Here is a 72,089-nt window from a genome sequence, read left to right as displayed (position 1 = left end):
GGTTTAAAATCTTTATAACCCGAAATGCCTTATACTTAAGTTCAACAGGTAGATGGCATGCATTTCCAAAAACTAGACAATAAAAAGATGTAAATATAGGTGTTTTGAAGATATTATGGTGTACCCAAAGCACATCACCTAACTTCTTAGAATAATCCTTTCGTGATATATTTACTATTTTCTCCACAATTCTCTTCAACTCTCGATTAGAGACTTCAACTTGGCCACTAGTTTGAGATGGTAAAGAGTGGCAACTCTACATGTGACTTCATATTTGCTCAAAAGTGCTTCACACTATTCTTTGTAAAAGTGCTTCCCACTATTACTAGTAATTGATCACGGAGTGCCAAACCAGGTAACAATATTTTTTCTCAGAGAATTAACAACAACCCTAGCATCATTGGAAGACAAAGCACAAGCCTCTACCAAGTTGGAAACATAATCAACGACCATTAAAATATTTTTATTCTAGGAGAAAGATGGAAACAGACTTAAATCAATTCCTTAAACATCAAACAATTCTACTTTTAGAATATTATTTAATAACATTTATTCTTTCATGAAATATTATTAGTTCTTCTACACAGGTCACAAGTAGCAACAAAAGCGTAAGCATTTTTAAATAATGTGGACAATTAAAAATGGGATTGAAGTACTTATGTCGCAGCTTTGGTTGCACCAAAGTGCCTACCATATTTTGATGAATAACAAAGCTGTAAAATGATTGACATCTCCTCTTCTAGCAAACATTGCCGAATAAGAATGGATCCTCCCAAAAATAATACTTGGCACGGAAAAAAAATTCTTCTTATTACCACCCCTTAATTGAATGGATTTAAAATCATATATATTATTATGTATTATATACCAAATGGTTCAATGTTCTTTTCAATTATTTGAAATAATGACTTTATTAGTTTTGTCGCAACACAAGATTCACACTTATGTCTTATATCAATTTGGAAAGAGGGTGTATAATTTAAATTAATTAATTTATGCATGAAATTATAATTAATGTGTCTTAATCTACCATGCCACAGATTAGAAGACTTAAGAAAAAAAGTAAAAGAAATTGATTTACTATTATTTTGTTTCACAATCATTATAATAAGCTTAAATAGCCCATTGAAACATATCTTTTTCCCACATACATTCCATCCTTAGACAAAACTATTTTACTAGATTTAAAAACCATCTGAAACCCATGATTGTTCAAAAGTGATCCAAACATAAGATTATTGTAAATTTGCATGTATAGAACATTATTTAGAGTTAGCTTTTTCTCCAAGGTCATCTCTAAAATTATCTTTCCTTGACCCTATGTATCAAACATTACTAAATTCCTTATATATAGCTTTTTCCCTTTTCTATTTAGTTCAAAAGAAATAAACTTTTTTATTTATTTATTGAGCATATGTATCAAGTGGTACCTATATCAGTCCATCATTCTCTTAGATTTAAGCTCATCAGATTCAGTTTATAAATCGTTGTAGAAAGATTAATGTCAGAAACATCTTAACTCTTGAGCGATGTTCTCTACCACATTAGCTTCTTGGTTTCATTTCTTCTTCAATAATTTGCATTCTAAAGCCTTGTGGTCCTTTTATCACAATTGAAGCATTTCCTTTGAAACTTGGTTTCTTTTTGGAGACACCTTTTAGACCAAGGTTATTCTTGTTGCTCTAACAATGTTGCATAATATTAGCCCTAGCCACAACAATGACATCTTTCTTATGATTATTTTTGTTGTCTTATTAAATTCAAAGTTTTAGAACCTAGGTGCTCAAGATTCATTTCCTTCTCTTGTGCTTAAGATAAATCTTGAAATCTTTCCATACAAGAGGAAACTTTTCAATGATAGCAAGCCACTTGAAGAATTTCTCAAATCCACGCTATCGGCATGAATTTCTAACAGAATTATGTGCAATTCTTGAATTTGACTCAAGACAATTATAGGTTCCACCATCATATAATTTAAAAAGTGGCCTATGACAAATTTCTTAGTGTCATTGTCCTTTGTTTTATATTTTTGGTCTAATTACTTCCATAGCTCCTTAGCCTTTTTCTTTTCAGTATATTTATTGTATAAAGAATCACTCAAGCCATTTAATGCATAATTCCTACAAAGGAAATCAGAATGATTCCAAGCATTGATTCCATTGATCACTTGAATATCAGTGTCTCCCTTTGTTAAGAATCTTGCAAGATTCAAAATGATCAAGTAAAAGAATTGTGAGGAAATAAGTTGCTGGTTCGTTGGGTTTAAATGCAAGACTTGAAGAAGTTCTGGGGCAGAGTGCAATTCGACTTCAGCTAGAGGGGTCTGATTGAAAATAAAAGCTGACGTGGCAGAATTCGTTAAAGGGTTCGTTGTAGCTTTTCTAGAAATACCAGAATAAAAAGCACATTTGTCAAGCCTCTGATATCAAATCAATATCTTCTTCATTTCTTGGTCATTTTGCTAGCTATTTGGTTCTTAGTGATCCTTGTAATTCCTTCTTGGTGATTAGCTTGTATTTCGATTATTGAGATCAATAAAAGAGCAGTTTTTTCCTTCATCAAGTTGTGTACTTGAAACTGTGTTCTGCTTAAGTTTTCTTATGCTTCTCTCTTGATTCATTTCTTTAATTGGTTCTTTCAAGTTCAATACGTTGATAGAATCAAAACAACTGGTATCAAAGCCTTTGGTGGTTCAAGAACATGTCTCTTCCAAAGCCCAATATTGAAAAGTTCACCATTGGTGGTGACTTTTCACTCTGGAAGATGAAAATGAGAGCTCTCCTTGTTCATCAGGGTATCGAATCAGCCCTGGAAGAAGTGATCTTGGAGGTGTTTCAAGCTCAGTCTCTGATGAGAAGAAAAGACAGATACAGAGCAAGGCTCATAGTACCCTGATCTTGAGTCTCAGTGACTCAATTTTAAGGGAGATTTCTGAAGAGAAGACTGCCCTTGGTATTTGGAACAAGGTGGAGGCTTTGTGTACGAAAAAATCCTTGGCACATCGATTGTTCTTGAAGAAAAGATTATACACCTTTTCTATGAGAGAAGGGGTTTCGATTCAAGAGCACATTGACAATTTCAACAAGATCATTCTTGATCTTAAAGGAATTGAAAATGTAAAAATCACGGATGAGGATAAAGCTTTCTTTTTACTGAGTTCATTGCCTAAGATCTATGAAGGGTTTGTGGACACCATGTTGTATGGAAGAACCACTCTAACTCTAGAAGATGTGAAAGCCTCCTTGAGCTTTAAGGAAATTCAGAAGAATAATGGGCATGAAGATAGTATTAGTGAAGGTTTATTTGCCAGAACAGATAAGAAAAATCAAAAGAAGAAGAACAAGAGTCAAGCTAAAAAGGATGATGCATTTGCAAAAGAAAAAATGAAGAAAAGAAAGTGTTTCTACTATAAAAAACAAGGTCACTACATCAGAGATTGTACTGAGAAAAAAAAGGATGAAAAAGAAAGAACAGGGGATGCAGCAGTGGCCTCAGATGACTCCTCTGATGATGGATACCATAGTGCTGATTTGTTGGTGGCTTCAAACAGTAATATCAAAGGCCAGTGGGTTCTTGATTCAGGCTGTTCATTTCATTTGTGTCCTGATAAAAGCCTTTTCCATACATATGAATCTGTGGATGGTGGTAGAGTGTTGATGGATAACAACAATGTGTGTAAAATTATTGGTATAGGGTATGTCAAAATAGAGATGTTTGATGGGTCTGTTAAAACTCTATGTGATGTAAGGCATGCACCTAGGCTTAAGAGGAACCTGATCTCTTTAGGCATGCTGGATAGTATGGGATATTGCTTTAAATTTGAAAATGATGGTTTAAAGATTATGAAGGGGACTGAGATGATAACGAAAGGAGTAAATAAAAATGGCTTGTATGTGTTAGAAGGGTCATCAGTACCTGTGTCAGCTGCAATGCCTGCTGTCTCTGATGTTGATAGAACCATGTTATGGCACCTCAAACTAGGCCATATGAGTATTAGAGGAATTCAAAAGCTGAGTAAGCAAATGTTGTTGTGTGGTGATAGAATAGATGAGTTAGATTTTTGTGAAAATTGCATCTTTGGCAAAGCACACAAGTCCAAATTCCCAAAGGGCATGCATATATCTAAGCAACCTTTAGACTATGTGCATGCTGATTTGTGGGGGCCCGCACAAGTGCCATCCTTGAGTGGGGGAAGATACTTTATGTTAGTCATAGATGACTATTCCAGGAAAGTATGGATATACATATTGAAGACCAAAGACCAAGCCTTGGAGAAGTTCAAGATTTAGAAGACTTTGGTGGAGACTCAATCTGATTTTAAGGTAAAATGCTTAAGAACAGATAATAGGCTTGAATTCTGTAATAAAGAGTTTGAGCAATGCTGTCAGAAATGGGGAATTAGGAGGTACAAAATAGTGAGATTCACCCCTTAGCAAAATGGTTTAGCTGAGAGGATGAATAGAACACTTGTTGACAAGACAAGATGTTTGTTAATAAACTTTAAGCTTCCTAGGAGTTTTTGGGCAGAAGCCATTTCTACATCTAGTTACCTGGTGAACAAAAGTCCATCTGCTGCAATTGGTTTCAAAACCCCTGAAGAACTCTGGTCTGGAAACCCTGGAAGATATGAACACCTTAGGGTATTTGGATGCCCTGCTTATGTCCATGTCAGACAAGGGAAGCTTGATGCAAGAGCTATAAAAGGAGTATTTGTTGGTTATCCAAATGGGGTCAAAGGCTACAGGGTCTGGTGCAGAGAGGCAAACAAGTGTCTAATTAGTAGAGATGTCCAGTTTAATGAAGTGGCTATGATCAATAACCCTGATCAAGTCACTTCTGCTACTGACATCAGTACAAGTGACACACAAGCCACTGCAGAAATTGATCAAGGTGAAAAGATTGAGGTGGAGTTGTCTAAAGCCTATGAAGATGAAATACAACCAGAAGTTGTTGAAGCTGAATCTCAAGATACAGAAGTAACAGAAGGTGAAGTACCACAAGCAATTGACTTACAACAATATCAGTTAGCTAGAGATAGAGAAAGAAGACATACCAGACCCCCAACAAGATATGCATATGCAGATATGGTTGCATATGCCTTGATGAGTGCAGAAGATGTTGCAATTGAAGAGCCTAACAGCTATAGAGAAGCAATGAATAGCAAGAACAGCAGAAACTGGATTAAAGTTATAAGGGAGAAGATGGATTCTCTGGTGAGGAATCAGACTTGGACCTTGGTTCCAAATCCTGGGAATAGGAAGATTGTCATCTGCAAATGGTTATTTAAGAGAAAGGAGGGCATTCCAGGTGTTGAAGACTCAAGATATAAGGCAAGACTGGTGGCAAGAGGGTTCACACAAAAGGAGGGGATTAATTTCAATGAACTCTTCTCACCAGTGGTAAAACACAACTCAATCAGAATCCTGCTTGCTATGGTGGCTTGTTTAATCTAGAGCTTGAACAAATGGATGTAAAGACTGCCTTCATACATGGCAACCTTGAAAAAAAGATACTAATATCTCAGCCCGAAGGTTTTCAAGAAAAGTGACATGGGGATTATGTGTGCCTTCTACAGAAGTCCCTTTATGGCTTGAAACAGCCTAGGCAATAATATAGGAGATTTGACCAGTTTATGATCTCCAATGGATATCACAGGAGCAAATATGATAGTTGTGTCTATCATGAGATTATAAACTGAAGTGGAGCTGTGAATCTCGTATTGTATGTTGATGACATACTCATTACTGGTAAAAATCTTAGTGATATTGAAAAGCTCAAGAATCTGCTAAAGGGGGAATTTGAAATGAAAGATCTTGGCAGTGCCAAGAGGATTCTTGGTATAGACATTGTTAGAGATAGAGCTGTTGGTACCTTATTTCTAAGTCAATCAAGGTATATCAGCAAAGTCTGGAAAGATTTCAGATGATGGACTCAAAACCAGTACTGACACCTCTAGGAGCTCAATTTAAACTCTCTGATGACATGTCTCCAACATCAGATGCTGAGGAGGTACAGATGGCTGATATACTATACTCACGGGCTGTAGGAAGCTTGATGTATGCAATGGTTTGCACCAGAGCAGACATAGCTTATGCAGTAAGTGTTGTGAGCAGATTTATGAGTAACCTTGGTAAGCTTCACTGGGATACTGTGAAATGGGTCATGAAGTACTTGAAGGACACCTTAGATCATGGTCTGATGTATGGTAAATCCAAGCATGAGGTTTGTGAAGTCAGAGGGTATGTTGACTCTGATTTTGCAGGTGACTTGAACATAAGAAAATCTATCTCAGGATATCTGTTTATGTTGGATAACTATCTCATAAGTTGGAAAGCTACTCTGCAGCACATAGTAGCTTTGTCATCTACTGAGGCAGAATTTGTTGCTGCAACAAAGACAGTGATAGAATCAATGTGGTTGAAAGGGTTGCTAAATGAACTCTGGTTGAAACAAAGAACAATGAAATTTTTTGTGACAATCAGAGTGCTATTCAGCTCATCAAAAACCAGGTTTATCATGAGAGAACAAAACACATTGATGTGAAGTTGCACTTTATCATAGATGAGGTTGCAAAAGGGTCAGTTGCAGTGATCAAGATACATAAAGATATCAACCCTGCTGATATGTTAACCAAAGTGCTGCCAACAACCAAATTTAAGTTATGTGTAGACTTAATTGGTGTCGGCAGCAGCTCTAGTTCCTAAACTGTGTGTATTGAAGGTTTTTTTTATGTTTCTTAATTGAGATGATCAGCTAAATCGAGTGCAAAGTGGAGAATGTGAGGAAATAAGTTGCTGGTTCGTTGGGTTTAAATGCAAGACTTGAAGAAGTTCTGGGGCAGAGTATAGTTCGACTTCAGCTAAAGGGGTCTGGTTGAAAATAAAAGCTGACGTGGCAGAATTCGTTAAAGGGTTCGTTATAGCTTTTCCAGAAATACCAGAATAAAAAGCACATTTGTCAAGCCTCTGATATCAAATCGATATCTTCTTCCTTTCTTGGTCATTTTGCTAGCTATTTGATTCTTAGTGATCCTTGTAATTCCTTCTTGGTGATTAGCTTGTATTTCGATTATTGAGATCAATATAAGAGCAGTTTTTTCCTTCATCAAGTTGTGTACTTGAAACTGTGTTCTGCTTAAGTTTTCTTATGCTTCTCTCTTGATTCGTTTCTTTAATTTGTTCTTTCAGGTTCAATACGTTGATAGAATCATAACAAGAACATTTTCTATTGCCACTCTTTAAATTTTGATTTTAAAATAACCTAGCCTAAAAATGCATGATCAGGCCAATCATAGTCCATTTGCTATCCCTACATATAAATAATGGTGATATTTGACTTCTTCAATTTATCTCATCATTTTTTTTAATTAATACTATTTATTCCATTATTAACTTATTGAAAAATAAAAAAGAATTAAAAAAATAAATATTTTTTCTTCTCTCTCAAATTTTGAATAGATCAACTCTCAAATCTCTCTCTCTCTCTCTCTCTCTCTAATTTAATATTTGAACAAAATATTAACTCCTAATCAAATCTCAAATTAAAATTAAACAAAATCTTAGAAAATGTTCGGTATCATTTTAGGCCAGTTGATTTTCTTTTTGCTTGCAAAGTACAAGTGCAATAACCATTCAGTAGCATGTGTCATAAAAACAAAGTACAAAACATAGAATACAAACTTTACCTTACCGTTCTAAATTATAAAACAAGTTAGACATATTTTCAGTATTTTATAAAACTAATTATAAAATGAATTGTAAAATACTCACTTCATATTTTCCAATCCTAACTTTTCTCTACTTTTTCTTATTTGAACATAATCTCCCTTTATCCGAAACAATTTATAGGAATCATTTGTCCAAAATTCTTTGTAACACGGTTCTTTATTTGTTTGAATTTAATATGATCTTTTGTTTGTGTGAATTTATTTTAATTAGCATTATTGAGATAACATATATTCTTTTTATTTACTTTTTTAAAAAGATTTATAAGGGATTATCTATCTTTATCTTGCGTATATATATGTGTGTGTGTATATATATATAAAAGTAAGTGTTTTTATAAAACTTAAACTCTTCTGATCTCCCCACGATTTAAAACTCTTTAATTAAATAAATGTATAAAAGCAAAGAATTCTAGGGTTTTCTTTCATGCACGTTTGAAAGAAATGTTGAGGTATTTATCCTTCTTTAACACATGCTCTATAATACGATCTTATGTGTTTGATAATGAATGCATGCATTGTTCTCTTTATCATGAATGACTAGCAAGGCATTATGAGACATGAGCAGTGTGTTCTGATTATTGTTCTTTTCCTTTATTTTTTATTTGATTTCTGCACGAAACTTTCCATGAAATTAGGCATCCTAAGGTTTTCAATGATGGATTTGTTATGAATTTTTGAATTTGGAACAGTGGTGCTGGAAAATTCTGATTTTCAGTAGCATGTCTGACTTTGCTAATTTTTCTGACTATCCAAATGATCTCTGAAAATTATTTTGATTTTCTTCTCTAATACTCATTATGTTTAATTACTGCATGTTTAATTTCATAATTTTTGGTTGAGTATAGAAGTTAATAAAAATTGTTATGTTGGGCTGCTGCAATTCTAGAGACTGCTTTTTAAAATTGCGATGGCTAATGATAAAATTATTTTAGGTTGGTAAAAGGCTTTAGAATGACCTATAAAAATTATATTCCTATAATATTATGAGTTCTCTATCATTTAAAGTTTATTTGAGTAATTTTTATTGAGTTAATATTAAGTTGTGAATTTTTAAAATGCAAAACACAAACTTGAAAGTTTCTGGACAGGTTTGCTAGTCTCTTAATATAAATTCGTTTAAAATAGTTTTACATCTTCAAAAATTTTAGAAATTTGATATATTGTTTTCTGATGTTTCTATTATTCAAGTGGTGTAAATTTTTTGAGTTTTATTAAATATTTTACGAATTTTCTAATTCATCTATCTCTGTTTTTAACATTGCTAGACAGTGTGGATATTTGCATGTAAAATTCTTTTTGTAAGATATTTCTGACTTTTATTCATTTTTTGAATTTTCATATGAAATGCTACACATTTTTATGGTTTTATTTAATTTTTTTATAATTTTCTGACATATGATTAGCTTGGTAAAAATCAGCTTGTATAGGATGGTCAGGTTTAGACTAGCTTTGATGGTTTAGTGCTTATTACTAAGCTTGATTTTGTTGGATTTATATCAAGGTAAGAATCAGCAATAATATTGATAAGAATGTGCCTTGATGTTTTAGGACTAAAGTGAGCTCGTGGTTGAGGTTACCATTCTTTTTGTTGTTAAGGATCGAGGTAAGTAGATTTATGCATGGTACATGTATTTCACTATTAAATTACTTTTAATTTGAGGTATGTATTACGTTGAATGAAAAATATTTAAAATTGATTTGTTTAAGTCTATTTTAATATTTTGTTAAGTAAAATCATTCTTTAAAATTATTTATAATAAAATTTATTTATTAAATACTTGTGTTATAAATTGTCTTTAAAATGAAAACCTTTATTAAATTGTTTTAAGTCAAATACTTCGAAATAATTATCAATTATTTAAGTATAATTTACAGAAGCTTACAAATGATTAAAGGTTCAAGGATGGTTCCGTAGTGGTGTTATGTTATGTTATGTTATGTTATAGAAGGCTAGCCAGATTTTGTGCATATATGATGTTAATGTTAATGATTCCCGCAGGGTATAGTACCTTGAATGATGTTATATAGTCATGTCACCGGGTCTATAGATGATACTATGTGGCATGAGCTAATTATGTTATGTTTAAAAGATTTAAATGACTTTATGATGTTTTGATTTATTTTTGCTGAATGATGATTTGCAAAGATAAATTTCCCTTATTATTATGCATATCTAAAAAATTCAATCAATTATATTTTAATGGTTTATAGTATTGTGCATTAATTTAATTCTTGAGTTGATGGCTTACTCCTTATTACCATATTTTTGCAGATAGAGTTAGATGATTTGAGCTTATGGTCTTAGGAGGAAGAATAAGAGCTCGGATTCTTTTGAGGAATAATGTTACATTAACAAAGTTATGAATATTTTAACTTCCTTTGGGATGATATTTATTTAAAGATATGTTATTTCATCACTTCAATTCCACTGTAATACCTTATTAATGGAATTGGGTGTTACATTCTTCCTCTCTCAATTTCATCTTATTATATTTTCTTTGTCTTCCAAGTTTCTTCATCCCATCAATTTCTTCAACTTTCCACTCACAACAGAATTAGATTAATTTTTCTTCTCTTTTTTTTTTTTTTTTTGTCTTAGCCTAACATTCTTTTTTTTTTTTGTCTTAGCCTAACATTCTCTCTTATCTCATTGCGTTTTTTTTTTTTCTTTTTAATCTTGTTTTATTTTTCATACAATTTTTTCCTCATAATTGTTGAGCCACCATTTCTTAATGATCCGCATGGCTGCTATTAATGGCCAAATGCCTTGTTGGTTGTGTTGTTTGGTATGCACTGTTTGCGAGGCCATGTAATGCAATAGTTTTATTCTTTGTTTTTTTGAATTATTTAGAAGAAAAAATTTCAGCTTATATACGCTTAGGATGATAGTTTTTATATTATAGAGTAACAGTTTCTTAATTTGATTAATTCCATATCTTCATTGTTTAGGTTGCTATAGTAATCTTGCATTTTATGTCTACTAATAACATTGCAATATAAGAATAGAACGTGTTCAGTTTGGATTATCACTTAGATGATATTGAGCATGTTACGATTGTTAGGCTTGGTGTAGTTGTAATCAGTACAACATATAATAGTATTTCATATATGTTATTTCTTGATACTTGTTAAATATTTCATATATAATTTCTTTTCAATTTTTTTAATAGCAAGAAATGGATCCAATAGATGTTGATTGTAAGGATAAAGTTGATTGGTCTACAAGGACTGAAGCCACCTTTTTCGTTCAGTCCATGACCATATTAAAAAAAGTGATTTAGAACATCATCTTTCATTATGAGAATTTGGACAACTATAATGGTGCGTTTATTTCATGGGAATGAGAATGTGGTGGAATGGGAATGGGTTAGGAATGGGAATATGTTGGAATGAGAATGTGATTTTAATGTTTACTTAGCAAAATAAATGAGAATGAGAATATGCTAAAATGTCATTAATGTGTTTACTTAACAAAATAAATAAGAATGAGAATCAATTTACCACAATACCCATAGTATTAATAATTAATTTATCATTATTAACAATATTATCATTATTGTTTTTGTTGTTAATATTATTTTTATTAATATTATCATTATTAACATTTATTATTATTATTATTATTAAATTTTATTAACTTTATTATTTTAGTTATGATTAATTATTATTATTAAATTTTATTAACTTTATTATTTTAGTTATGATTAATTATTGTTATTATTATTTTATTAATATTATCATTATTAACATTTATTATTATTATATTTTATTAACTTTATTATTTTAGTTATTATTAATTATTGTTATTATTATTTTTATTAATGTTATCATTATTAACATTTATTATTATTATTATTATATTTTATTAACTTTATTATTTTAGTTATTATTAATTACTGTTAATATTATTTTTATTAATATTATCATTATTAACATTTATTATTCTTATTATTATTATTAACTTTATTATTTTAGTTACTATTAATTATTGTTAATATTATTTTTATTAATATTATCATTATTAACATTTATTATTATTATTATTAACTTTATTATTTTATTTATTATTAATTATTGTTATTACTATTTTTATTAATATTACCATTATTAACATTTATTATTATTATTATTAAAATTAAATTTTATTAACTTTATTATTTTAGTATTATTAATTATTGTTATTATTAATAATGATAATAAATATTAATAATGATAATATTAATAAAAATAATAATAACAATAATTAATAATAACTAAAATAGTAAAGTTAATAAAATTTAATAATAATAATAAAATTAAAAATAATAATAACAACAATAAGGATAATATTGTTAATAATGATAAATTAATTATTTTTATTAATTATTTTTATTTTTATTGTTAATAATGATAATATTAATGAAAATAATAATAATAATAACTAAAATAATAAAGTTAATAAAATGTAATAATAATAATAATATTATTATTATTATTAATGACATTTAAAATAATAAAATTATTTGTGATTTGAATAAGGGTAATTTAAAAAATATGGAAAAATTAGAAGGATAGAAAAGTAAATTTATGTTTCATTCTCATTTCCACATTTTCATTCCCAACCTCCCATGGGAATGAGATTCCCATTCCTTATTCCCAAATTATGTGGGACCCACACATTTTATTCTCATTCTCAAATTACATTTTGCCAAGTAAACATAGGTTTCATTACCATTCCTTTATTCTCATTCCCCAAACCCACAAGTAAACACACCATAAGTAATTAGTTATTTGAACAATTTCAAAAAAGACTCAATATAGACAAATATAAGTCCAAGTTTAATGGATTACGTTAACAAAAAAAAAAAAAAAAACATCGAGATTTTTATGGGTTAATAGCTCATATTGGGTTTGGTTAGGATTTTAGTGCAAATACGGTCACAACATCAAAAGTTGTTTGGACTGAATATATTTAGGTAAAATCTTCACTCAAGTATATTATATAGTTTCATGTGAAAATAAAATGTTTTTGTTGGATTTACATACTTCTTTTTTCCCCCCACAAAGAGTTCCTCTAGTGAAGCCATATTGTAAAAAATGGTTAGAGTACTATCAAATCGTAGGGGAGATATCCAACACCACCACAACTTTTGTTACATGTTGTCATACTAAACACGTGTTTTACATAATTTTATTCGTTAAGAAATTGTAAGTGATAGGATGCTTGATAAATTTGACATGCAAGATATGATTACTGATGAACAAGGAGATATTAGTAGATCATTTACTAATATTGATTTATCTTCAGCAAATGTTGCAGAATTTGAATGCTACAAGAGATAGAGTTACAATTTCTATGCGGCATTATTACACTCATAATTCATGATGTCTATTATGTAATTTAATAATTTTGATTAAATCATAAGTGCTATAATATTTTTGTTAATTATAGTGTAATAATAATTATAAACTTTTTCATACTAATGCTAGTACTAATTTATGGTATGTTTGTTTATCTATTTATATAATTTAATACCTAGTTTAATTTTTTTAATGAATTATTAGTCCATTCAAGGGAGATTAGATAATTAAAGTTTGTGGTATTTTTTTAAATATTACTTTTTAACTATAGGTATTGAAAGGAATTTAGATATATTAAAAATAGATGTAGGCAATTAAAACTCTCGAATTAACAACTTAATTAATTTTCAAAAATATTGTTTATTGTTATTGTTCATCCGCATAAAAAATTATTAATTTTCCAAAAAACACAATAAATTGCAAAAAATAAATGACACGGAGATTTTTACGTGGTTCAAATTAATCAATCCTACATCCACGAGGCTATGCCCAGATGAAAAGCAATTCACTAAGTTGAGATGTTACAATCTATGGATTTACTAAACTTAAGACCCTCACTTACAATTTATCACCATACAGTTTACTCAACCTTAGACTGAATCTGCTTCTCTTAAATAATCGCTACCCGATCATTAAGGGTTTCACAAAAATACCTCAATTGTGAAATATCTCTCTTTATATAAGCACTAGGGTTTCATAAAAATAGCAAGTCTTAAAATATTTGGATTCTTTTCAAATAAAATTTTCTTTTCTCTTATAATTCCTACGAATTTGAATAAGAATAAATCTAATCTTCTTACCTTACTTGTCTCTCAAGAAATATTTAGAGCATTTAATAAATTTCATGTCTAAACCAAGTTCTTGCTCTAAATAGATTTTATGCGTCAATTATAGAATCTCATTATTTATTGACTTGTTAAATTAGACATCTAATTAAATTAGGAAACAAATATTCCTAATAAATTAGAATCTCACTAAATTAGGGAATTAATAAATTAATCCCTATTACAAGATATGCAATAATTAAAATTCCAATTTAACTAGACTTGTCATAAGATGCCAACTCTATAAATAATTAACTTAATAGGTCTGACTTAAATGTTTAGTAAAAAATATTTTTGAAAATAGTACTATCGCATACAAACTTATTGTTTTATCATTTTCAATTATGTCTGTCAAACACATATTACAATTTTCATTTTATGATACAAGGTACATAAAATGATACTAGACATGCACCTAAAACCAAAATTCAGCAATTGCAAAGTAGCATTTTCATTCTTATTTTTAATTTAAGAAAACATGTTTTCACAAACAAAATTGAACGCACCCTTAGATTCTCACACAAAATTAAAATCAATATCACTAATAACAATAAAACTCATCACTTGTTAATAAAACTTAACAAAATCCAATATTTAAACTTATCAGATGTTGGTAAAGGTGATAGACTGATGGTGAAGAAGATAGGCATTGATGTTGAGAAAAATCACAACAATACGAGGAAAATGTTCGAAATACAAATTGCAGATCAAGAAACTACAAATACACATGAGAACAATTAAGCGTATAGCTGATACAAAATATAAAATTATTACAAAATAATAATAAAATCAAGGAGAAAGGTAAGGAAAAGACTTGAGGCCTGTGTATACCACTGTCTCCTTAAGACAATTATGCCCCCTACCGTGGCTCTTTAGGATTTTTATGGGGTCTATCTACCAAGATACAACAGATCAAATAACTATGGCACACAACCATTCTATTTATGGTGAATTTCCATTGTGCTCAAACTCTATCAAAAGACAAATGTGACAATAGAGGAATTGAAGATTATCTACCCTTATTTTTGTATCTATATTCCCTTCTATTCTCATCATTTTCCTCACATCTATATTCTCTATAAGTGAAGAAGACAAGGTGCCAATTTATAGGATTTTATGAGGGGCATTTTTATCCTCAAATTTGACAAAAAAAATTCTTTAATTGCTGCATGTAATTTCTCATGGAGCACTTTTAGTATTTAACTGAAAGCATAACCACCGCTCATTAATTCTTTAAATTGATTTTTTTTAATTAAAATTCAAAAGTGTAATTGCATTCTCATTAATCATGTATTAAATTCCTATTTTAATTTCTTATTATAACCTAAATTTAATTGACAATTACAATCTTAAAATATATTTTGAATTTAATTATAAATTAAAAAAACTAAATCATGGAATTGATCAATTAATTAAATCTGAACTCAACAAACTGTTACATTGTAACTCCACTATTATTCAATGCAGTCAGTGGGTGTATTTTAATGACATGTTGATTAGCAGACATGAAAGAAAGTAAGATGAGAGAAAATGAGGAAAGGAAAAAGAAATAAGAGAATAATAAGTAATTCTATATCAAATCAAATAATGAAATCGATATTAACTATTTTTTTCTCTCATTTTGTCTCCATCTCTCTCCTTTCTATTCCTCTTCTCTTTTCCTATTTTTTTTCAACCAAACTTGCACTAAGAGTCAATTTCTCATTCAACTTAGTATCATTTGGGGTATAAAATACATCAATATACTTTTGAAAGAGTGTCTAAATCACTTAGACCATTTTCAAAAGGCTCTATTAATTTTATTCTTCAAATATTTATTTGTTGACTTATGTGGCAAATAAGAAAGTGAAAAAATATATTATTCTCTAAAAGGCTATTCAAATAGAAATAAGTTAATATTATTTTAATCAAATAAATATTTTTTAAAAGAAAAATAAATGGTAATTAAAACACTTCTCTCTCTCCAATAAAAAGTAATAAAATATAAATTGAAGAGGGAGAAAGTAACTCTACAAAACCGAAGAGAGAGAAAATTATTTCTTATTTGAAAAATCTTAATTAAAGTATCTTTTAAAGTTTTAAATGTTGATATAATTCTTCACATATGCAATAAAGTTTTATTTAAAGATTTTTTTTGAGATACTTTTATAATCTTTTACTTAAACAAAGTAGGTCCACTTAAAATTATATTTTAAAATAAGAATTCAATATGCTATTTTTTCAACAGGTGCTGCTAGTGGTGGTGTTGATGATGTGCTTCTTGTTGATGAAGGAGTGAGGTGATATTTATAAAGTTATGGTAGGGTGAAAGGGAGATAGAAAGATAATAAAATAAAATAATAATATTTTGTTTCAATACAGATAATTGTGGTAGGTAATAAAATAAATTAAAAAATAGATGATACCTTGAAGGCTCAAAATATCATTATTCGTGTATAATACCCATTGAAGCCCGAAGCCCAAAGCCCAGCACTTGATTTCCTTGTCCCAAGAACAAAACCCGAACAACAAATAAATCGCAGTTACGTTTGGTTCTGCAGCTACTGGCAGTAGCAGGCGCTTGCAGAAGAAAATGTTTGGTTTATCGTTTCTTGATTCTAAAGAGGATGAAACTCCTGTCCCTCCTCCTCCTCCTTCCCTTGAAGTGCTTCCTTCTGAGGTTTTAATTTCTATACTGCCACTCTTTCTCCGTTTTATTTATCTTGGCTAGCTATTTCATACTTCATTATTATTATCGTTATTATTGATTGGTTTTGATGCTAAGTAGGTTTCACCGTCTCTCAACTTCACTCTGGAGCCAGTCAATTTAGGTGAACTCACTTTGCTCAAGGTCTGTGTCACCCTTTTCAATAATTGTTGTACGCTACCCTTTTTAGAATTCATATGGGATTTTTCTTGTAATGCCTGATAAAATGTTAAGCTTACACAAGTGAAACTTCATCATGTTTTCTTGTAAGGAAAATGGCTAAGTTCTGTTTTACATTTTTCTTTTAGGGTCGGGTGAGTACTAAAGAAGTTTTAGGATTGCCTAACTCTGACTTAGTTCCTGGAGTATATGAAGGTGCACATACTACAGCCTTAATTGTTTTTGCACTTTCTTTTTTTATTTTTTTCTACTTTTGTTGTTTGCTTGATTGTGCACATTTGTGTATGTATGTGATTTTGGGGATAGGGGGACTGAAGTTGTGGGAAGGTTCGATCGATCTTGTTAAAGCTCTGCGCTTGGATGTTCAGAACGGTAATATATCATTTTCAGGAAAGCGTGTTTTAGAGGTGGGCTCATAGTTTCAGGTGATTTTGTACTGTTTACTTCATCGTTTTATTTTTTATGTTTGGGCATGTTGATCGTGACTGTTAGTTTACATATACTAGGACTTGAGACTCGTAGGCAAAACTGAAACTCTTTATGATAACAACATATTGAAGAATGGGCATATTAATTATTCTAATTTTACACATATTTATTGACTTGGATTTTATTATTTTAGTGACGGTTTCCAGCAAAAGTTAGAATACAATTCATTAGTTTTCTTCGAATAAGCACAAAAGTAGATTTTTTTTGAGAGGGGGGGGGGGGTAAGCAATCATCTGTAATGGGTGATTCTGCAGTCTGTTTTGCCTACTAAATTCATAAAGATGTAAGGTCTTCTGTTTGAGGGTTTTGAGTTTTACACTTCATCATTTTATTGAACCCTCGTCCCCTCTTTCATCCCCCTCTCAATTTCCTGCATTTTTTGAACCCTTAAAGATAAAGAGAAAGAGAGAGAAAATGGTGGAGAAGACAAAGGGACGAAAGGAGGAGGTGGTGACCAGAGAGTTCACCATCAACCTTCACAAGCATCTACATGACTGTACATTCAAGAAGAAAGCTCCAAAGTCATTATGGGAAGCAGGAAATTTGCAGAGAAAGCTATGGGGATTAAGGATGCTAGGGTTGATGTGAAATTGAACAACCAACTCTGGAGCAGGGGGATCTGAAGTGTTCCAAGGAGGGTTAGGTTTCACATTGTTCGTTTCGCAGGAGGAACAATGATGAAGATGCTAAGGAAGAGCGTACTCCTTTGTAGCTGTTGCAGAAATCCCAGCGGAAGGACTGAGGTGGCTTGGCACCAAGGTCATTGAAGAGGAGGATTAAAATTTAACACTGTTCGAGGAAAATCCTTGGCTGGGCAGGATAGGTTTACATGATAGTTTTGGCATGCTATTAAGTGCTTTGAGGAAGACCAGTGTTTTTTTCCATCTTTTTAAATTTTCTGTGTTGTTTTGAATGGAGTTGCTTTTTAGAGTGTTATCGTGGCTTCAATAAATATTAGAATATAAGGTCATCTATTTCTGTCCATGGATTTATTACCTGGTTCAATTGGAATCTACGTATTAAAAATTGATTATAATTTGGTCATTAAATAGCCAGTAAAAGAGTTTAAGGTACCAATTTATGGCTAATGTTATTGTTGACTTCAATTTGTGCCAGATTAATTTTATTGTTAACCTCAGTATGCATTGGGACAATTATGACTAATTTCTGAATTTCTCCTTGCTTAATGAATCCGACAATAAAATCTTTGTTTCTGTTAATTCCGTGCACAAGGCTTTCAATGTATACTGATACATATGTCTTTGATTTGATAATTTGTCTGGTTTTTATGTAATTGTTTCCAGTTGGGATGTGGTCATGGTCTTCCTGGGATCTTTGCTTGCCTTGAGGTTAGTTTGTATTGTATTGTTGACAACTAGATGCTTTAAAATCTTCCGGTTCATTAAGCTTGTTTTTCCCCCGCCTTGCATTAGGGTGCTGCCGTCATACATTTCCAGGATTTTAATGCTGAAGTCTTAAGATATCTGACAATCCCCAATGTAATTGCCAATGTGCCCAAAAAGCTTCAGCCTGCAGCAACAATTGAAACAAATTGTCAGTCTGGGGCAGAAGTGCGTTTTTTGGCTGGTGACTGGAGTCAGATCCATCAACTCCTTCCCTGTGTAAAGTATGATGAAAAGGATCTAAACTGTCACCCAGGGGACGGTCCAACTTCTGGCTATGATATCATTTTGATGGCGGAGACAATTTACTCAGTTTCTGCTCACCAAAGTCTTTATGGACTTATAAAGAAGGTATTTCATCATAAAATATCGGTTTCTTATTGTTTCCTCTCTCTGTTCTTTGCAAATATCAATTATTGACTTCTAAAAGTGATTAATTTGTAGAGCATCAGCCGTCCACATGGAGTTGTGTACTTGGCAGCAAAGAAGCATTATTTTGGTGTAGGTGGTGGAACAAGACGATTCCTGTCTATGGTGGAGAACGATAGTGAGATAATTCTTCTAATTTGTTATTTTAAATTCTAGAATGAACCACATTTTAATGATGATTGGTGTTTTATTTCCTCCCTTGGGTTGAAATGGCTTAGGACCGTAAAAGTTTACAGTAACAGCACATTCATGCATCTTCTAGAACTTTCTTTGCTCTTGAATCTGGTTAAATTTTTCATTTTCCTCCACGGACAAAGTGTGCATGCATGTCTGGACATACATAAGTGTAAATACCTGTTGAAATTCCTGGAAATATACAGAGTATTCTGCACTTTTTATCTGATCTGCATGGTCTCAAATGGCATAATTAGATCCAGCGATACACACAAGGGTTGTGAAATCTTGTTAATTGGCCTTCTTTTTCCTTCCTCTTGCAGGTAGTATGGATGCGTGCCTGGTTGCTGAAGTGGCGGATGGTTCTTCTAATGTCAGAGAGGTATGGAAGCTTTCAGTTAAGTAGAGCTGTAATTTTTAGGTTTTGGATTGTGACCTGGAATTGTGTTGAGTTGTAGCCACTTAGCCTCATGTTCAAGGGGTTAAATACTACAGATGTTACTCTATATGGAACAAACGAACAAGAAAATTCCATGTTTGATAAAAGCGTGCGTCTTCCTTTTTGTTTGTCACTATTTTTTTTTAAATTGTACTTGATGCTTAAACTAGCGATGATATTTTTTATATATTCCATTGTGAACTGCAGTTTTCATTTTTTTTTTTATGATGGTGAACTGGACTTCAGCCTAATGCACAAGCATTATGGTTGTAAATATTGCACTTGCTTTAAACAATGGGGCCTACTATGATTTATTTTGCACTATATGATTTGGTAATTTGTATTTAACTTCTTTATGATATCTCACAATATCTGAAATTGCTGAATGTGTTTGCATCGACAAAATAGGTATATTTTCCATTGCATTGTTACTTATCTATTAGTATTTATGCCCAAGCTTTCTTGAGCATGAGTATTTATATTACTAGCTTTCACGTTGTTTCTCGTTGTCTCGGTACTTGTAGCTCTGATATAAATCTGTTTGTTACTCATAAACACTTGGAAAGAAGCAATACTGCATTTGGATTTTACGTTGTAAACCCCCTTGCTCATCATCCATGTTTTTGTCTGCAAGGATGTATAACAATGTTTATCATTCTTCATTCAATTTTATTTACATATTATTTCATCTAAAATTAATGTTGTAATAGCCACACTCTCTCGCTCTTTTGTTTGTTCTTTAAATTTTAAAAATTGAGGTCTATGATTTACAAGGGAACATGTTCTCCTTTATTTGTTGGCGTTGGGACTTTGGACTTCCCTCCTTGAAAGAGTAAGAAATCTCTAAGAACCAAGTGAGGGTCCTGATGGATCGATACACTGGTCAAATGTGTCATAAGAAGATTCACTTTTCTGCTTGAATCTTTGAAGGACCTCTGCTGCTAGATGGTTGTGTGCATGCACATTTGACATTTATGAAATATACACTATTTGGGTGGAGACAGTCTAAGGGTACGTTTGGGATTGAAGTGTTGTAGCTTAAAAGCTACAGCTGCTGTGAAAAAAAAAACTGTAATTATAAAATAAAAATTAATAATATATAGTAAATGTAAATTTTAAATAATAATTTTGATAAAATTATTAAAAATATATTAGATTTTATATTATACAAGTTAAAAATTATATTAACATTGCTTAAAAGCTACAACAGTTAGTGTTTACTAAACACTTCAGTGCTGTAGCTTTTAAACTACAGCTGCCCAACCTCAATCTTAAACGCATCATAAAGATTGTTAAAATTCTCAAAACGGAGTTATTTAAGTGTTGCTCTAAGGTATTTAGTGAGTGGTCTTGGATCAAGCGAAAAAGTAGAGTAATTTAAGTTTTCTCATTGTTTATATGAGAAAACTAGAATTTGTCTTTGAATAGAGCCCTGGAAGAAAGCCTCAACTCCGCATGGATATTTATTTTATTTTATTTCTTGAGCGAAAAATGATATGGCTGCAGAAGCTGGTTTGACTGAAAACATCCAGATGTGATGAGAGCAAAAACATTTGGATCATATCTTAAAAGTAGAAAGCTTCGATCTTTTTATCATATCTGATCAAAGATATATCATGTAATTGCGTCCTTTCACAGCCCAAAGATTAAAAGAAAAACATAGAACGAGCCAACGGCAATAGTTTTCAAGAGCCAGACCTACAACGATAATATGCAGGGCAGCCTCGGGTATCTCTGTTAGATCTTGGAGGAAGACAACCCCCACTTTTACTATAAGCATCACCTCTGCCGCCAACGCTGCAAACTGGTTGGTCCGGTTTTAGAGCCCCTGGTGTTATATATTTCTTCCTTTCTTCAAGAAACCTTCTGCTGATATCAGACTCCATAAACATCTCAATTTCCTCGCTGCACTCTGCTATTGAACCATTGCTTATCTTGCTGCTTCTTGCTGTTGCAGCCTTGTTGAAAAGCAGCAGGGCAAGGATCAAACACGAGCTGAAATGAAGAGAGATATTGGTAAGCTGTGATTCCATTAGTTTAGTAGCTTCCGTACTTGTAACTTGAATGTGCAAAACATTTAATTTATAGAGTATGTTGGGATGAACTACCTTTTTTTTTTTTTTTTTTTAATAAAGTGATAGTGGAAGTCCCATTCTGAAAACATGGACCACACTTCACCACACTAATTTGTTTGGGTTTTAGGCTCTTATTTTTCCTACTCTATGAAGTAATTATTAAATGCATCTTAGCGCTAGGTTGGTTTCATAAGGTTAATTTTTAGATACCTCCCCTGAGGTTTGACATATTTGTAGATAGATAGTGAAAATGTGTTTATTAGTGAAAACCCCCATGCCGTCAGTTACTTTTCTGCTTGACTGTAAGTTCACATTTAAAATACAATATTGCCCTTGACAGCTTTTGGCATGCCTGACATGCCTCAAACCTTAATTAAAGCATCTGCTCCAAATCACTGCTACAAAATTTGACGAAACTACCTTCATGATGTATGTTATTTGCAATTGTATCAAACAAATAATACAATAATTTTCCCTTAATTTAACATTTAAAATTTACAAATAAAACCAAATAAAAAGAAAAAAAATGAACGTTAAATTGTTGCCTTCCGAAGTCTTTCAATAGAATGCTAGAATGCTGGATGAATCAGACAAAAGCAAACTAATGAAAACTAACAGCAACCAATAGGTTCTAAACTGCAGTGGTGTGCACTTAACAGTAGCCACACTACAAACAAACAAATTAAGATTCAATGCCACCAAAGTAATCGATCGCTTAATTTAATCCACCACAGGTCTAGTGCCGTAACTACAGTACTAACAAACATAATATTCCACTCAAATATGAATTCAATTGAATTTAGCACAACTGAGAAGTGAAGCTTAAATTGAATATAAAACTAAATATTGCATTTCAGTATCAAATAATTTAAGCAGTATTAGTTATAGCCATAATTAACAACATTCACAAAGCAGGCAATATAGCTGCACACAATAGGCTCCTCGCAACTCATGTCCAATCTGCAGGAATAGCAAGCTTGTGATATTACTTGTCTTTGGCAACATGAATTTTTCATATACAAAAAAATCAAAATAAGAAAAACTCAAACCTATACATAGTCTGAGAAGAAGATGATATATCCGCCTTTCTATTTTTGCCTATCAAAATGTGTTATATCATCAAATCAATCCCTTCAAATATCAGTTGGTGGGATTAGATTATGCTTCAATGCTTTGGTTGTCAATGCAGCTTTAGTTGATCTGCTTCATTGCTGGATGCTATGGGTCAAGTGGTTTCATTCTTGAGTAAGCTATCTTGGTTTCTAGAAGCAAAAAAACAAACAATCAAAATGAAAAACGATATTAAACACATACCAATGGTTACTGACTACATTTAAAAAAAAAAACTAATGCGAATTGGAATTAAAATCTCAGCATTATCACAGGCGTTGGACTGGCACATGACAATCTTTGTAGCTATACCACTTTCAAGATGCTGGGAACTACAACTTACACATCCATGAACACTTGTGACACAATCCACAACATATATAAGCAATGTCTGTGCACAGAATCTTTATCAAATACAGGCAAAAATAAATAAATAGAAAACTCCACAAAAATTTCAAGATCAAGCAAATTAAAAGAAAATCAAATAGAAAACTCCACATCATGGTGTCTCAGGTGAAAGGCAGCTTAAAATTGTTTGCATGCATCATCATCAACTAACATTAAACCCACTTTAACTCAGCAAAGTTCGGCATCAATTAGTCTACTTGTGTAACAATTTTGAAGGTAGTGCTCTTCAAATACATCAGAAGCATCACTAGACATAAAAATAAAACTAAGAATAAAAAATTCAATTTTTTAACCCATCTAAGTTGAAATCAAGCTCTGATTTAGCACCAACATCAAACCCATTTAATCCATCGTCATTTAAGTTTCAGGAAAATCACAGCTTAATAAACTTACCAACTTCTTTTTCTTTCCCCTCCCCCCTCCCAAAAAAAAAAAATTAGGCTTCTTCACTGTAAATAAACCCACAACAAATACTCGGGCACGACCAATTATCAAAAAATGCATTCTACATTTTTTAGTGAATGCATTTTTTAGTAAAGGCAGCATAAATGCACTCCAAATGAACCCAAACAAGACTTGAATTCGACACTGACCTGTTATAATTGGCTTCCCCAAAACAATCCGAAGGTATAAGACGCTGACAAAACTCAGATCAAAACACAAGGTGCGGTGGCTATTGTTCCTTTACTTCACATAAAGATTGGGCACTGGACTGGTTTGCATATGACAAAGGTTTCGATTTGATTCTAACACAGAGCTGTACACGGAACTTGAAGAAAGAGAAATAGGAAGCTTGAAAGAAAGAAAAAAATATATATTGAAAATCTAACCACGGGCATTTTTGTCTTTCTAATGTCAACTAACAGTCAAGCGCGAAATTAACTGACGGCAGGGAGTTTTTCACTAATAAACGAATGTTCACCATCTAAGTGCAACAAGTCAAAAACTGAGGGGAGGAAACTAAAAATTACCCGGTTTCATAATTCCAATGTGGAAGCTAATAGTTATGTTAATATGATTGATGATTGCATTATCAACTTTTGCTACATGAGTAGCAGCAGCAAGACAGTAGCCTTTTAATATTGTACCATTTGGAGGGGATTGGAATTGGACAGAATTTGAGGACACAGAGATAAGAGTGTTGATCAGGTAAACGATTGAGCACGGGTCAAATTTTAATGGGGAATTGTGGGCCTCATAGCACAGTTCTCCTAATGGGAGCTTGTCACGAGTGTTGCGCGCACTTGAAAATAATCATGCAGCGACTCATGTTTCTCAGTGGAGTGGTAGGTCATAGGCGACAAGTGATAGAAAATTGATCGAACAAATATTTAATTATCACGTTTAAGTGTTTGATTTGACAAAACATTTTAGCTTTTTCATAACTTTTTAAATGAGATTTCTTTAATTTGTATAACATGACAAAACTTTTTAACATCTACTAAACTTTTAAAACGAATTTTCTTTAATTTGTATAGCATACATAATTATTATGAAGACATTTGCAGACGTTCTAATTAGGTGAATTAAACTTCCCCACCCATATTCAGGCAGAATGGGGAGACCACCCAAAATTTGAAATCACATCTTAGTATGCTTGAACAATTTTGATTAGTCTCCTAATTCAATTCTTAGCACTAATTAAACGACGTATAGTGAAGTGATTGCAAGTGGCTTCGACCTTCCTTTTTTAATCTTTTAATTTACCTTTATTGCCACTTTGCTAAATTAACATCAAGAAATGAAGGATTTGATTTACAGAAGTGCATGAGAAATTTCTTTGATATTTCTCACTCTCTAAAATTGTTAGAACGGAAAGGATCGAGAGAAAAAGGAAAAAAGAATTGAAATGACTACTCCCATTCTTTAACCTCAATCTCTTCAATTCATACACACCAAATCCATTTGAAAGTATATTTTTAAAGGCTTTTGTTATTAAAAAGTTCATATATTACATGTCCTAAAAAATTCAACAAATCATGGAATATCATGTTCTCAATGTCATGGCCAGACAAGTAAGTTTCAATAAATTGCGGTTTTAAAATCATAGCTTTATGTAATTTCCAAAAAAAAAAAATCATAATTTGTTTTTTTTTGCCTTAATCACGAGTTATCCTGAGAAAAATAATAATTTTATGGTAGAACAAGTGGATACCAAACATCACAAATAAACATCTACGCATGGACTTTGAGCAATTTTATTTTCATTATAGCAAATATTTATTACTAACCAAAGAAGAATAACAAAAAAGAAACCCATAAAACAGCTGCTCACATTCTGCACATTTTGTACGCGGCGCAACCTCTTTGATAACGATTTGATTGGGGAGGCAGGCAACTTTTACTGTACGGATCTCCCCTTGCTCCTCCATTACATACCGGCGCATCCCGCCGCAGGGCCCCGGGAGAAATGAACTTGTGTGCTGCTGCAAGAACTCTTTTACTTGTTTCTGACTCCATTGAGAATTCTTCAGCTGCTAATTCACCACATTCTGCAATTGAACCATCACATTCTCCATTTTTATAACTTTCCTTTGCAGCAGCTGTAACACTGGATACTGCTAAAAGCAGAAGACACAGAGAACAAAATTTCTTCATGTCGATTTCCATTTCAGCAGAATAAGTTCCTTTTTTTCTTTTTTCCGCTGGCTGTGGCTCTCACGTTCTGTGCACAACTTGCTCTTTGTCCTGTCACTTCAGTGATACTTGTGGCCATTCATTCAGCTCCCCTGGCATGCTATCTCTTTTGTTCCTTTGTTAACTTATTTTTATTCTTTGTATCACTTTCACTGTTTTTGACGATGACAAAATGGCACTGCAGATTTCCATGGCTTCCAGGCTAGGCTGTGGGGTCAAATTTTGGTGCCAACCACGTAATGTTTACAACATTTCCGAATTTTCTTCTGTTTCATAGTCGATTCCTGTGTAAAAATTAATCATTCATTTTTGCGTGAAAGTCCTGGCCCAAAGCCCAACAGGAAGTTTGGGCTATTGCCACCCCTTCATAATCCTCGTCAAATAGCTATTTAAATATTTACAATTTTAATTTTTATTGAAAGAGTGGCACCGGCACCCATTTATAACTCGTATCAAACCCCTTCTTTATCACAATTATATTAAATAATAAAATAAATTAATTTTCTGCTTCTATAAGCTTCTCTCTCTAATTCTGTACACCCATATGATCACATGAACAACAGTTTTCACTTTTTTTTTTTTTTGTTCCCTAACAAATACTTTGCATTCTAATCAATGTGATTTTAATAATATATTCATACTCTCGCCAAACTCCTCATCCATTATCGATTTCTTGAATAAACTCAAAAGAATAATTTTTTTCCCATTTTCTTGCATATCCTTTAAAAGAAAAAAAGTTACAGATTAGCTATTTTGAGTTCACTTTTAACTCTAATTAATTCAAATATATATTTTAAATTAAATGCATATGATATAATCATCCAAAATTTTGTACATAGAAATCATATTTTCAGATTTGGAGGTGTGTAGAAGAGGTTAAAAAATTAAGAAAGGATATTTTTAGAACTAAAGTAGCTCACAATAGAAAAGGCATTGTAAATAAAAATTATAAGGATGCTAATAATCTCACTCTCATTGAAATTATATTCAAGGACATCATGCCCATGCTGTCATTGCCACAGGCCCTATTTAACTCTCTCCCACTCATACTTGATCGATTTTTTGTCAAATAATTGAAAATATAAAATTTCAATTCTCTGATCTATTTGGAATCATTATGGTATAAATGGTCTTCGTTGGTGGTGCCATTGGCATCTCTGTTGTCGTCACTTAGTGCAGGGCTTTTTTTCTTTTTTTAATAAGAGATCTTGGGGTTGGTTGGCTGTCAGTTGTAAAGGGGGGATAAAATTAGACTTTTACTAAAATTTTTATTATTTTGTATGTTTTAATGAAAATATACAAAGAAAATAAAGATAAAAGCGCAGCATGTACTGTTGTTTCTGTCTTTCCCTTTTTCTTTTGGCTGTTTAGCATTTTTCTTAAGAAAAAAAAAATCCTATCTTTACTCATATTTAAATTTTAAATAAATTTTTTTTTATTTATAAATATCATGCATAATTACTTGATGGATTTCTCTGTGATGCCGTATGAATTTTTATAGCATTGATAGTGGGATTAATATGGACCCTTAGATGTAAGAGTTTTAATCTGAATCATTCATTTAATATAATAAATAATTAGATAATTAATTAAAATGTAACAGGTAACTTACAGGTTGCGGGTAAACATTAATTTGTTAATTTTAAATTAATATTAATTTAGAAAAAAGTCACTCGCACCCCTAAGGTTTGCTTAAATAATCATACAGATCCCTTTAGTTTCACAAATGATCACACATATTTTCTTAGTTTCATAAATGACTATTATACCTTTTGATTCAAATAATTTTTTTAATGATTGATTAAAATAATCTAAATAAATATAAATATAGTAATAAGATAAAAATAATAAATAAATATCATATGGTACAAATAAAATGTTATAATAAGTATAGTTGATAAAATAACGTGTACAATGAAAATTTTGCAAATATTAAGTTATTATTAGTCTATCTTGACGGATTAACTAAAATCTATTAATTAAAAAATTGGTTTTAAGATTGATATTAATGTAGACATAATTAAATAAGATTTTGTAAAAACATAATTTAAAATTTATAAATCATTGTGAAATTATTGTGAATGTTAGGTATAATTATTTAATTTTAGTAGTATGTCAAATATATTTTAATATTAGTAAAATGAATATGACAAACTAATAATAAAAGAATATGGAAAATAAATAATGTTAAAATAATTTTTTTAGTATTGAAAATATTTTATACTTATTTAATATATTATATTTTTTTAATTTAAGGAGTTATATATGACAATTTAAGTAAAATTTAGAGGTGTGGGTGGTCTTTTCCCTATTAATTTTGTAGCCTATTTAAAATACTATATCATTCTATATCATACATCTCCCTTAAGATGTTGATTTTATTGAAGTGTTATGTTATTAAAAATTAAACTTTGCATTTATAATGTTCTACAACTTTAATGTAAAATGTAATAAAAAAATATAAAGACATTTTTGAGTAGTCAATTTTAGCTTTCTTTTACAAAATATTATTATAAAAGACAATTGGTAAAATGTAATAAAAATGGTATGAGAAAAGGTTAGTAGAGGTGATTTTCCTTGTAATTATTAAAACATATGAAGTAATAGATACACACATATTCAGTATTTCTATTTACCCCTATTTATTAATAGGTGGGAAATAGTCGTAATTACTATAATGTATTATGAATTGATATGTGTAATATAAATATTAATAAAAGCTAATTTGTAGACTAATAAAGTAAACCATATTTTATGGGCACTTGATACATTGATCTAAGGCCAAATGTGATATATCACATGATATTTCAAACTTTAGTCCAATTTTCAACATTTCCATATAGTTTTATAAGCTAGTAAACCAATAAAATATACTATGAGAAATCAAAGCCTATTGTATATATCGCACTGGATATATATATACATAATTTAAAATTTAAACTTTAATATTGCAATAAATAACCAATTTTTAATAGGTACATGGCATTGTGACCAGATCGATGCAGAACTTAATCTGCCTTTGAGACCAGATCTGACTTAGAACAGATCACTATCTCGCACGTTCTGTTTTCCAGTCGATATACCCTTTTTAAATATTTTTACAATCTTTAAGTAGAAAATGTTTTCTTTAGCAAGCCTAGCAACAGATCTAAAGGCTCAAAGATAGTATTAGATCTGGATCTTAGAAATAATACTCTGAATGGTTGGAGGGAGAAGAGAAGATACAACAGAAGACATAGATCCGGTCTCTTTGCTTCTGAGGAACGTAACAATTTATACGGCAGATCTGATACAAATCAGTCTGCAAAGCATGCATAAAAATTTAAATTACTGAAATTTAAATGCTTTAAAATAAATTGCGGAAATTAAATTACAGAAATTTAAACATACAGAACTTTAAATTTATTACAAACTTTAAAAGAAATTACAAATCTTACATTTGATTTTCCCTGCTTTGTTTTTCTTTAAAGGAAAGTATTACAGAAGAAATGGGAAATTAATCTGAAGACAGGAGAATTCCTTGTCGTCTTCCGATCCCTGATTCCCAGAGAGAAATAGAGAGAGAGAGAGAGAGAGAGAGAGAGAGAGAAGGAGAAGAAGGAAGAAAAAATAGAATTCAAAAAATCTGAGGAGTCTAAGTCTTCCTCCCGATTTAAATACAAAGACTGGATCTTTAACTGTAGCGAGTCTGTAGCTTCACAACTGTAGCGAAACTGTAGCTTCATCACTGTAGCGAAACTGTAGCTTCTTCACTGTAGTGAAACTGTAGCTTTAAAATTATCCGGGTGAAGAGACATGTGCGCTCTCACTTGTGTCCAGAGGACCACCCGGCAAAATAATTACAAACAATTTTACTCTTTTTCTTTTTTTTTTTTTTTAATTTTTTTTAATTTTTTAATTTTTATTTTTTTTACAGTAGCGAGAAAGAAATAGTACAAATAATTACAAATAATATTTTAGTGCTTTATCGGAGGGAAGATCCCGAAGCAGTCGTCTTCATTGTCGTCACCAAGGGATATAAAGGGCTTTGCACTTTCGTTGTCGGATGAGCTGGCAACAGATGGCTCAGATCTAGATGCAAGCAGCTGTTCCATGCCTTTAAAATATTCTTCTTCTGTTTTGGCACTTGCCAATAGAGATTGGGCTTTGGATTTTTGGGTAAGGAAGGTTCCTTGGGCTTTAATATCTTTGATGGTTGGGTGTAGAAGGTTTTTAGAGGAGAGCTAATTTTCGATCATATTAACAGTCAATTTGGACTGTTCATCAAATTTTGACCACCATTTGACTTTAAAGGTTTTTTGTAAAATTAGTTGGGCATCTTGTGGATGGTATCAGAAGTTCCACATCCATACCCAAGGAAGAAAGAAATTTGTACAGAAGCAGAGAAAAGGAGGAAATCGTTTCTCAGACTCTGTAGGTATATAATGGGTTTTAAAAAGATTTAGGCACTGGATGGCATTTTGAGTGAGGATTTCAGGGGCATGGGCCAAAATAATTCCACCACTACTGGAACCAGTTTGGAAGGCTTTGGACGGTTATTTTTTAGTTGAAGAAAAATAACCAAGAATAGGTTTTCTTTGGGTTTTGGATAAAAAAATGTGTTAAACCTGGCCTGTTGATAGTCCCAGTAAGAATAGGACAGACAGTGTGGCAAACGCATTTGAAAATTGGCGGGGAAGAGTTTTAGTTTATGGAGTTGGTCTCCCCATTGTTTTGGGCTCAAAACCTTTAGGATAGTGGCAGTGGAGTAGGCTGGTTCTGTATGGGCTTCGCTAAGGAAGAAATGTTTAAATTTTACAGACTCAGTAGACTCCAAAATGCTTTGATAATAACACTGGAGCCTTGTTAAGTCCCAAGGTTTGAAAAACCATCCCTTAGGGAAAATATTTGAAATTGCTTGAAAATGATCAGTGTGGTAAAAACCATCTTCCATGGATAAAACATTTTGAAAATGAGCTTTATCATACCAATCCGAAGTTTTCTTTGAAAGCTTTGTTTGGAAAAGAACAATCTGGGATGATGAACTTTCTCCAGAAAGAACTACATTTTGTGAAGAGGCTTTAGAAATTTCTTTAGAAATGGATTTTTCTTCTTTAGAGGAAATCCGACTTTGAGAAAAGCTTTGTAATGCAAGCATAAGTTCAGGGGATTTAGAAATGGATTTCATCCATTCATTTACCTGATCTTGAGAGGCGATGGCTTTAGATTTGGCTTCTTCGTCTTCAATCATATCGATCCATGATTTGATTGGCATGACTGAAGAAAGTAATTTTTCTTTAGGAGGGGAAGATTGGGAGGCTTTAGAAGGTGTCTGGGACACATGGTCTTTGAGGATCCCTTTCCCTTTGTTGTTCCTTTTGGGCGGTATTTATCTGTTTTGAAGGAATTCCCTGGTTAGAAAATCAGGGAGAGAATTTATATCTCCTTTAATAAACTCAATATCAAAATAAAAAACACTCAAAATGGCTTGCCATCGTGCAAAAATCTGTTTCGATGCAATGTTTTGAACATCTTTTTCTAAAACATGTTTTGCAACTTTGCAATCAATTCTAAGCAAAAATTTTTTATTTAACAGATCGCTTTGAAATTTCGAAATGCACAGAACAATAGAAAGAATTTCTTTTTTTTATAGTAGAATAGTTTTTCTGACAATCGTTCCAGTGAGCTGAAACATATTGTAATATTTGTTTTTTATTATCTTCCTTTTGTTTTAATATGCCTCCATGACCTAAATCTGATGCATCTGTTTCAACAATTTTAGGTAATGCAGGATTTGCAAGAAATAAACATGGAATGTCTTTAACAGAATTTTTTATTAGTCTAACAGCTTTAGTATGTTCATCTGTCCAAGCAACGAGATTCTTTTTTAACCTATCATGTAGTGGTTTAGACATCCTATTGATGTTAGGACAGAAATCAAGAACATAATTTAAACTACCTAAAAACCTTTGTAATTGTGTTTTATCAAGAATTTTATCAGGAAATTTATCAGCAAATAAAAGTGATCGCTCAATAGGCGTAATAGTTCCTTTGGAAATATAGTGACCAAGGAATTTGACTTTAGTTTGAAACAATGAGACTTTAGAACTAGAAATGGCTAGGCCAGCCTTTCTAGTGGCAAGGTAAAAGGTTTTTAAATGTTTGAAATGCTGATCAATGGTTTGAGAAAAAATCAACACATCGTCTATATAAACAATGCAAAACTCAGAAAAAGGATTGTAAATATCATTCATGATTCTTTGAAATTCTGAGGGTGCATTCTTTAGTCCAAATGACATTACAGTCCATTCATACTGTCCGAAAGGAACAGTAAAGGCAGTTTTATAACGGTCTTTAGGGTGAATTTGAATTTGCCAAAAACCAGATTTCATGTCAAATTTTGAAAAAATAAAAGCAGAACACAATTTCTGGAGCAAATCTTTTTTATTAGGTATGAGATACCTAATCCATTTTAATGCTTTATTTAAGGGTTTGTAATTTATTATAAGTCTTGGTGTTCCTCTTTCTATTTCGGAATTTTTACTTACATAAAAAGCGGCACAAGACCACGGGGATCTAGATTTTATAATGAGTCCTTTAGTTTCTAAATCTTTTATCTTATTTTTACAGTGTTGTTTCAATTCCATGTTCATTTGGATTGGACGAGCTTTAGTGGGTATTTTTTTTTCATCAAAAGAATTTTCATAGGGCAAATCTACCAAATGTTGTTTTCTGTTCCAAAAAGCAGATGATAAATTAGCGCATATTTCTTTTTCAATGAGATCTTTAAAATCAGAAAATTTTCTTTGTATTAAGTCCTTTTGTAATTGGCTTTCAATTCTTTGTAAACTTAAATCCTTTTTTAAACAAAGCAAGTTATTTTGTTTAGATTTAAGTATGACATTGATTTGGTTCTGGTAAACAGAACAAGCTTTAACAATATTTAAGTTTCTTGTTTTTGGTTTCTCAATAAAAGGGAAAACAAGTTTTTGATTTTTTGCTTTAAAAGATATACTATCATAATTGACAGTATATAGGGTGATAAGATTTATAAACGAAGTTCCTAAAATGACAGTATGGTGTATGTTATTTGTAAGAAGAAAGGAAGTTCTGAATTCAAAACCATTGTTATGTACTGAGGCATCAACTTTTGATTTAATTTTTAGTTTTGAATTATTGGCGGCTAACAGTCTTTCCTTTGTCTTTTCATGAAATTTTTTAGGGACGATATTTTCTTTGATGCAATTTAAGTTGGCACCAGTGTCAAAAAGGGCAATGGTGTCAATTTTAAAATCTTCAGAAAAAATTAAAGTGATTTTAATCAAGTATTTTCTGGTGGTGATTTGTTTTAAAACAAACAGAAAATCATTGGGTACAGATTCAATGTTTTCAAGATTTTGTTCATTATCACCATCGGATTCAACTTCTTTATCAGAATTATCTTGTAATTGTTTTTGTAAGAGAAATTGAATGATTTCAGAATCATTCTTTTGTTTTTCTTTTAATTCTTTAATCTCAAGTTTGATTTCTTTAATCTCTTTTTGAAGATCCTGTATATTAGGAGTTGCTTTCTTTGTTTTCTTTTTGTCAAGGATTTCAGTGAGGTCGTAAGAATTCTTTTTAACAATTGGGACTATAGAAGTTTCTACTTTATTAGAATCCAAGGTTTTTAAAAGTTTATCTAGGTATTCTTTTTGAAGATTCGGATCAGAAAAATGTTTAATAAGCTCAAGAAAGGTTTCTTGGTCTTTGGTTAAAACATTGATTTTCTTTAAATAAGAATCTGAATTACTGGTGTCGGAATCACTAGAAGAAACAGATTCAGAGTCATTTAACTCATCAACCTGTAGAGGTTCACTATCTCCCGTCATGGAAGACTCAAAGTCAGAGGACTCTATTAGTAAAGGGGCAACTTTAGAAAATATCTCTTCGTCTAGGCCAAGCTCATGGAGCTTTCTGCTCATACGACAGAATTTTACAGTATGGCCTTTCTTTCCACATTTGTAACATGTGGCTTCTTTGTAGTTAAAAGGGGTTTTTGTTTTGGCTCTAAACTCTTTCTTTTTAGAGAAGTTGAGCTTCTTATAAGGCCTCGAGGGTTTCTTATAAAAAGGTTCTCTAAAATCTTGAAAGGGTTTCTTATGGCTTTTTGATTTGTAATATTTTTTGTAAGGTTTCGAAGAACACTTACCATTACAATCCTTAGAAGTAGAAGTTTTAAAGGGGTCATAATTGAATTGTTTACAGAAACTACCTAATTCTTGCTTAGATTTCCTAAGCTCCCATTTTAGTCGTTTCTGTAACTTCAAATCTTGACAAATCTTTAAACCTTCCTTGTTGACAAAACCGACAAGTTCACCGTAGGTAAGCTCGTCATAAGGAATACGGTTGTCATACAGGACTTTAATGGAATTCCTAACCTTTTCTCATAGTAGGGTCGGTAAACCTGCAAGGAACTTCTCCTTCCAAGTTATATGATTTGCATCATCCCTAAGGAAAAGTCTGGTAAAGAATGTGGTTTTATAGCTTTGGAATTCACTAAGTTTCCTACATCTCAGATTGTGTAGTAACTTAGCGTTCTTATCCCTAAGGTGCGAAGGGTCACCTATAAAATGAAGGGATATAGTCAAAATCAGGGTAGCAACAGCATCCTGAATTGGACTATTGAATTCATCAAGAATGGGGGTTCCATTCTCATCAACTTGAATGGAATTTAGGATATCTAATTGTTGTTGTCGAGTGAGAAGATTATCCCACCAACCTTTAAGTTGACCAGTAAAACCAGCAACGAGAATTTCTGCTATGGCTCTATCAAAAGTTCCCGCTTGTGTTTTATAGGCATTAGCTGCCATGGTCATCTGTTGCAACAATCCTAAGATGTTGTACTCAGACATACCATCAATATTCCACTCATAGACAGAAGATGCATTAAATCGCTATTGATTTAAAGCACTCGGTCTATTATTTATAACTAGATCTGGTGGAGTCTTGACAGTAAGTAAGGCTAATTCCCAATGGATTTTGTTGGCTTTAGGAGCAGATGGTTCATCTTTAAATGCTTCTATATCTGGAGAGGCTATAGAAACATTGTCATGTTCTAGTACACTAATCTTGCTAGATTGGGCACTATCTGGGGCTATCTGGACCTTAGAAGAAGAAGAAGAAGCTTATATTCTATCTAATTGGTCTCTAATGGCTTTAGCAAAATCAGATTTTGACTCTTGAACAAGCTTTTGGCTAGTTTTTGAAACTTGAAAAGGTTTGAAAATAGGTTCCTTAAGCTTTTTGTCAGAATCCGATTTTGTGCTAATAGGAGAAACGGCTATGGTTGACCTTTGGAATTGGCTTTCTATCCTAGTCAACTGTTTTCCTATTGTATTTAAGTTAGTATTACAGAAATTATTCTGTTGAATAATACTACTTAAATTCGCATCAGAATCATTTGGTTTAGGGATTTTATAAGGTGAGGCTCTAATCTCAACAGAAGGTTCACCGTGGTTTATAGCTAAACTCCTAAGAGGTGGATGCTCAGATTCTATGACTCTATTGCTATCAGAAAGATTCCACTCATGGATTTTCTTCCTAACAGTAATAGGGTTTGATTCTTTAAAAGGATAAGAAATGTTGTTATTCGAAGAATATATCTCAAACCAATCAAAAAATAATATATGAATTTTATGTGAATTTACAAATTCATAATATGTCTCTTGAATTTCTTTTCTTTGATTTAAAAAATGTTTAAAAAACCAAAGTCTTTTTTCTTTATTATTATCTGAATAAAAATCATTATGGAGGAGAGTTTTATCCAGTTCAAAATCTTTTTCAATAACATTTATCACATTTTCTGTGACAGTAGAAAATGTGGGAGAAGCTAAGGCCTCCTAATCTAGGTACGTCGTCTCTCTTTTAGTGAGCATTTCATATCTATATATGGGAAATGGAGTTGCCATAATGGGAAGATGGTTTATTCCTAGTGAGAGTTTTGAAGGGATGATTGTAAGGGCAGGTAAAATGTTTTTAATTGGCATGATTTTCTTCTGCAATTACTATTTCCATTCTTCTGTCAGATCAGAGTAAGGCGTTGTTTTTAAGATTGATAGTTTGACTATGGAAATTTTTCTTTTAAAATACTTGAAAGTAGATTCATATTTTTTTTTTAAATAGGGTTGGCAATTAGGTCCAGGCCCTGTGAAAGTTTGTCCCACTTGAGTAGGTCTAGGCTAGGAAAAAGGTTGCTCTCCTAATCTGATTTCTAAGATCTTCTGCCATGCGTTTTTTAGTGGTAGTATATAGGTAAGATTCAACTTCTTTTATTTTTTTATTTATTAACTACCAATCAACAATTAACTTATTTGCTCAGGATATAATCATATTAGGAAAAAATTCTGATCCCTGGGGCAAACTTGGGTCTTTAATAATTTTAGTAAATAAATTTTTAATTAAGCTATAAATTAAAAAAATACTTAAAATAAGATGATTATTATTATTACAAAAAAAATTAATTGCTCCTTTGAATGAGCCTGTCACCTCTAAGTAAATATTTGTATTTTTTTTCTTTATTCCTTTTTATTTTCTTCTTATTATTTATTATTATAAATTAAAGTTATTTATTTTTTAGATACTAATTATGTTTATGTATTGTAATTTACATAGAAACTCAAGACCCATCTTTATTAAAAAAGATGTTAATCTGGAATGGAACGAAGAATTTAACTCTTTTAATTAAAAAATAATTTTTTAATTTAATTTAATTTTTTTAATTTGCAAAAGCTCTTAACCAAGCCTACTCGGATTGTGCTTTAAATTTTTAAACCCATATCCATGATTTCATGATGCGGACCGAGCCTTAAACCCATGGGCCTGAGCTTGTCCAAATATTTTTACCCACCCCTATTTTAAAGATATTGAGTTTGCACTGTCACAAAGCTCATTTATGACTATTCATTTTAATTTTATTTGTAATGTAATTAACCACAAAAAGGAGGGCAATATATCCTCCTTTGCTTTGTCCGTACTAGGATGCATGCCCGTTCTAATATGTGACAAAGAGAATCAAAGATTTAGCAGCTTTATTTTATTATGTTTTATTTGTTATTCATCATAATAGCATGGAAATACGTTAAAAAATTGTTACTATTAAGTTGTGCAAATTAGTCGTATTGCTTGTAGGTAATTCATTTCTGAAGCAAGTGTTCTACGTTTGAGAATCAACAATATTAACAGTAAAACATTCATCAGGAGCAGTTATACAAGGTAAAAAGTTTATTTACTGCATAAATCAAACCATTATCTTAAACTGGCTATTCCAGAACCAGAACGGACACTGACTTCCACATACAAACGTAATCACCCCATCAATCAAAGCGGTATCCTATCTGGACATAATGGACACCGTTTATTGCCAGAATAGATTAAGATGGTTAAATCCATATATCTGAAGTGCAATCACCACCAGGATACCTCATCTCATGAGCTAGGGCAGGACCATCAGGTTCAGCTTCAAAGTCCACAAAAAAGTTTGGATTGATAGCCATACCACCCTTCTCGGAGTTGACATCAATCTGTAGCATGTGGGATCCTTTCTCCTTGAGTTCAGGATAAAATTGACAATCCCATGCACTAAAGAGCGAGTTGGTAACATAGAGCCGCTTCCCATCTAAGCTTAACTGAATCATCTGAGGTCCCCCTCTCAAACGATGCCCCTATACAAAATGAATAGAATTTTCACAAGTATATAAGACAATTGACAAAGTATCATCACATACTGAATTTTCAGATTTCCCATCGGCTGATAAGAGGCCGACACCATAACATTATAGTTTTAAATAGAAAAATGAATATCATACAGACCTGGACCTCTGGAACATCAGACTGATATGGCTGACCATCATCTGTTACAGCCACTACAGGACTTCCTTTCCGAAACAGCCCCCCGACCCAGATTTGGCCTGTCAATACAGGATTTTTGGGATCCTCAATGTTATACTGTCGAATATCTCCATGAAGCCAGTTGGAGAAGTAAAGAAACCGATCATCAAGAGAAATCAGAAAGTCAGTAATAAGCCCTGGCATCTCAGGAAGTATCCAATTTTGCACCTTCAGAGATTTCACTGATATTGCAACCTGAAATGTTATAGCTAATTACCATATGCTGCAGATCATAGTGCAAGACAACAGAACAAAATTTAAGGCCAACCATTCACTCACACTGGCATAAACAGAGATTTACATACCTCATGATTCCATGATCCATCTTGGGTTTTGGAAAACCGAACCATGGTACTTGCTAAGGCACAACCTACAAACCCTATATCTTTAGAGGGATCATGCAAGAACCTTATCTGCATACAAGTGTGACCAAGAAAGCTTGTTCATCCATAGGCACATGTTAATTGTGAAAAATTGACTGTATATCCTGTTTACGATAATTACCTCCAGTGGTATGAGGCCTGTATTACCAAGATCTAATGTCTGTTTCAATTCACCATCCGGCCAGCTGTACACAAACAGATGCCTCCCATAAAGACCATCAGAGACATGCTGAAGGTTGAAGCCTTTGGTGAAAGCCAGGGGTGCTCCCCATGATGAGCTGATCATTGTTTTGTGTCGAGGTTGGTACCAGAAATCATAACCGAAAGCAGGACTGTGACCTGGTTTTTCCCATCTGAAAACATGTGCATGAAAAAGGGTTATACACTGTCACTTGATTAATGTGCGCTTGCTCAAAACTCAATCATATGTGAATATTTTTTATTTGCTGAACTAATGACAAAGAATATCACCGCCTCACATTGTTCAAATAATTTGCAACATCACTTGCATGAATCTGTTTTTTAAGCTCAAGTTTACATTATTTAGAATAGTGAATAGCACGAAAAAAGCAAGATAGTAGCTCAAGTTTACACAAATCTATTGTTTTACCTTCCTTTCACATTGAATTCTGAGTCAAGGAGAAGAAATCCATTTCCCTCAGCATTTCCATCCTTATCTCCAAGGCATGACACCAGGATATCACCAGAAGCAAGGCAATGAGCCGTGTGAGGATAAGATAATCCTGTCTTCTGTACAATATCTGCAGGCTCAACAACTTTATGCAAAGAGGGAGCCCTTGGATTTTTTTGTGTGTCAACTACGTATATACGACCAGATCTGAAAGTAACAAGGATAATTTATTTAAATTCTTTTTCTTTACAAATCTTGATGCATTTATATAATACGTGCAATGTGTTTTGATTTTCCTAGATGATGCCCTCACTTACCCCAAATGAATACAATTTATATAGGCTATGAATATTGTGCATTGGTATATCTGGTTAATGACAAACAATAACATTGATAACTACGTTAAGGAAGATAAGAAGTGAAAAAATTAGTTATATATAACAGATGGATCCTGCAAACTAAGTTATTAGAAAAAAAAAGGGAGCAAAACTTGTCAAATTAGGGGACATTTTGACCTTTCAAAATCAATCACTGTGTTTAGAGCCAAATAAGTTTTGTCTGTCAGGTAAATCTATGAAAACATTATCCTCAGTCGGAAGCGATATTCATTGACTAAAATGAATTATCAAGCATCTGAAATGATATTCAGATTTTGATATGACAAAAATAGAAGCCAAATTCTAAGTTTATTACTCATCTGGTATTCCTTACACTGAGAATTAGATGCAAGCCTGTAATATAAAGTAGATGTTGATTTCTTACACCAAAGAAGGCAAGACAAGAAAACGCCGTTGAGCAGATGAATCTCCATAGCATGAGCTACATGAATTCCATCCCGAATGATGTAGTTCATCACCAATGTATGGCACAGGGAGCCGATGAATAACTTTTGAATAAGAAGAAGAGCTAGGATCCGCATCCACTGTCGCTAGGTAATCAGGCTTCTCTCTTCCAGTACCTGCATAGAAAAATAGTAGAATCAACAGGGGAAGAAGCAACCTGGTCAGCAAGTCTGTTAATGAGCCAAATAAGTTTATATAAAGCCAGTACAAATTGAATTACAGGATCGAAACAAATAAACCAAACTTGGAGTCTACATCAATAAATCATCAAGAAGCATGATTTATAACTCTAATATAACTTCGAAATCGAAACACATCGTTTTCACCTAACCATCAATCTCACTGTCAAAACTGGAAAAATATAGAAACAGCTTTTCTTTCATCCAGATAAATCTGAATAAAAATAATTTACAATTTTCAGTTAAAATTTTAGCTTTATACGGCTCTAATCTCTTGTAACCCTTTTCAACAAGATTTCTTTATGGTACTATAACTTTTCAAATACTTTCATTTTCTTTTTTCATACAGACGGTAAGTCAGATTTAACATAGATGTCCCTAAAATTAATAAAAAAAAATGTAAGTGAATATCCAAAAAATTGTTTATAGGCATCTAGGAAAATCTCGCCATCTGGGTCTCGCGAATTGAATTGCATAGCTAAGTTTTAAAGTATTGCTTCACTGAACACGTGCAAAATAATATTAATAGTAATTCTAAATTATAAATAAGAAGATGTACCAGTGTAAAGACAAGTGACATAGAGAAGTTTCTCTCTAGGACCAGACATGGCTTCGAGTGGAGTTGCATACCCAGGCCCTTTCGCGCAGCAACCATGCCCATTATTGCTCGACCGGTGTTCAGCCACCACAGTATCAGTTGCCATTTCTTACAAGAAAAAAAACACAGACAGAACAACACAAAGACTTTGAAGAAAGATCAAGATAGGAAGCGAATGGATGATAAGAACGCAATCACACGCTGATGCAAGAGCTGTACGAGATTTTATATCTTATAACTGACACACGGGATTTTTTTTTTTTTTTTTTTTTAACGGAGAGTGAAGAAGTTACGTCCAGAGTTGGCATTTCCATTGTTAACGTCGTTTGGATGTGGTCAGCTTCCTTGGCTTTATCCTGATGTCTAGATGGGATGTATCGATTTCTGCGCTATAATACCCTTATGGGGAAAAAAACGATCTCGTCGTCGTCTTTCTATTTCTCATGTGCTAATCAAGGGCTGATTATTTAACACGTGTCAAATATATGGGCGTTAACTGATCTGATGGGATCTTATCTCTAGCGTGTCTGAGTTAATGGGACCTACTCTCAACGTGGTAGTCGATGTGTCATAGTTTTTGGATCAAATAATAATACTTGGCGGGAGTCTAGGTCTATGGCTCTGTGCTGTGAGATAAGAGATGTTGAAATTTGGTCAATTGTGATTGTTTGACGATTCTAGCTGACGGTGATTGCTAATTGGTGACTGAGGGTGCGTTTGAGATTGAAGTGTTGTAGTTTTTAAGCTACAGTTGTTGTGAAAAAAAAATTATAATTATGAAATAAAAATTAATAATATATAATAAATATAAAATTTAAATAATAATTTTAATAAAATTATTAAAGATATAATAAATTTTATATTATATAAGTGAAAAATCATAACAATATAGTTTAAAAGTTACAATAGTTAGTATTTATCAAACACTTTAGTGCTGTAGCTTTTAAGCTACAACTGCCCAATCTTAATCCCAAACGCACCCTGAAATTCCGGAAAAAAATTGAGGTTAGACCCGCCAGCCACATCATCGGCAGTGGGTCCAATCAGCGGTGTTTTATTATATGACAATAGGATTTCACTAATTTTTTAAAATTAGATTTAGTAGGTTATAAAGTAAAATAATACAAGATCTATTATTCTAACAAAGCCTCATTGGATTAATCTTGTGGAAACGGTAGACGGATCTCACGCTGAGTTTTTCTGTTTTTTTTAATCAAATTTAGATGTTCACCCAAAAACTTAATGCACTGCATTTACTAGGTTGGTGCCATGAACATTCTAGCTTTTTATGATCGCTTTTTATTCCCTTTCATAAAAAATATGAAACATGGGTGAATATCTTTTCAAGGGAGTAAATTTCTAAACTAAACTTATTACAGGTCTAATATATCGCTTCCGACTGAGGATATATATATATATATATATATGTATATGTATATATAAATAAAAGCAGTTCGATTTTCATTGCACTCTAAACTATTATTTATTTATAGATTGTAACAAAAATCAACATCACCATAAACGACTAAAATAAACAAGCAGAATTAGGGATGATAAGATCTTCTACGTATTTGTGCCCCATCTTAAATGAGAAAAATTTTGAATAATTTTTAAGAAATGAGGTGGGGAATATAGGAAAAATAATCTTCATATTCTTAATAGGATAATGTTTGATTTTGTACTCCCACTCCAATCCCTATTATATATAAATATTTTTTAATTCTTATTTAATAATTTTTGTTTCATCAATTTACAATGTTGGTTAATAAATATTCTGTTTATTTTTATCTAATATAAATAGGCTATAAGTAAAAAAAGTCCTACAAGATAATTCTTATTATTCAACCTTAAAACATTGTTATATTTTCTTTTTTCTTTTAAGATGTTGTTCTTTTCAAATATTTTTCAATTTTGATATTATTTCAAAATATTGTTTCAAACTTTAAGAGTTTTTTTTTTTATAAATAATTTAGATACTTTATAACATGGTGATGATTTTATTTAAATATCTAATTTTTAATTTACTAAAATCATATTTTCATATTTATTGTAAAATAAGTAAATAGAAAATGGAGTAAGAATGAAGAAATTATTCCTCACATGAGAATTTCTTATTCCTACCACACTAAATTTATTTTTTATTTTTTATTTTTATTTTTATTTTTTTGAAATGAATTATATTAATCTTAAGAAACAATCAACAACGGACATAACCATGGAGGTGGAACAGTCCTCCACTCTCCCGGATCTGACATAGAACCCCCCACCCTAGCCACTTTATGGGCAGCGACATTCACAGATCTACGCACAAAAGAGAATCTCACTTCTCCAATAAGCTGAGCTATAGTTTGACAATCCGTTAACCCAAAACCGTTAGGACTAGTAATTGGAGTAATTAAGGCAGAGTAGACACTCAGGCAATCTATTTCAACAATAATCTTTGACAACTTCAGGTTCTTAATCCAACTCAAAGCCTCACGGACAGCCAAAGCTTCAGCCTCACGGGAATGATACAGACCAAGGAATCTTTGACACTTAGCCGCAATGAAAGCCCCACCAGAATCTCTAATCACTCCTCCAAAGCTATAACGACTTTGAGAGCTAAAAACCCCTGCAGACCAAGGAATCTTTGACACTTAGCCGCAATGAAAGCCCCACCAGAATCTCTAATCACTCCTCCAAAGCTATAACGACTTTGAGAGCTAAAAACCCCTGCATCCACATTACATTTGAACCAGCCCTGAGGGGGCTTACCCCAACACACCGAGCCATGGCCCAGCTGCTCCTGCTCTTCCCCAACAGTGACAAAATTATGCTTCTTAGCTTCTTGCCAACTAAACAGATAATGACCAGCAGCATTTACTAAACTTCTGGCACTACTACTATGTCCATTCCACACTTTATCATTTCGATTAAGCCAAAGCCGCCAACACACCATTACGACTAGCTGACAATCTTCCTTACGACATTTAGTAAAGATTTGCTCCATCCACTCAACAAAAAAGAAGCAACTGCCACCCAAACCAAGAGAAGGCAGTAACCAGCAAGATTTTGCCAATACACAATCAACCAGACAGTGGAAAACAGACTCATTAACAGCACTACAAATGGGACAAAGAGGTGATACATCAACCCTCCTAGGCAAAAGATTATCCGCAGTAGGCAAAATATTCTTTAAGGCACGCCAAAGGAAGTGTTTCACCTTACCTGGAACTTCCAAACCCCATAGGAACTTCCACACCTTGCTATGTGGATTATCAGAAACAGAGTTGAGTAAGTTGTAGCAGCTTCTGACAGTAAATTCACCCTTTGGATCGGCAAGCCAAAACCAACGATCAGGAACTTGTCGAGTGCTGAGAGGCACCTGTAAAATCAGAGCTGCGTCCCTGGTATTGAACACATCTGTGACCAGATCAGTGTCCCATCGCCGCTGTCCCGGAACCATCAGACAGTTTACCGTAGCCTTTGCAATATTCTCAGGCAAGTCAGTGGTAATGAAACCATTATCAGCATCAGGAAGCCAAGGATCCTCAGTGATATGAACCTGCTGTCCACTCCCAATTTGTATGCGACTACCCTTAACTATGACATGCTTGGCAGCCATAATTGATCTCCAGGTATAGCTTGGATTAAAGCCAACAGTGGCATCAGCAAAAGATGATCTAGGATAGTATCGAGCCTTGAGAATTCGTGCTACCAATGAGTTCGGATTAGTAATTAGCTTCCAGCATTGTTTACCTAACATGGCTATATTGAAGTCATGAAGCCTTTTATATCCAATACCCCCCATTGCTTTTGGTTTACACATTAACTCCCATCTAAACCAGTGAATGCCTCGGCCACCATTACTAGTATTTCCCCACCAATAAGCATTCATCATAAGCTCCAACTCCTTACATAGGTCAAGGGGTAGTAGGTAGATATTCATGGCATAATTTGGCATGGATTGGGCGACTGTTTTCAGCATAATCTCCTTCCCAGCCTTGCTTAGAAATTTCTTATTCCAGCCCTGAAGCCGCTGCCAGACCCTCTCTTTTATAAAAGCAAAAACTGCACTCTTCTTCCTTCCAATCAAAGATGGCAAACCCAAATAGGATCCATGATTACAAGTAGCCGAAACTTCCAAGATTCCACATACTGGGCTTATGGAATTCTCATCCATATTTGCACTGAAAGAGACCACCGATTTATTATAATTCACCTGCTGCCCAGATGCAGTCCCATAAATAGCCAGCAAACTCTTCATGATGCGAGCTTCGCTTGGAGTAGCCTTAAAGAAAAGGAAACAATCATCAGCAAAAAACAAATGAGAAACAGTGGGGGCACTTCTTGCCACTTTAGCCCCATGTATTAGTCCTGCCCTTTCCCGATTCCGAATTAAAGAACTAAGCCCCTCCGCACAAATGATAAATAGATAAGGAGACAACGGGTCCCCTTGTCGAAGGCCCCGGCCTGGGACTATTGGCCCTACTTCCTCCCCATTCCTACACACCTTGTAGCTCACAGTAGAGACACACATCATGATAAGTGCAACCCAACCCTCATCGAATCCCATGCGCAGCATCATAGATTCCAGAAACAACCATTCAATGCGATCATAAGCTTTAGACATATCTATTTTAAGTGCAGCTATCCCAGCCTTGCCTTGTTTCTTGCGTTTCAGATAATGAACAATTTCAGTAGCAATAAGGATGTTGTCAGTGATCGCCCTACCCGGAACAAACGCACTCTGTGATTCTGAGATAACCGAATCCAAGACCAGCTTCATCCTATTCGCAAGCATCCAAGACCACACTAAATTTATTAGAGAATGAGGTAGGGAATATAAACGAAATTTTTAATTTGGTCGGATAGGCCTCCCCACCCTCACCCTACCCCATCGCCATCTCTAAACAGCACAATTTCCGGCAGCAACCAGCACTTCGCCCTTCCAATTTCGAACAAAAGCTCCCAAGTCTGTCCAATTCTCGTTGAGTTTATAGCTTTAAACAGCCTTCTGTAGGCAGTTCCCCAACGAGAAAAAAATCCTAAAAAGTATTCAACTCGTGTGTCCCCTGCAGCTACAACATCACTTGTATAACAAGCCTAAATGTCTCTGAAAAATTTCAGCCCTGCATAAAATACTTTTTGAGGATCTTACGTTAACTTTTCTGAAAGAGCATAATTTCTACTGGTCCAAAGTGACCATAACACTGTGAGGCCATGACAAGAAGCTCCAGCTCAAATTTTGACAAAATTGAAATTACATACTTTATTATTAAACTCCACAAATAGAAATTTTCAACCTTTCTCAACAATGCAGCAGAAAGAGATAAACACCATATCTAAAAGAATTCAATACTGTTTTATTTTTCCTGCAGGGCAAAAAGTTTTAGAAAACAGTTTCTTGAGTACAATTCTAAAATCTAGTTAATGTTACATAACAAAGACAAATAAGAGAAACTATACCAGCACAATAATATAATATAATCTATCTTAATCTTTGTCATATTGTCAAGTGTACAATGAACAAGGTCAAGCCTTTTATTATAGAGGTACAACCATAATGAGGTAAGTAGTGGATCATAAGGTAAAAGGGATAATAAGTTTAATTTATCCCAGGAATTTAAAAGGGAGTGCAGTCAAAATGTGTAAGAATGGTTGGATAGAAGCATCAAATATGGATTTAGAAATTTAATCTTTGGGAATGCCATAATCCAACAGATGTGAGCAGGAAGTTCAGATCCTAAATGAACCATGAGGGACACTAGACAACCCCCAAGTCTGCCACGCTAAACAATCCATTACGTCGAACTAGGATAATGAATATCCTGGCAACTGACAACAAAATTATATAATTACCAAAAGTCATTGCATGAACATTTCCCATCCTTGAAATGATGATATCTGGTGGCATCCCGGACAACAATTTCCCTCTTTGTGATCCTGCTAATCATTTTCATAACGATATGACAATCTCCACAAACACGAAGGTTTTTCACTACCCTTAAGACAGTCCCTGGAACAGACTTCAGCAGCCCATATGCCACAGCCAACCGCTCACTATGCCAAAACAACTGCCTTTCCTTCTCTTTCTGTTCCATATCGTGCAATACAGAGCTTGTATCAGGAACATAACCCCTTCTTTTCATTTCGGCATCTAACTCCGTTAACAGTTCGAATATCTCATCCTTCAAAGGATGAGATGTCTCTCCTGCATAAAAAATATGGCTTCCTTTTCCAAATTCAATGTAACTATATCCAGGCTCCTTTTTAACTTCCATAACTGACATTAATTTTCTCACTTTGGATACATGCTGCCACATAGCAGCACTGGCATAAACATTTGATAACAGTATGTAGCTTGAAGGATCTTCAGGTTTTAAACTCAGCAGATGATTAGCAACTCTTGTTCCCATTTCAGTGTTTCGATGGTGCTTGCAAGCACTTAATAATGCCGCCCAAGTTGGTTCATCAGGCTCAAATGGCATTGCTTTTATGAGATTCTCAGCTTCATCAAGATGCCCAGATCGACTGAGAAGATCCAATAAGCATGTATAATGCTGCAAGGAGGGTGTAATCCCATAATCCTCAATCATAGATTTAAAAAGTTTACGTCCTTTGCCAACCAATCCTACATGACTACAGGCATAAATCAGTCCAACAAAGGTTACTTCGTTTGGCTTAACTCCAGCTGAAACCATCTCATCATATAAGGCCAGCGTTTCTTCAGCTTGCCCGTGCTGAGCTGTCCCAACTATAATTGAAGTCCATGAAACCACATCTTTTCTCCTCATTCTTCCAAAAATGTCTTTCGCTGCAATTATATCACTACATTTTGCATACATATCCACAATTGCATTGCTTATAAACAAGCAAGATTCATAGCCAAGGGCTATAACAAGGCCATGAATCTGCTTTCCAAGCTCTAACACTGCAAAATTAGCACAAGCACAAACAATGCTTGAAAGAACTAAAGGGTCTACTATATCCACACCTTCTCTTCTCATTTCAATAAATGAATAAAACGCATCAATCTCATTCCTACTTTGCACTAGTCCAGAAACCAAAGCAGTCCAAAGAAACAGGTTTCTTACTGGAGCTTGCTCAAAAATCTCCATAGCATCCTTTTTCCTTCCACTTCTAGCATACGCAGAAAGCATGGCAGTCCAGGAAACCGAGTTTTTCAACTTGATTGAATCAAAAACCGCGCGAGCATTATTGGGTAATCCACATTTCGCATACATGTCAACCAAAGATGATTTAACAACATCGTCATCACAAAACGGAGATAGCACGAAACAGGCATGCACTTGCTTGCCTAGCCTAGTAGCACCTAGGCTACCGCATGCCTTGACGAGGCTAGCAAACACGAAATGGTCAGGCTGCAACTTATCGAGGGCAAGCATGGTGGAGAAGATGGAGATAGTTTTCTGGGGGAGGTTTGCTTGGTTGTATGCTGTAAGAATCGATGCCCATGAGACGTGGTCTCTTTGTGGCATTTCCTCCAACAGGTGGTGTGCATATTGAACAAGATCGCATTTGCCGTAAGCATCGATCAGGGTATTGGGTAGAGGGCCGTATTGATGAAGACCGAGTTTGATGATTTGGGCATGCAATGTTTTGACTGTTAGTGCAATTTGGTGTCTGGCACAGACTCTGAGTCGGTGAAGATAGTGAGAAATTTGCATTCATCAGCTTGCGTTTTTGTACCAAATTTTAATGGGAAACGACCTCACATAACAACTATGGAATAATAATGCCGATACCCATCAAAATATTCAGTGGTTCTATATATTTAATAAATTTATTAATAAAATTTAAAATTTTATCTTTTGTTTTATGAAGTCATTGTATATCTAATATACTCTTATTAAAATATAATTTTTTTTTTATATTATTGTTTCTTAATAGTTCATAAAATAAAAAAGATGAAAAATTTTCTTTTACCACGAATTCATGGCATGAACTTACTTTCATTTTCATCAGTTTAGATGCCCTACACAGCTGCCTACGAGAAAGATTTGATGACTTGGCTTACTATCTATGACCCATCTAATCTATTACTGGCGAAGCACGGGGAATGTAAGTTATTAAATTTTGACATATGATTAGCGTACAAAACAAAAATATAACTGCTCATGAATTAGGGTTATTTTCTTTTGGAGAAGAATAGAAGATGATTTGGTTTTGAAAGATAGTTGTAAAGAGTACTTTAATTAAAAAAAAAAATCTTATCCTTTAATTATTTTATTTTACGGTAATTGTGTAATAATTTTTTTAAATTAAACAATAGGTTTAGAGTGTATTTTTGTGGACTCAAATAACTTCACCCTAATAATACTAATCAACTATCATAACAACAATAATACCCTCAATTTACTAAATTAACCCTGAAAGAAAATAAAAATTAATGTATTAGGGTTAATTTAATAAATTAATATCTATTAAAATTAACAACATAATATCTTGGGATATTTTTCAAAATATGGGACTACACGAAAACTGAAAATATTGAAACTAAAACAATCATTTAATTTACCAAAAAGGAAAATAAAAACCTCACCCTTCAAATAATAGTTATAAAATAAACGAAACAAGAAAAAATATAAGTGTGTAACAAATAACAAGATGGTGCTAGATTTAGAAATTAAAGTAACTGTCATTGCTATAGCCATATATTGCTATCTAATTTTATTTTAATTTTTAATTTTCTATTTTAATTAATTAAATATATTAAATACTCGATATATTAATAGGCTTGAGATTAATTAAAAAAATTATTAATTTCATTAATATATCAATAAATTAATTAATATTAATATATCAATAATTTATTAATTCATAAGATAATATCACACTCATAATAGAAACTTTTACCAAATATAAAGATAGTATAATTAAAGAAAATAGTATGTTAAACTGCATGATACAATTTTGATTTGATCTTAACTAAGTGAATCAATCACTTAATAATCATTTTATTAGATTGCATAGCTAAATTAATTACGATTCCATTGTAAGTAGTAACCCATCAAAGAAGATTTTTTTTGAAGGCAATATATTAACCCTATATTTCTCTTATTTTTCTTAACATACCACAGAAAATACAACAATAACTTCTCATTTAAGCAATAATAACCGATAAAATGTGTAAACATTATGTCAGTACAACAAAGAAAATCAAACACATCATATATTTTATTTTCAAATTAGTTAATTATTAATTTATATATTAATTGGGTCTTGTGAAAAAATAATTTTTTTTAAAAAAATTATTATGTAACAAATCAAGAGAATTATTAATTTATCACCTTAGCCTAAGTCGGGACTAATAAAAATTATTATTTAATCAAGGTTGTCGCATTTATCAACATTTTACTGTAACACGGTTAATGTAACAGATATGGAGAAAAAATGAGATCCTCAATACGGAAAGATAAAATATCATTGTCCCAATCTTTGGAATAGTTTATTTTGATACAGGTTGTCAAAACCTGATGCCTGAAAAGCTAAATCCACCAGTTTTGGCTGCCAAATTAAGTTTCCTTAACAACCATCACGTAAGCACTAGCAGAACCATTGCAACTAGCGTGTACGTCATTATTATAAAAGATCTTCTACTGGAACTAATCTAGGGCTATACGCATTGACCTTGAATCGATACATGATTGGATTTACAGCAAATACAAATGCAATTGTGGTCAGAAATTTACTTGTAGAGATTTTCTATTTCCTCCTTGAACTGAGCAGCAACTCTGTCCCTCCTAATTTTCATGGTCGGGGTCATAAGACCACTATCAATCTGCAATCAAAGGGGGATTTAAGCTCAATGATGGAACAGCTTCAAACGGAAGTCCTGATGACACTGCTAAAGTGCTAAGCATAGAAAGTTTACCGTAAAAGGTTCATCTACAACATGAATCGGTCCGATCTGAAAAGAACACTTGGAAGTCCTGCATGAAAGACGATCACAGTGACAATACTGCATAAGGCTCATTGAATTTCTTGTTAAATGGACTCAAGTCAATCATCTGATTTTCCTAATTACAAAACATCTTTAAAGAATTTCTGTTATTAGTTTTGTATCCAGAAAGCATGCTGCATCAAATTTACAGCAAACGAATAACGAAATATCAAACAAATAACCACAAGAATACCGGATAAAGAGTTTTAACAAAGGTACTTACGCAAAGAAAACATATCTACAGGCACCTAAATTTCTTATCAAAATTAGCGAGGAATAATTCAGGCTGAGTGTTACCACTTCCGCAGTTCTCCATATAACAGGCTAATTGTCTTTTCTTTGCTGAGTTCGGAGGCATCAGCATGTACAATGGACAGCCTTTTTGCTGCCATTAGCACCTCTTCTTTATCTGGAACAATGATAGCTCCAGGGCGGCGTTGATCCTGCATTGCACAGATGCCAACCAACTAAACAAAACTATTGTGGATGACATGAATACGAAAGGAGTGTTTAAATAAAAATATACCTGCCCTATAACAACAATCTGCCGAATAAGACTGCTCCTCAAGGCAGCTTCTTCAAGTTCCAACGGTTCAACATTTTCACCTAATGTCTCAAACATATTTTTCATGAATCAAAGTAATTATATACAAGCAGAACACCTGAAAATTTCGAGAAAATTAACTGTTCTACCAGAAAAAGAACAGGATTGGGGTGGGGGTGAGCTAGAAACTGCAAGCAAGCTTGTAACAACTTTATAATGAACAAGCAACATGGAATATAAAGAGTGAATCAATCTGATTAAAGGGCAACGAGAGAAGTGAAAATTTATTTCCAGCCTAAGACAAACTGTTCACTTTTCCACTGAAAAGGAAATTTCACTAGTAGAACCTAAGTATAACAAATTCCTTAATCACCGGGAAAATATAAAAGAAGAAACAAAAACAATGTAGCAGTAATTACCGCACTAGCTATCTCTGGAGATAGAAAATGCCTATTAACTTCTCGACCAAAGTTTGATCACGGAGATTAAATTAAACAGCATTTAATGTTAAAAAAATTTACTTCAAAGTTACGCATAAAGAAAATTTAAAGTGATAAAATTCAAGCCAGGATAAATAGGCAATTGAGATCCATTTGTGGGAGTATATGTTTTAACCCTATTAATTGGTATTCTTTGATCTCAGTGATTTATTTGGCCAACAAGATGGATTATATAAAGATAGATGGTTGTTGATCCATACAAACCCAGAATAGATTTCTTAGTTAGGTACCCCTCCAAAAGAAATACATCAGACACACATACACAAAAGATCTATGCATTTTCATGTTTTATCATCTAAGGAAACATGAAGACCTCAGTACACCTGTTGAAAGAACTATAGTGTCCTTTGCGCGTCCTTCGAGAACCAGTACACCCCCACAACGTCGACTTCGCCCTCTTGAGTGGTGAGGAGCAATCCAGCCTATATCACCAGTATTTAGCCAGCCGTCCTCATCTAAGGCTTGCTTTGTAGCAGACGGATTCTAGTCCAACAATAACATAAATCGTCAAATTAGACATAATGATCAATGTAAGATAAACATTAGATGCTACACTAGTTTGTATTAGTGGTAAAACTGTGATAATATTTGAGTATCCTTTTACTCAAACTTATGGTCACGGATGAGTATTTTGTGCAGTACACCATGGGCAGTTAGACAACTCTCGCTCAAAATTGCTCAGTAAGCCTTGAGCTTCTTTGCTTGTGGGAAGAGAAAGAGAGGAAATATGACTAGAGTGCAATTAAGCCAAAGATAAGGGAGTATATTGTTCACAAGAGTGCGTGTGTACAAGTGAGTTGCCATACAATGCTTGAGTGTCTAGAGAATGCTTGGAATTGCTTGAATGAAATCCTAAGGGCCAAGCCTTGGAACATTCTAGAACCTTCTATTCCAGAGAATTCCCATGACTTAGAGAACCCTTATTTCTACTAAACTGTAGAGATTTCTATCTACAAAATGCTAGAGAGCTCTCATTGTACCACTATCTGGAGAGTTCCTAGATATTTACAAGTTAAAGAGAGTTCTAGATTAAAACATCCTAGAATCAAGACTTGCATGCTTGTCTAGTTAACCTCTTGGATCAAAATTGGGCGGTCCATAACATTATGCTTTCTTATCTACCCAAATCAGTGCCACTATGATAATCTAAACATTGTGGATATGGTAAAATACAAATTATAAGGAATGCACACACATACAGAGTGACCACCACATTCACTAATGCATACAAGACAAATGCATTAGACCAATGCAGAGAAATAGTCAGTTTCGAGGGAAGGGGAAATGGTTTTCATATCGATAATAGTAATGTAACAACCATGGGCCAATTTCCATATCTACTTCAAATGTATATTTCCAAAAGGTTTAAATGACTAGATAAAGGAAAAAAAAAATTTAAGCAAGTTTTGTACTAAAAAAAGGTGCAAAAGTAAACTTTTTCTATGACAAATTGATAATGCATCAGTTGTGAACTAAAAAGTTGTCAGTTTTATGAGAGACAGAAATACCTTGAAGTAACCTTGCATCACTTGTGACCCCCTAACTTTCACAATGCCTTTTGAGCCAGCTGGTAGCACTTCATTGGTTTCAGCATCAACAATTTTGATTTCAGTGTGTTTAATTGGATGGCCAACTGATCCAAGAACCTTCAATGGTTAAATCTGTGAAATTGTCATATGATGTACCCTCTATCCAGGACAGATAATTAAAGCCAGAATAATATTAGATAATGAAAACTGGATTTATCAAAAGCAGAAGAAATGCAAAGCGAAAAGGGCTCATCTCAAAAATGGTAGGCACTAGAGAAATAATTCATAATTAAAAAATAAATTTTCTTAATTGAATGAACTAAAACACATTTAGAGATGTGCAAATATTCAAGCTAAATATGTATAGTACACATTAGATAAAAAAGAAGTTAGTTCTAGTTTTAGCAAACTCGGGAGGATCTTCACTGGACTTAGTTGATCTTTGCAAGTAGAAAAGCTTCTAAGGAAGCTGATGAAGAATAATGTCCCTGGTAGCTTCAGAATCTACTTTCAATTTATATCTTGTTGCAAAAGTTCCGATAGCTGAATTATGAGAAATGTTTTATATTGCTGAAATGCAATCACATGCACCAATTGTATGTAAAAAAAATGGTTGAAACCTAAATACAAAGTAGACATGTCTTACATTACAGGTAGGGCGTCGAGCAGCAATAACAGGAGAGGACTCTGTTAAACCATACCCAACCTGCACTTTCACACCAATTGCCTGCATTTCCAGAAGAACACTATAAGAGTTCATTGAGTAGAAGTCTCTTCTTCAGTTAGCAAAGAATGAGAGTGTCTAACCTCATAAAACAGGTCAATATGCATAGGCAAACTACCTCCCCCACTGACACCAGCCTGCACCATGTCAGAGTCAATTGGAAACATCAACATCTACATATTTTCGTAGAAAACAAAATAAAAACAAATCAAGCTTCACCAGTTTAACAAAAAAAAGGGAGAGAATAATCACAAAAACATAGGTAATGAATCAAATGCACTGTCAGTTGAAAGCAGCTATGAAAAATTCCCCAGATTTCTGCCAACAATCCAGTTTGTTTGAAGCAAAGAAGTGTATTGGGATAAGTCGATTATTATGCAACTCCAAGAAAAGAGCATAGTGTAAAACACTTTCTGTAATATTACGTGCTAGCAACAAACACCTCATCAACTATTAGGAGAAATAGAACTGATAACTTCATCAATGAAAGATATTACCTTTGAAATTCCAATAGCAGATTGAATTTTTTTGTACACAAGCTTCTCAGCCAAAAGATGCAATGGCCACAAGATTGCACAAATGATTCTTGCCCACAACCAGTCAATCAGTGCAACAAGATATGAAGGTTCTTTCTGATTTCTGGTCAAGCAAAACCCCTGGAAACAGAACCAACATGAATTAAGGAAACAAATTGAAAATGTAAACCCCATGTTAGTTACAGATATTTTTATGAGTAATGCTGGGGAATCCCAACAAATAAGTGCCAACTTGAATCCCAACTAATGTCGCATTCAGTTAGTGAATGGTCGAATTTTAATAGATGTGTACTATAGAAATAGTGTTCTTAAGCATTCACAATATTAAAAATGAATTAAGCAGGAAGTGCAATGTCAGCACAAAGTTTGGGAGAAGCTGTGAACCACGGGTAAATTCAGTTTGGTGAAGCTATTTGATCTTCTTGATTATTGGATACAAAATAAGCATCTTTTGTGCAATTATCCTTCCAGAGAGGTTTACACGAACTGAAATGAAAATGGTAATAATTGCATGATATTCAGAGCCATTAGTTGGAAGGATTAAGCCAGAAACAATGCCTAGAGTCAAACCTCATAGATTCTCTTGAATGCGGTATATGCAAAACTGATCCTTATAAGTGCACGTGCAACAACTCTACGAGCAGCGGAGCTTGTGAAAATCTGTTTCTGAATCCCACTACAAAAGAAATAGAAAAGTCTTTAAGGAATGCCCAAAAGTCTTTAAGGAATGCCCAAAAGGCAAATAGAATAACCAATCTAAATTACGCCTGGTAGTAAAGTAACAAGCCAAGCAGGAAATCCAAATTTTGCGAAACATGTTTATCATTTTAAGTAACGGATTCAGAATTGCAACTTAAAATATCAGAAGAAAGGTGCATCACTAGGGAATTTGCCAACGTTTACCGGGACAGCAAAACCTAATAATTTGATTCACATTTTCTCACATACTGAATTTCAAATTCGAAATTTACCCACATGCATGACCTTTTAGTGGATTTAAAATCTTGAAAAACCCCCTCATCAACCATTTATTTCCTACGCATTGACATAGATTTGAGTCCACGTGAGAAGTCCAATAAAACTTGACCATGCATGTAAGAAGATTTAGTTGGGCTCTCCTAAGCATAAAGCTCAATGGTTTCTAAGCATTATGGACAAGTAAGATCCCAATGGCTCCCAGAGATTAGTACATAAGCTTTTTGGAATATGAATAAAATGATAGCAATTTCAGAAGTCTTTTGGTTAGCGACACGCTAACTTCACTTAGGTACAATGCTTTAGATATCTAGGAGAGATTGCTAGGAACTTTTCAAGTGTTTTCAAAATGCAAAAAACCCAAGGTGTATAAAATTAAAGTGTGATAATTACATCTATTGACAAAGTAAAGTAGAGAAGAAGCTGGAAAGAGAGAAGTCTGATTATGTAATGGAAGATACAGAATATATAGGCTAGAAACTAAATAAGAAAAAGAAAGAAGAAGTCATAGTAAAATCAAACCTACTACACCATATCAAATGACATATCAAATGACATCTCAAATTTCATATCATAGTTTCCAACAGTCCCCCTCAAACTGAAGCAGATAATCTCAATTCCCAGCTCAGAACAAAGATGAAGAAATATCCCTTTGTTCACAGCTATGTAAAAATATCTCCAACTTGATCCTTAGAACTGATATATCGCGTAATGACTTCATCCACCATGAAAATCTCTCAAATCAAATGGCAGTTATGAAATATTGGATTAACGGCAGAAAAGTTCTCTACTTGGTTATCCCAAAACATTCCAAATTTCTCATAATCCAAGAAGAAAAATGAAGTCATTGACAATGCCCACATATATCTATATTCCACACCAAGTCATTGTTTATATGTCTGCACAAGCTCAACCCTCAGACCAAGTAAGAGAGAACTTCCTAATTTCCTTGATTGAAGTTGATGTACACAGTGGAACATTGTTAAAATATCAATATCTCACAATAAATAATAAGCAGAAACTTCTTGATGCAGAATCAAGATGAAGATTTTTATAGATTTTTGGGGTGTTGCAATTATTAACTAATTCACTTTCCTTCAGTAGTCACTTAGTTGGATAGGTTTTATAACTCATAACACAAAGTTGACTTTAAATTCCTCTGTTGCAACCCCCCACCGCGCCCCCCCCCCCCCCCTTTTTTTCTTTTCTATCAGATTTTTATCCCCTTTCTTCTGGTTTGTCACTGGGTTCCTCTATTATCTCTCCCCTTTCTACCTGTGTTATCTTGTGGGACAAACGTCATACATCATTTCTTCTTCAAATGCTGATGGATAAACATACATGATACTTGTAAAAGAGGACATACCTGTACAGTGTCTCATATACTAAAGGAACAGAAATCATGTAATGTGGTTGGTACCGTTGTAAATCATCCTATCAATGAATTAAAAAAACAACAAAAAAAAGTCAATTAAGGCATATTGACATGGACAGGAGATAGCGTGAAATGACAAATGCAATAATATGCAAGCATATCCAGTAAAATAATCCTGTATAAAATGGTCTTTTTCGTTCTTTCATTATTCAAGATCACTGAAACAACTTCCAGCATAACATGAATGGTCAAAAAAACACAAAGTAAAGAAAAATACCTTCAAGTTTCTCACAGCTGTGTACATTAGCTCAATTCCACGAGAAAATATAAAATACCCACAAGCTCGCTCATATACATGCCAAGGTGGAAGCATGCTCAGAAATTTATCACCATTCTCAGCAGGTACGATATCATATAGGCTTCTTATCTGAAAGGTAGTCATCTTAGGAATTGGCATCCAAGTATTTAAATCAATTAAAACAAAACTAAATAGGGGAAGGTCCCTTCTAGAAAAGAATAAAGTTATAAAGATGACTTTGAACATTGAAAAGAAGCTTGACATGTAAGCCTATCCATGAAATAATCTTGTAATCTTGTTTAACATCTCCTTCAGATGCAAACACTACCAAATCACTAAAATGATAAGAGCAACTATTAAAAATCCACTACTAATTTCCAGCTATCATTCACTGATAAAACATTTAGCAAGTTTGATAAAGAAACCCCAATAGAAGGGAGATGGTGATGGTTAGCCTATGTTAAGGCAGGTATCCAGTTGATTCCTACTCTGAAATAAGCAAAAGAAAGATCTAGCCCTATAGAATCTTCAAGGAAATAGGGAAGCACAGTATAAAGTTTGAAATGCCAAAAGAATTGCCAATGATTTGATATTCAGTATATCATATTTGTATTCATACAATTGTTAAAAAGTTAAAGAAGTTCCCAAAAGCACAGGACTATAGACGGATGCTTCCAAGGAGGAAGGAATAATGCAGGCATTAAGGGAACCTTTGGTTGTTGGACGGAATTGGATTGGATCGTATATGATTGATTAAGATAGGATTGGATTGGACTGAATTAGATAATATTTAGTTTTATCCCATGTTTGATGTAATTTATGATTGACTATATTGTATAAATAATCATAGAATTAATTGGATATTTGAATAATAGTTGAATAACAAATTTAAATATGTATATTTGAAATCATATTATAATTTGATGTGAAAAAATAGATAAATAAATTATAATATTCGTAATATTACTTAAATTAATAGTGTTATTAGTTTAATATTTTCTATTTATTATGATAAATGTTAATTATATCTTTTGTAATATTTCTTGTTTATTTTATTAATTCAAAATATCTTTTAATAAATTTATTGCGCATGGATATTATATCAAAATTGATGAAGTACAATTGAGTTATAAAATCAATCCTAACTAAATCCAACACCCCTCATGGGATAAATTTTCTTATTTTATGAGATTATCATGTTGGCCAAGGATAAGCAATCTCAAGAGTCTTGAATGCACCAAACATGGGATAGGATTGAATTTGTTTAAATAGTCCAATCCCAAGCGTTTATCTTGAAACCAAATGCACCTTAAAAGAAAATAAGACCAAACTTTTATTACTAAATGAAGAATATTATGAATCAAGTTGGGCAGGATGGGGTTATCAAACAAAGAGTTAGCAAGTCAAGACTCTACATGCAAATACTATTGCAAGAATAACGAAATGTTCCATTTCCATCACTCTTGGACTACTCTCTGCTTAGAGAAGGCAAAGTGCAGGAATACAACAGCTGGCAAATGGCTTCTTGTTAAGGAGGAAGCACATTTCCCAAAGACAGTATGTGCCTAACCAACGAAGGATTTTTCATGATGGTTATTTACAGTTATTCAGATGGTACAAAAGGAGATCAGACTCCATTGAGCACCAGCACCAATTAAAGTTTGAAAAGAAACTGTCACCGACCCTAAAAAGCCAACCCCATCAGGCTGTGATCCATAAAATATTAGGACTTAAGAGTGAGAGGAAATTGATCCAAGTGATTTAAATCACCTGGCAGATACCTTTGGAAAATAATGGTGCGTTTACTTCCCAAAAATGAAAATGGACAGAAATCGAAATGAGCTGGAATAAAAATGGGATGGAATTGGGATAAGGAATGAGAATCAGAATAAGTTGTTTACTTGAGTTGTAGGAATTGGAATTAGAATCAACAGTATTCTCATTGATGTATTTACTTTTATCTTATAATTAGAATAAACTGTTACAAGTAACAACAATACCCTTAGTTAAGATTATGTATTTTTCACCTACAGAATAAATAACTAAACATTTTTAAAGAAAATATATGTAAGTTTATTATAACATTTGAGTGTAATATAACGATTTTTGAGTAAGCTACTTATTATTATTATTATTATTATTACATAATAATAATTATTATTATTACTACTACTATAGTAGTAGTATTATTATTACTATAATAATGATTATTATTATTATTAGTAGTGGTGTTGGTGCTGTGATTAATAATTATTATTAATATTTAATTTTGTTATTTATTATTACAATCCTCATTATTCTTTACTACTACTACTAATAGTAGTATGATTATTATTACTATTTTAATGATGATGACGATGACGATGACGATGACGATGACGATGACGATGACGATGACGATGACGATGATGATGATGATGATGATGATGATGATGATTATTATTATTATTATTATTATTAGTGGTGGTGTAATTAATAATCATTATTATTGCCATTAAAAATATTGTAATAGTAATTGCGATTATTATTTAATTTTGTTATAGGGACAAGATCAGAAATTTAGAAGTTAGGGGAGGGCAAAATGGTTAGTTCAAGGAATGGGAATCCCATTCCCGCTCCCAAATGCAAAATAAATAAGTAAACAATATAATCATTTTCAGTCCTCTATTATGATTCACCAATCCGAGAAGTAAATGCACAATAAATATACAGGGGCTAGCATAGCTTTTAGCAGTTTAATTAGCTGAATTATTGAACTTATCAATAAAATAAAAACCAGATCCTAGAAAGTAGTTATCTTAACTTAACAACTATGGCATAGGAGAAACTGTAAATAACCAATACACCTCCCCCAATTTCTCTCTTACACTTCTCTACCTATAAATTAACACTATGCTTTCTTTTTACTAGAAAAAGTGAAGGAAATAATATATGAAGCTATTTAGAAATTAATACTACTAGAAACATAAAGAGAGAAACAAAACACTTGAACCTGGTGTAACAGATTCTTATGCGTAAGCATAACGCCTTTTGGATTGCCAGTGGTTCCACTTGTATATACATACGTAGCAATATCATCAGAGCCGATGGTTTCATATTTGTAGTGTTTCCCTGCAATCACAGGAGTTAAAATAGGCAAAGAGAAAAGCATAGAAGACCACTATAACTGAATTGCATTACCATTGAATTAGTACTTGACTTCTATAGTGCTAAATTTAAAACATGTAAGGAAGGCCAGCTCAATGACAGTAAGACCCTAATAACCACCAGCAAATGACACACTACACACCTTCAACACTCCACCTCAAGTTGAAGCATACATGTTTATAATACCCACCTTGGACAAGGATACAAGCATATTCTTCTATTTTGCACAACGATATGCTTCAACTTCTTCATTAGTCAACCATTTTTCTTGCTCATGTTCTACTCACTTACAATAGAGAAAAATAATATCCTAACATGCATTAGAGACAATTAATTTTTTCACAAAGTAGAGATGAGCCAAGAGACGAAGAGATCAATCTGAATGCGAGAATTAAAAAAAAGACAGACGTCACAAATGGGTTTTTACACTTGACAGACACATACCCAGATGAGAGACAACAGTGAGGAAAACCATATTCACAGCAATTTCAGATTTGATATAGGGGCTTGAAGCAGTGAGAAACAGCTGAGAAATAGATATATGAGATGAGTAAACTAGATTAAGAAAAAACGAGAAAAAAGATAGCCTTTTTGAGAATTACAGCAAGATCTTAAGACTTGGCTAAGGAGATATTGTGCAGCATCAACTACGTATGAACAAGTCCCTGGGTCTTTAGGGTGTAACAGTATCACCCTAGATTGTAGGATGGCTGCCGGAGCAAAAAGTGTTTGACAATTAGGTTATTTTTATCTTTGATACACACATAAAAACACACAACACATATATGTACAGTTAGTCTTTGACGCGGATGTCCTCATTTTAACAAAATACGGAGCCATAAAACACCAAAAAAAAAAAAAAAATTCAATGCATTGTAGTTCCTTTTTTTGTCTTTTTTTCTTTTTTTTCAAGGGACATCCTCATCCGAGGATTATTCTATCTATATAAATATAGCTTCAGGAGTTGTGGACGTTTGTTCAGATCTGTTACTTCTAATCGTCTTTTTCTTCATTGTTTTGTGGCCACAAAGTTGTGGAACATGTCATGCAAAGAGGCTAACATTTTGTAGGTCATACCAGGTTCTTGTGACTCTATTTTATGAAGAATTCCTTTGCTTTTGGTAAAGGAAAAAAGGCCAAAACTTTTTGGAACTGTACTGTGGCAACTCTGTTTCAAGTAATATGGCAAGAAAGAAATCTTTGTATTTTTGAAAGGAAAAATGCAGATGACATTGAATAATGGCGAGATAGAGTCCGTCTTCTAGCTTCATTGTGGGCTTCAATTTCTAAGGAGTTCTATGATTCATCTTGTTGTTCATTCATTAAGCTGGAAGAGTGCTTTGAGATAGGTGTCTATGCTGGTCTAGTATTGCAGAGGGGTGATTGGTAGTAGTTCTCTTTTTATTGAATTAATTCCTTCTCTTCTTATTGAGTTACTTCCTTTTGTGCTCTTATTATTATTTTATTGATTTTTTTTCCATGTTTGGTTAAATAGTAATCTTTTTACCAATAATATCATGTACTAATAAACGAAACTTTATTTGACTAATCTAAAGTTGGTTGTGTGATGTTTAATGCAACGCTCTTTTGTTAGACCAATGAAAACTTATGTTAGGTGCAAATATAAAGGGGCAGGGGCAGTTTAGTAATTTTGTCTAGTGTTAAGAGTACTTAGGAATTTTGGGAGAGATTGACCTATCTCTCGAATTGTAGGTCGGGATTGTTCTTTCTTTAAATTCAATCAATAAAAATCAGCCCTAATTTAGACCTAAGTCCTATCATCTTTCATTTTATGTTTTTAATTAATTGGATACATAGAATGCTTAGAAATTACACTATAAAGCAAAAAAGAACCAACCTATCTAAGATTTGTTAAACTTGATCTTAATTATTATATCCATGAAATGATATAGATTGATTTCGAGTTATCGCTCTAATTTTGGAATTCATAAGTACCGAATTGCTAAGTTAGACACTAATGGATTCAAAAACCCAGTAACTTCAACTAGGGTTAAATTTTATGCTTAATTTGTTTTGCGCCTTTACTTTTGGTTATTCTAAAAAAAATACAATTCTATGTTGAACTAGGTTAGAATTATAATTTACTTAAATTAAGATTTGGATCAATTCTATCACTCTTTGTGTGTTCAATTTCATAGCTCTCTTTTCTAAATCCTAGTAAACTTGTGTACTTACGAGTACAATTAAAATTTGTACAACAAGAGCTTAGAGCTATACAACCTGCAATGCTTCCAAAAAAATAAAATTTAGAAGCTGTTTATAAAGCTCTGCAGGCTAGCTTTAGTTCCAAAAGGTTAAGGCTCAAAAGCACTAAAACTTAGATAAAATCTGATTGCAGCAATCTAAAATATATGAAGAAACTTGAAAGATTAAAAATCAAATCAAAATAATTCTGATGGGTAACAAACAGACAATAGAACAGAAAAACCAAGGCACCTACCAGAGAGAAAGCCAAGTCGCCAGATCTTCCAGAGTTTATCCATTAACCCACTAATAATAAGGTCCACTTTTGACAATTTCAACTACATACTAAAGTATAAGTTGCTATTTGCGTAGTTATTCCATCTCAATAGCAAGTTAAGATGTAGAATCCTGCCAAATGACTACCCTAGCTTTTGCAAAGTCATTCATCTTTTCCTAGAAGAATTAGCAACAGTAATATTTTTGAGTTAATCTAAATGGGCAAACATAAGCTCAAGAAATGCTACTAAAAATTTCTTATGCTTAATTTAAATATTCTAAAATAACTTATATTAAACAAAATCAACTCACTAGCATCATTAGAATCAGAAAAAGCTTTACGGCTCTCCCGACCCAAATCTATTATCTCATCGTAACTGAAAACAGGTATCTCCTCAACAATATCAGGAGCAACAGATGATTTCTTCCCCCAAAGTAGAATGATGAATCTCATAGCTGCCTTCGAACATAATGTTTCTGCAATCCGATTGAAAAATTCAGGATTTTCCACAGCAAGTGCAACACTGTCATCACGACAACATATAATTAGTACCTTCAGTAATTCAATGAAGAATGAATCTGCAGGAGTAGTCTTCAGGTACCAACTGTAATACTACCATGATACTCAAAAATGGTTGATCAAAACCAACAAAATCATTTTGTGCATCATGCATGTACATACATATAGGCCCTTAGAAACCTCTGAATTCAATTCCCTATAGGAATCAGCTACCTTTTAGACGTTGAGAGTATTATTACTTCAAAACACTGGCTTTGCAATGCTATTACATAAACAAAATGACACACCTGTAATGTTACAACTGTCAACACAAAATCTGAAACCTCTTATAAAAAACTCAAAAACTTTTAACACAAAAGATTAAAACCCAACTTAAAGCCCAACATAAAAGTTGAAAACCGAACTTCAAAACTCCAACATGAAACTTGAAATCTCAATTGTGTAGTACTGGATGCCCATTTTCATAAATGTAGGGATACTCTAAATGAATCAGTAATAATTAGAAAGTTCAGACTAGTGAAGTTATTCATAGACAATTTCTAGTTTTTCTCGTGAACATGATCATAACATAGGAGTTCCCGCCACAATTTTTTTTTTCTTTTTTTTTTGGGGAGGGGGAATTGAGATTTTTTTTACAAACAATTAAAACCCATCAATGCAATAATTCTGCTATTAAAAAAAAATGATATAGCTCTAAGCAGCTGTATCCGCTGTACAATGTAGGAACAGAGTGGAAAGTAATGTTTTCCTAAACCTTTCAGAGTGATTGTATATATGTAATAATTCTTCACTAGAGGACCTCGAGCCCCTCACCACATTGATTGCGCCGGTTGCCAACATTCCTAGGCAAAAATAAAAGATAAATGAGTTCAAATTACTGAAATTGAACTACAAATAAGGTCATGGTGGCCAAATATGAATAATTTTACATGGACACTAATTAATTATCAATGCAAAACTAATAAATGCTTTTTAAAGGTTAATGGATCTACTCTTCTTTCGTTGACTAGTCAGTAGAGGTGTTAAGACGCAACAGGTTCAGACCAGTCCCTCTAAATTCATATCCTTAGCCTAGCACATGCAAACATGGTAAATAAGTTCTAAGATGTATACAAGATTAGAATGATATTTGAGCTTGAATATGCATAACTATTGGACCAAAAGTTTTAGTACTTTATTGCCAATTTAAGCATATGTGCTGGGCCATTTGTGGTTGATTTTTGTATTTGAAAGCATTTACCATGCCATAAAACAGCCATAAAAGAATAAATAAAAAATAAAAAGAAGAAAAAGAAAAGAAGCAAAAGAGAGTGAGAGAAATTAAAAGTAGAAAAAATAATGGGCACATTTGGGTCTCTCTTTGCAAAATAGTTTAATGTCCTCCAAACTTTGTTTTCTAGACTTGAAAATTTGAAAATTATTTCGAAAGTTATAATCAGAATTTTACTGTTTAAATTTCAGCAACTACCTCACTTTGAAACAAGCCTTAGAAATGCATATGGAACATAGGATCACTCATTTATCTGTAAGAAGCATTAACCTAGAAATACCATCCTGCTGATGTGGTTAACTAGCCTCAAAAAAATTGTCAATACTCTCAATAATATCGTCCTCACAACTTCAGTTTGGTAACAAATGATGAATGAAAACCCGGGGAGTTTTTGCAATACTGGGTGGTTTTAGTTCTCTTTACTTATGCCGGATCACACATAGCGTAGGATGTTGCGAAAATGTTAAATAAGGGAGGACGACTCAGACAAGGATAACTTGACAGAAATAAGTATTATCCCTGAAATTTAGTTCTTGGATTCCAGAATCTTGATTCTGCATGAAGAACATTATGGAAGATGAAACATACCTTACAATTGCAATGAAAAATAACTTAAGACTTCAATCAAATTTTGTTAATGTGGGGAAACATAAATAAAATAAAAGAAAGGAAAATGAGATGCAAAGAAATTTGAAGCCTACCAACATGGATCATATGTTTAGCTCATTAAAACTCAGTTAAAAAATAAAAGTTAGAAGATTTAAGAGATTATATCATCACAATTATTGAGAAGGTCCAGAATTAAAAAAATAAAATATAAAAAAGAAGAAAAAAGAGAACTGGGGGCATTTCATCTTTAAACTCATAAGCAAGGTAGCATCTTGAAATAAACACAGATTCTTGAAAAAAAATTACATAAACTTTATTGCTGGAATGGAAAATCCACAACTTGAGGGTGTGCAGTCATTTCAAAGAGTGCAAGAGTTCCAAGACTAGCTGAGCTTCAGCATTCTAAACATACAAACCAATAGGAATGTTGTACTCTCACAAAAAGGCGTAAAAAGGAATTTGGAGAAATAAATATTTCGTAAAAAACTATAAGCACCGGCCTGATAAAATGAGATAGCATGGTGTAATGACAAGCTTGATATGCAAGCACACTGGAATAGAAAAATTGGGGTCTCCTTTTAGTCACCCCAACTAGTGGCAAGAAAAAAGGAAGAACTGAAAAGCCAGACTAAATACATGTCATCAAAAAGGAGGTTCTTTGCTCATTAAAAGGACAAGAATTTAAGCCTTTCGACTCAATTACACGCGAAGCATTCCGCAGAGATTTGAGAGAGAGACGGAGAGAGAGTTACAACCATTGGCGGGTTGGGACAGCAGAAATGGGTTTCTGTTTCCGGATATCCATCACTCCAGCACAACAATAGCAATACTTCACTTGTTTAACTTTAAAACATTATTACCTTTGGTTTCAACTAATTATTAAGGAAGATCTGCTGCATTTAGACAAGCAAAAAATACTAGCGGAAAACCATTTTCTATTATCACAACAAAAGAAAAAAAAATATTGTATAATAATGCAGGCAACTGTGCCATTCTAGACATATTTGCTGCTCATGATTTCAAATTTCTAAAATACACAACCAGAATTGCCATGGAGGATATAAGGGGTCTACTTCACCAATATGTATTAACAATTTTAAATTAATATGTCCCAAATCCCTAAGAGAAAAAAAAAAGCTATGCAAGGATACTAAATTGCTGCCTACCTTGATCTGCAACAAGCCATCGACACGAGTTATCAGAAAAGAGTGAAAGCTTCTCCTCTGGCTTTACCCCAATAACTCTTAGACCTTCAGCAAAGTCCAAAATTTCTTGCTCCAACTGCATTACAGAGAGGCATGTAGTTGAACGGAAAGCTAAAAGAAAGAATTTTCTCACAAAAATTGCACAAATTCAGAATCTAAATAATCCAGTCCAACATACAAATTTAATACTTTATCCCTCATAACTTAAAGAAGATTTCACAGCGAAAGATACAAAATTTTTCTCCTATCCAGATCACAAATGTATCACATCTTTGTAGGACCATTAACTTGCAATTCATGTAAGAGTCCATATAAATAGTTCACTTATTCTACAACCAAGCTTGAAAAGTCATCTTAAGTTCCAGCGGTGCCACCTACTAAACTAAAGTTTCACCTGACTTTCTCAACAACAGTAATAGAATGCTAGTATATAGAGCAAATATAAATTCTTCACACCATGAATCATGCTAAAATAGATAGGCTTTCCTCCCATCTTCAAAGAAAAGTAGAGGCCTTCCTCCCATGTACTCTTCAATAAAATTAACATCATATAAATTCTCTATGTTGCCGTAATCCATTTTGCCACCTCATTGAAAACTATACTGCTTGACAGTATTGCTAAGCCACACGACTTGACTAGTAAAACCTTGTTAAACTCCATCAACTTCCTCAATCCTCATCCCCCAGTATGGGCAAAAGAGAAACAGCCCTGCCAGCTAAGAAGACAGACACCTAAACACAGTTTCTTTCCCCTTACACAAAAGATCCCATCTAATCTTCTCTCACCTTTCAGAAACTTAAAAGTGAAGATTCTCAAGTCTCACAGTAAGTCAAAAAAAGACAACCCACAGAGATTTTTACCCAAGTCAATGATAAAGGAAAACGATGTGGCAAAAAGCAATTAATTTTACATAAAAGACACATGATAGCCAAACTAACCTGTTTATAAGTGAATTTCGAAGGCGGGTCATGGTATGGATCAATAACAGCGATACTATCAGCATATTTATCGGCAGTAGACCTCCAAATGTCAGGAACTGCTTTCCATTCATCAGAGTCCAAGCTACCATTACTTGACAATAATGACCTTTCTAGAAAAGGTGAGCACCTTCTAATCTGCTTGTGCTCTGTAGTCTGTAAAATAAATAAATAAATAAAGAAAATTCAAGTAAAGAGTTTTTTCCTTTTTAAGTTATAGCCTAATGGCAGCTCAATTCCCTTCTCGCCTATGTGAACGTGCTATGCTATCAGCATATTTATCGGCAGTAGACCTCCAAATGTCAGGAACTGCTTTCCATTCATCAGAGTCCAAGCTACCATTACTTGACAATAATGACCTTTCTAGAAAAGGTGAGCACCTTCTAATCTGCTTGTGCTCTGTAGTCTGTAAAATAAATAAATAAATAAAGAAAATTCAAGTAAAGAGTTTTTTCCTTTTTAAGTTATAGCCTAATGGCAGCTCAATTCCCTTCTCGCCTATGTGAACGTGCTATGCTATCAGCATATTTATCGGCAGTAGACCTCCAAATGTCAGGAACTGCTTTCCATTCATCAGAGTCCAAGCTACCATTACTTGACAATAATGACCTTTCTAGAAAAGGTGAGCACCTTCTAATCTGCTTGTGCTCTGTAGTCTGTAAAATAAATAAATAAATAAAGAAAATTCAAGTAAAGAGTTTTTTCCTTTTTAAGTTATAGCCTAATGGCAGCTCAATTCCCTTCTCGCCTATGTGAACGTGCTATGCTATCAGCATATTTATCGGCAGTAGACCTCCAAATGTCAGGAACTGCTTTCCATTCATCAGAGTCCAAGCTACCATTACTTGACAATAATGACCTTTCTAGAAAAGGTGAGCACCTTCTAATCTGCTTGTGCTCTGTAGTCTGTAAAATAAATAAATAAAGAAAGAAAATTCAAGTAAAGAGTTTTTTCCTTTTTAAGTTATAGCCTAATGGCAGCTCAATTCCCTTCTCGCCTATGTGAACGTGCTCGAACCCTAGACTTATTATTTCCTTAATCAACTGAACTAACTGGCACCCCATTCAAGCAAGAATGCCTTAATTGTTAATAGTCTGAATTTTACTTGGCTATCAAGTCGGTAATTTGTAAAATAGTACACGAGAATCACTAGAAAGAGTCTCAAATCTTACATAAACATGAAAGTTCGAAAATTGAGGAAAAAAATTATATACATCAAACAGTATTTATTAGAATTAGTTTTAACTTAACGAAATCCCACAGCATCAACATCAGCTAACACATACGCAGTAACTTGCCAATACAGTAAGTAATTAGAATTACCTTGGATTCACAGAAAACACGAAACCGGTGATTCCGACGAGAAATTCGAATTCTGGTGGCCACAGCATCAACACAATTTCTGGTGAAGACTCTGAAGCCATGACGATGATAATCCAAAGAACTCAAGATCAGACTTGATGAAGAAGCTAACGAAACACACGCCATTTAATTTTCACAGAGACTATGCCCGTGTCTGTTATGAATGACTACGAAGAAACCAATTCTCAAAATACAGAGACGACATGACAAAAATGTTTTTAATTTTAGGAAGTGGAAATCAAAAACCGACAAAGCGCTGACGATGTTCCCGAGATACTGTTTACCTACCAGCAATGAGTATGAGAATTTTAGAATCGAAAAGAAAGAAGCTATTACTTACAAAATTATCCGAATCAAAATAGTATTGGACCCACAAATTTAACAATCATTACTAGGTTCTGATTCCCACTTGAGAATTAGAATTTCATTTTGGAAAAATAACTTTTTATCGCATCTAAATTTCTTAATATTTATTTTATCATATTTAAATAATAATTAAAAATTAATAATAATGAAATTAATAATTATTATTATTATTATAAATTTTAATTACAATACTATTTTCATAAATAATAATAATATAATAAAATAACAAAATTAATAAATTATAATATAAAAATAAGTTAAAATAAAATAAATATTATTTAAAAATTATAATAATAACAAAAAAAGACAAGTAAAGTAAAAATGGAAAAAAAATTAATTATAAATATTTTAAAAAATAAAATAAAATGAATGTTAACAAAAAGACAAGTTTAATTTATTTCCTATAAAATCTGATCTGTCTCTTATTTACCATTTGAAATTTCATGTTTAATCTTGAACGTTTCATGTAATAATTTTTTAAATACCTTGAAATTTTTTTTTTGGCTATTGTTTCATGTTTAAGTTCAAGTTTCATGTTTTCTATTCGATGTTTCATGTTTGATAATTCATATTCACAATTACAGAGGTACTCATATTTTATGTTGATTGTTGTTTGTTTTAAGTGCTATATTTCATGTTTATTGTTCAATGTTCCATATGCTTATTTTTGAAATACCATAAAAATTTTTTTTACCCCCGATATTTACGTTCAACTTTTATGTTTCCTTTTCGATGTTTCATGTTTGATGTTTCATATTTATTGTTACAAAGTTACTTATATTTTTTGTTAATTGTTGCATGTTTTAAGTAATTTCTTTCATCTTTCTTGTTCAATGTTTCATATACTGATTTTTCAAGTACCCAAATTTTTTTTTTTTTTGCCCCCATTTCATGTTTACGTTCAAGTTTCATATTTTCTATTAGATGTTTCATGTTCACTGTTACAGATGTAGTCATATTTTATGTTTATTGTTGCATGTTTTAAGTAATTTATTTCATCTTTCCTGTTCAATGTTTCATGTACTGATTTTCCAAACACCCCAAAATTTTTCTTTTTTACTCTCGTTTCATGTTTACGTTCAAGTTTCATGTTTTCTGTTCGATGTTTCACATTTAATATTTCATGTTCACGGTTACAGAGGTACTCATATTTTATGTTAATTGTTGCATGTTTTAAGTAATTTTGTTCATCTTTCTTGTTCAATGTTTCATATACTGTTTTCCAAATATCTTGAAATTTTTCTTTTTTTCCTCCATTTCATGTTTACATTCAAGTTTCATATTTTCTGCTAGATGTTTCATATTTGATGTTTCATGTTCATTGTTACAATGGTAATCATATTTTATATTAATTGTTGCATGTTTTAAGTAATTTATTTGTTTAATGTTTCATGTACTGATTTCCTAAGTACCCCGAAATTTTTCTTTTTTGCCCCCGTTTCACGTTCACGTTCAAGTTTCATGTTTTTCGTTCGATATTTCACGTTTGATGTTTCATGTTCACGGTTATGAAAATACTCATATTTTATGTTAATTGTTGCAAATTTTTCTTTTTTGCCCTCGTTCCACATTTACGTTCAAGTTTCATGTTTTATGTTTGATATTTCACGTTTGATGTTTCATGTTCACAGTTACGAAAATACTCATATTTTATGTTAATTGTTGCATGTTTTAAGTAATTTCTTTCATCTTTCTTTTTCAATGTTTCATGTATTGATTTCCTAAATACCCCAAAATTTTTCTTTTTTGCCCCCGTTTCATGTTTAGATTTAAGTTTAATGTTTTTTGTTAGATGTTTCATGTTCACTGTTACAGATGTGTTCATATTTTATGTTAATTGTTGTATGTTTTAGGTAATTTATTTCATCTTTCTTGTTCAATGTTTCATGTACTGATTTTTCAAAAACCCCGAAATTTTTCTTTTTTACCCCCATTTCACATTTACCTTTAAGTTTCATGTTTTCTGTTCGATGTTTCGTGTTTGATGTTGCATGTTTACTGTTACAGAGGTACTAGTATTTTATGTTTAGTGTTGTATGTTTTAAGTAATTTGTTTCATTTGTTTTGTTTAATGTTTCATGTGCGTATTTTCGAAATGTACTCATATTTTTTCACTAACTCTAGCAGTATATTTATTGTTGCATTTATAACTCACTCACTGTTGAACCAATTAATGTCATTATTCCTTCATAAATATACCTATGTATATATAATTTTTTTTGTCATTTTAAATGCCACATTCCCACCATAACTCACTCACCTTGGACCAAGATTTTGTTTCACCTCCATAGCTACTGCAAGTGCAAATGTCAGCCGTTGAAAAAATTTGTGTTGTTCCTCAAGTAAGTGTTTATGACTTAAATACTTGTTTTTATCTCTACACCTCAGTTTTGTTTTTATTGTTTTTTTTATGGCGAGTAGATTTTGATGGGCATTTTCATTAATTTTTTAAAACATATGAATGATGTCTGCTATTGGATGAATTTCTATTAATTTTTTAAAATGTACACATTGTCATTGTATTTGATTTTTATAGTCAAATTTCATGCTATTACCTTTCAAGATTTACAGATGAGTAAATCCTCTGATGTTCTTGAGTTACCTTAGACCAATGTACTTGGAGCTCAGTTTGATTGAGTAGAAGATGCTAATGCGTGGTACATGAACTATTCAAGAATGGTTGGTTTTAGTGTTAGAAAAAATGAGCTTCGTTGTTCCAAGTCTGGATGAACTACGATCCGTCGATGGGTTTGTAATTTGGAAGGATATAGGGCTGAAAAGTATTTGGGAAATGGTAATAGAGTGCAGGAACCATGACCAATAACGCGTACGGGCTGTAAAACATCATTTCAAGTGAATTACAACAATTCCAGTGGCAAGTATACTGTGAGATAATTTAGAACTGAGCATAATCATCCGTTGAGCTCTTCGAATGAAGTACATCTTCTTCGTTCACATCGGCATATCAGTGAAGGAGATCTTGCTCAAGCTAAGACATTGAGGCATGTTGGCGTGAAGACTTGCCAAGTTGTAGATTATATAGGCGATCAAGTTAGGGATTGACAAAATCTCATGTTCAAGCGTAAGAATTTGCAAAATATATTATATGCAGATAGACATGTTGAAATTGGTGATACTGATTCCGTGGCAACTATAGCATATTTCACAGCAAAATCTGATAATGATCCTGGTTTATATCATGAGTACACATTAGATGATGAGAATAAGATAAGAAACTTATTTTGGACTGACTATATGGCACG

At 32.8% G+C, this 72,089-nt stretch overlaps 4 protein-coding genes and 1 pseudogene across 8 annotated transcripts; 2 read left to right on the top strand and 3 right to left on the bottom strand.

Moving 5' to 3' along the window:
• Nucleotides 1-16,376: 16,376 nt before the first annotated feature.
• On the top strand, nucleotides 16,377-19,896 carry LOC102614696 (uncharacterized). The gene is made up of 8 exons (XM_006492469.4): nucleotides 16,377-16,549; nucleotides 16,658-16,720; nucleotides 16,885-16,951; nucleotides 17,063-17,163; nucleotides 18,550-18,594; nucleotides 18,679-18,999; nucleotides 19,093-19,195; nucleotides 19,575-19,896. Exons 1-8 carry the CDS (start codon nucleotides 16,463-16,465, stop codon nucleotides 19,655-19,657), a joined length of 870 nt encoding a protein of 289 aa, XP_006492532.2. The 5' UTR covers nucleotides 16,377-16,462; the 3' UTR covers nucleotides 19,658-19,896.
• LOC102614411 (60S ribosomal protein L31-like) lies at nucleotides 17,063-18,227 on the top strand (annotated as a pseudogene).
• A 17,247-nt stretch (nucleotides 19,897-37,143) lies between the features above and the next one.
• On the bottom strand, nucleotides 37,144-40,740 carry LOC102613825 (selenium-binding protein 2). The gene is made up of 7 exons (XM_006492467.3): nucleotides 40,422-40,740; nucleotides 39,604-39,799; nucleotides 38,821-39,048; nucleotides 38,332-38,563; nucleotides 38,133-38,240; nucleotides 37,750-38,022; nucleotides 37,144-37,601 (listed from the first exon to the last, which is right to left on the bottom strand). Exons 1-7 carry the CDS (start codon nucleotides 40,564-40,566, stop codon nucleotides 37,320-37,322), a joined length of 1,464 nt encoding a protein of 487 aa, XP_006492530.2. The 5' UTR covers nucleotides 40,567-40,740; the 3' UTR covers nucleotides 37,144-37,319.
• Nucleotides 40,741-45,916: 5,176 nt separating this feature from the next.
• LOC102613341 (pentatricopeptide repeat-containing protein At4g14050, mitochondrial) lies at nucleotides 45,917-48,639 on the bottom strand. The gene has a single exon (XM_006492466.4). The coding sequence runs from the start codon at nucleotides 48,128-48,130 to the stop codon at nucleotides 46,298-46,300; it is 1,833 nt and encodes a 610-aa protein (XP_006492529.2). The 5' UTR covers nucleotides 48,131-48,639; the 3' UTR covers nucleotides 45,917-46,297.
• A 1,230-nt stretch (nucleotides 48,640-49,869) lies between these two features.
• LOC102613044 (probable acyl-activating enzyme 16, chloroplastic) lies at nucleotides 49,870-68,793 on the bottom strand. Of its 5 annotated transcripts, none has more exons than XM_025093128.2 (18): nucleotides 68,422-68,792; nucleotides 67,059-67,253; nucleotides 66,081-66,195; nucleotides 63,790-63,877; nucleotides 62,828-63,039; nucleotides 59,880-59,998; nucleotides 56,867-57,016; nucleotides 56,581-56,648; nucleotides 54,810-54,915; nucleotides 54,201-54,359; nucleotides 53,787-53,876; nucleotides 53,626-53,706; nucleotides 52,959-53,096; nucleotides 51,774-51,933; nucleotides 50,933-51,012; nucleotides 50,704-50,849; nucleotides 50,338-50,395; nucleotides 49,870-50,244 (listed from the first exon to the last, which is right to left on the bottom strand). In XM_025093128.2, the coding sequence occupies exons 1-18, from the start codon at nucleotides 68,584-68,586 to the stop codon at nucleotides 50,152-50,154; spliced, it is 2,223 nt and encodes a 740-aa protein (XP_024948896.2). In that variant the 5' UTR covers nucleotides 68,587-68,792; the 3' UTR covers nucleotides 49,870-50,151. The 5 variants fall into 5 exon arrangements, 3 of the variants coding, with proteins under 3 accessions (XP_024948896.2, XP_006492527.2, XP_052289263.1); XM_006492464.4 differs by having other exon boundaries at nucleotides 53,787-53,840; nucleotides 68,422-68,790; XR_008051639.1 differs by having other exon boundaries at nucleotides 50,161-50,244; nucleotides 50,630-50,849; nucleotides 68,422-68,793.
• Between the last annotated feature and the right edge of the window lie 3,296 nt (nucleotides 68,794-72,089).

The sequence above is a fragment of the Citrus sinensis genome, chromosome 9, assembly GCF_022201045.2.
Source record: "Citrus sinensis cultivar Valencia sweet orange chromosome 9, DVS_A1.0, whole genome shotgun sequence".
Taxonomy (NCBI): domain Eukaryota; kingdom Viridiplantae; phylum Streptophyta; class Magnoliopsida; order Sapindales; family Rutaceae; genus Citrus; species Citrus sinensis.
Note: the sequence above shows the minus strand (reverse complement) of the source record. Positions and strands in the feature narration are given on the sequence as shown.

Excerpts from the sequence above, each read along its gene's own strand:
- LOC102614696 (XM_006492469.4), top strand. The coding sequence starts at position 16,463 with ATGTTTGGTTTATCGTTTCTTGATTCTAAAGAGGATGAAACTCCTGTC. Across the intron at positions 19,000-19,092 it reads TTTATGGACTTATAAAGAAG|AGCATCAGCCGTCCACATGG; the intron begins GTATTTCATCAT and ends ATTAATTTGTAG. Across the intron at positions 19,196-19,574 it reads GTCTATGGTGGAGAACGATA|GTAGTATGGATGCGTGCCTG; the intron begins GTGAGATAATTC and ends TTCCTCTTGCAG.
- LOC102613341 (XM_006492466.4), bottom strand. The coding sequence starts at position 48,130 with ATGCAAATTTCTCACTATCTTCACCGACTCAGAGTCTGTGCCAGACAC.
- LOC102613044 (XM_025093128.2), bottom strand. The coding sequence starts at position 68,586 with ATGGCGTGTGTTTCGTTAGCTTCTTCATCAAGTCTGATCTTGAGTTCT. Across the intron at positions 67,254-68,421 it reads GTGTTTTCTGTGAATCCAAG|ACTACAGAGCACAAGCAGAT; the intron begins GTAATTCTAATT and ends TTTATTTTACAG. Across the intron at positions 50,396-50,703 it reads TATGGAGAACTGCGGAAGTG|GACTTCCAAGTGTTCTTTTC; the intron begins GTAACACTCAGC and ends TCTTTCATGCAG.
- LOC102613825 (XM_006492467.3), bottom strand. The coding sequence starts at position 40,566 with ATGGCAACTGATACTGTGGTGGCTGAACACCGGTCGAGCAATAATGGG. Across the intron at positions 39,800-40,421 it reads TGTCACTTGTCTTTACACTG|GTACTGGAAGAGAGAAGCCT; the intron begins GTACATCTTCTT and ends TTTTCTATGCAG. Across the intron at positions 38,564-38,820 it reads GAATTCAATGTGAAAGGAAG|ATGGGAAAAACCAGGTCACA; the intron begins GTAAAACAATAG and ends ACATGTTTTCAG.